The sequence below is a fragment of the Lactuca saligna genome, chromosome 9 (genome assembly GCF_052625555.1).
Source record: "Lactuca saligna cultivar CGN05327 chromosome 9, ASM5262555v1, whole genome shotgun sequence".
Classification (NCBI taxonomy): Eukaryota; Viridiplantae; Streptophyta; class Magnoliopsida; order Asterales; family Asteraceae; genus Lactuca; species Lactuca saligna.
In genome coordinates this window covers 10845832-10917920 of record NC_136425.1, presented here as the reverse complement: position 1 = coordinate 10917920, position 72089 = coordinate 10845832, and the positions used below count along the sequence as shown (strand labels likewise).

Sequence of the window (72089 nt, the reverse complement as noted above, 5' to 3'; positions counted from 1 at the left end):
ACACGCTATTTGTTTCGAGCGGTAAATTGAGGGTTAGCTTCTTGGAACTTATTCAGAGAGGGGGAAGGATTTTTAAAACATGGTAGGGCTAAGGGGTTGCATTGTTTAATATTGTTGTGATATTTGTTGGTAGTAAAATTGTTGGGGTCGGGGTGAAATGGTAGATGGATCAAGTAGTGGTTTGTAAATGGACAGATCCAACGGACGAACATTTGCATGCCATTTGTTTCGATTGTTAAGTTGAGGGTTTTTTTTGGATTCATTTTAAAATGCAAATTTTGAGGGTTTGTATAAATTGAAAGTTTTTGGTGTGTGAAATATATTATAGAAGATTATATATATATATATATATATATATATATATATATATATATAACGCCCGTAGATCCATGCCAGTAAATTTATAGGCAATAAGTATCGAAAACGAATTTTCGACAAAAGATTATTTATAATAAATAGTCTTAACCAATTTTTAGAATATGTCTCAAGGGTTCCGTACATATAAAGAACACCGAAATCCGAGTTATAACGAAGAAGTTATGGCCCGTCGAAGTTTTTCGGCAAAACCGGCACGACACCGGGAGACGTAAATAGTGAATTTAAGATAGAGGGATTTTTAGCCTTAGGGATCTAAATGAAAGTTTTAGAATACGTCTCCACCTATCCGTGGATATAAAGAACGTCAAAAACGGAGTTCGTATGCAAAAGTTATGGCATTCCGAAGATTTAGCTTTTAAAAACCCTAAACTAGCTAATTCACGACGTGAGAATTATGACGCTCAGGATATTCTGTCATAATTCTGAATCTAGATGCTGCGAGAGGATAAGGTCCAATTTACGACGTAAGAATTATGAAGATTACGAAATTCTGTCATCATTCCAATTCTAGAAGCTGCAAGAGGATAAGATCCAATTCACGACGTGAGCCTTATGTCACTCACGACGTGTGGTGTCATGGCCACCATACAAAGCTAGGGATGCAAATGGCAAGTATGTGGAGTGAATCATGAGATTCACGACATGAGTCTTATGACACTCACGACGTGAGTGTCATAAAAACATACTATAAATAGCATGCGAGCCATTCTGAAAATCTCACATCTTTCTTCATTTTTTCTCTCTAAATTTTCTCTCTCTAAGGGTTTTAACCGTCCCCTAAGACTAGGTGATCCCCTAGAACCCTAAGGAAGCCCCGAGGCTCCCGGAGTACTGAGAAAAAGAGTCTTTTGGTTTCGAAACGCTACTCCAGCAAAGCTCAGTTTTCTTTAAAATCCTCTGTAAGTGAGATACGCCTACGCTATTTTTAATATAACTTCTAATTAATTATAGTAACGTTATTAGGACCTTAAAATAATTATTTGGGCTATTATTATGAGTTATATAGTGTTGTTTAACGCTTGTATAATAATAATAATAATAATAATAATAATAATAATAATAATAATAATAATAATAATAATAGGTAGACTATTAATTAGTCGCGGTTAACGTTAGACTAAAACCTAGTGGTATTGATACAAGGTTTTATCGAGGAAAATTGTTTTAAGAGTTATGAAGTACTGTTCGAGAACCGAGTCACCACCTACTCACGTGAGTGCATAGTTACTTTCATCTTACACATAGATATGAAGTATTTTACATAAATTACGTTATATGTGTGCATATTATTTGAATACTTGTTGTCTATGCTGGATGAATGATTTTATACATGTTTTAAATGATTTAAACTATACATTTATTTTATATCTACAAATATGTTGGGATAAAACATGGGTAGATGAAATAGTTGGTGTGTGATGAAATAAAATAATGAGAGATAGGTGATGATAGGAAGGTGATGATAATTAGGTGAGGATAGATAGGTGATGATGAATCGGTAATGTAGGATACTACAACCTTGTCCGACAATTTGGAGATGTAGTCATCTACCAGAGTATAGATGGCGACCGTGGACTATTCTAGACAACTCCATGTAGACACTAGCAGGCTCATAACCTGTAGGTGATGAATTACGAGTTCAGGAGATGTTGTAACTACGTATTCATGCGATGATACTCTAAACCCTTACTATGAATTACCAGTTCAAGCGATGTTGTAACTACGTGTTCATGCGATGATACCCTAACCCTTGTTGGGCACGTATTGAGGGAGTAATCCCTGAATCAATAATGTCTATGTGATGTAGGTGATGATCCTTAGGGAGAGTCCTTAGGAACAAACATATAAGGAAATGCGATGTAAGGAGATGAGAGGAAAATATGATGTAGGAGACGACCCTTAGGATAAATCCTTAGGGAAGGTACTTAGGAATAAAGAAGATAATGGGGATGGGTAATTGGGTTAATTATTTGTTGATTAAACATAATAATTATATTATTGTGGGTTGAAAACCCTATGTACTCACCAGGTTTCCCAACCTAACCCACTCAGTTTACTTGTATCACAGGTGATGATGTGAAGTTACATTACACTGAGAGATTAATGAGATATAGATCACTAGTGTAAATGAATGTAAGTTCTCTTTATGCTTATGTTTCTGTATTGACGATGACATCCCAAATGTTTTGAAATGAATAAAAATACATTTCTTTGGAAATGCTTTGATAATGAAATTATCATGTTTTTCGGGGAACAAATTCCACAACATTTTTATTAAAAGAGACACTCTGATTTTTTTTATAAAGCATAAACAATAATCGGTCTTTTTTGGCCGTGAAAATGGGGATGTCACAATATATATATATATATATATATATATATATATATATATATATATATATATATATATATATATATATATATATATATTGTAACACCCATTCTGTAACCTATTCTAGAGTGACTTTGAAGCTTAATAAGTAGGACACAGTAAGAAGATCCAGCAAACCAAGAACCCATCCTTGAGCTTGATCATCTTATGGAATGTTGTAAGTCTTCAAGACTTGATTTTTATCATAGAATATGGCTAGATCTTGAGCTTACTCTTAATTTCCTACCCTTCTTGTTGATTGCATGCATGGGGTTCATAAAGTTTGCAACTTTATGAATCTCCAGGGCAAAATGGTCCCATTGTTGGCTAGATCTGGCCTTTGTTCGAGCAAGGACACCATGCAAGGGTTTTTAGGGCGTATTTCCTATTTTTGGCCATTTTGACCTAGGGACATGCATTGGAAATGCATGTCCATAAATCCTCCATCTTTGGAACGTTTGAGGGATAGAAACCTTTCTGGAAAGGAGAGATTTCAGATCCCTAGGGTTTTGGACCATATGGTAAAGCTTTGGAGCTTTCCAACCTTTGATAAGCGCCTTAGAGCATTTGGAATGGTTCTAGAGGGTAAAGTTGGAAACTTTATCCTTCTAGACACCTTAAGGCTTCAGATCTAAGCCCTGGAGTCCCTGGATTCAGTGTATCATCACAACAAGAAAACAAGAAAGGGGACTCGATGAGTCGGATCGGGTTTCCCCGCCTTTTGAATATCGAGTGAACTCGACGAGCTAATGAAACAACTCAACGAGTTGGCTAGGGTTTGATCCGGTTGTCTGGACTCGGTAGGAACTAGACGAGTCGCTAGATGCACTCAACGAATTGAGGTCAACGTAGACTGTTGACTTTGACTATTAATGTTGAATTTGACCAAGGTTGACCAGGGGTTGACCTTGAGGGTAATTATGGGATTTTAACAAGTCTATCTAATGATGCTTATAGGCAGTTGAGTGGGAGCAACACGTGGGATATATCTGGTTCTAGCTTATTAGTCAGCATTCGAGAGAGGTGAGTCTTCTCACCGTACCAATGGGTCTATGGCACCAAGGCCGACCCATTTTTTGTTATATGGTACACTAGCATTTGTAGAGATATGTGGGATGATAGTTATCTTTATGCTAAGTAATATGCTAGTGATTGTATGTTATTGTATGGAAGACCCCAGGGGAAGCCTGTAGCAGTTGGATATAAGACCATGTGGGGGTAGCCCACGACATTCCCAGGTAAAGATCATGTGGGCTAACCCATGACACGATGGTATAAGACCCTGAGGGGAGCCCACGACATCCTTATCGGCTTATGTATGTGTATGTAGTATGTTAGACACTTCTGTGATATGATATGCTAAGTTGATTATGTATGTTATTGCATGAAAGACCCCGGGGGGAGCCCGTGGCAGTTGGATGTAAGACCATATGGGATAGCCCATGGCATTCCCAGGTAAAGACCATGTAGGGTAGCTCATGACACGAAGGTGTAAGACCCTAAGGGAGCCCACGACATCCTTACATGTTTATGTATGCATGGCTTATGTGGTATATGTAGCTTTTATAGCTAATATGGTATGTGTTATGTGGATTGTGTGCAGGGTATGCTCTAGGGGACTCACTAAGCATTAGCTTACAAGTTGTGGATTTGTTTCAGGTACATCAGATCCCAAGGGCAAGGGCAAGGGCAAGGCTTGATGACACGACGTGCACTCTCACATTTGCGGTTTATGGGACACTCTGATATTTTAAATAAAAGATGTAATTGATATGGGTTTGAAAACAATTATATATGGGATTTTGTAATTTATGGAAATGTGTTTGGATAATAAAAAATGAAAATTTTCATTTGAAAAATCGGGTCGTTATACATTCCTTAGTTGCATTTCTTTATGGTTTTAATGTTATTTTATTTTTGGAAATTAAGGACTATGTAGGGCGTAGATCGTGGAGTGCACTAGACGTAATTCATTAAACCCTTGGGGGATTTTATGCCCTTCATGGGGCATAACGACACAGGGTGAAAACCATAATTTCTGGGGTTATGAGTGTTATTTAAGGAATCTAACCCCTTGAGGCTCTTCTTATCATCAAACTTCACTCTCTTGGACACCTAACTCATAACACTAATCCTCTTGAGCTAAATTTGGGTCTCTTGTGTGTTTTGTGGTCCATTTTGAAGAAGGAGAATCACATCTTTGAAGCTTGGTGAAGCTTAAGCTTGTAGATCCCAAGTTTTCATTTCATTTGCCAGCTCCAGAAGGTATAAAATCTTCAACTTGATGGTTTATTAAGTTACATGTTGGTAGCTTCTTAGTTTTCATGCTTATTTGTCCCATGATCTTGGTTCTTGGGGCTACTCCAGACCTTAGGGTTTCTATTTTCAGATGTTTTGAGGTTGTTATGATATACAAATGGGATCTTGGTTACTACCTTTCTTCCATGCAAACGGGTTTGGACATTAGAAGGTGTTAGGAAACTTGGGTTTGGTTTGAGCTCTATTTAGCCATGCAAAGGAACAAAGTTAGAAACTTTATCACTCTAGACGTTTATTGGGACTAGATTTGAGCATCTAATGACTTGTCTTTATGGATTAAGAGCTTGAAGTGAAAATGACTTAACAACCTTGTACGCAAGCCATAAAATAGACTACGCCCAACATAGTTGGGTGATTCCCCAATCGCTCTACGTTGAGGCTCTATGCAATGCGTAGAGCATAATGTACGCATGACGTAGCACCAAAAGGGTAAATGGTCAAATTTGGACTTTAGGTCAACATGAGTGGGGTTTACTCTTGAAGGGTAAAATTATCTTTACCCTAGGAGACAGAAATGTAATTAGGACCATTGATTATGGTTACCGCATTAATTGTTAATTATGGTTTGGGTTTGATTTTGTTTGGTGGGAAGGACTTAGCACCGACAGCTTGTGTATGTGAGATCTATTCGTTTACCGGTCGAGGTAAGTCTCTTTACTATACTCATGGGTCGAAGGCACCTATACTGACCTACTAGATTATATTTGTAGGATTATAGTTGTATTTATGACACTTGCTTGTGTTTGTATATTTTATATAGGCTGAGCCCAATTATGTTTCTTATGGGATGGACAGCCCGATTATATGGGCTTGTGTGAATTATGTATGTTATGGGTTGGGCTCGATTATATGGTATGAGCTTGATTATATATGTTATAGGTTGGGCTAAAATGATATGGGATAGGCCCAAAGAATCTATGTTAGGTCGGGCCCGTTCTTGTTTGATATATACTATTTTGGGGGAACTCACTAAACTTTGTGGTTATGGTTTCATGTTTATTGTTTCAGATACTTCCGATTCCAGTGGTAAGATATTGACATGATTGCATCGCATCCACACGTGTTCCGCATACTACGACTTGTTTTGTACTCTGATAACTAATTCTAGTATAAAAATTACAACAAGATTGTTAGAATATTCACATATTCTATTAGATTATTAAACTACAAATATTCAAACAATTCTAATAGCATATTAGAACATTCCATAAATTTTAGCAATTTTAGTAGAATATTAAAATATTTTAACATATCTAACAACTCTAGTAGAATACTAGAATATTCTAACAATCTACAAATTATATTTGAATATTTACAGTGTAATATTTTATTAAAGTATTTCACGTATATTTAAATAAAAAAAACGGTAATTTTTTTGGGGTAAACAAAATGATTAAAATAATAATTAAAAAAAGAATTTTCGGATTTTTCATTTTAGATTTATTTTATTTTTTTATTTTTTGATCTCCAAGATGAGTAACTAGGTATATATATATATATATATATATATATATATATATATATATATATATATATATATATATATATATATATATATATATATATATATAGAGGTAAAGTGAATATACCTAACAACCTTATATAAGCTTAGGTACCTAACCACATTATACTATGTAATTTTGTATCATATTTGCATTGTAATCACCCAAAGTTCTTAAAATTCAACCTCATAACTTGATTGCTTCCAAAATCTTTGGACTTTCACCATTATCTTCCTTCAAATGACGTCTTTCTATCGGAGACCCCCTGATGGGATTCGTATACTACTGTTACAAATCAAATGGTGTAGGAGGAATATAATGGTGAATGTCTAAAAATCTTGGAAGTAAATCAAGTTAAGCGTTGAAGTTTAAGAACCTTAGACGATTGTAATGGAAATATAATGCAAAACAATGTAGTATAATGTGGTTAGGTACCTAAGCTTATATAAGGTTGTTAGGTATATTCACTTTACCCTATATATATATATATATATATATATATATATATATATATATATATATATATATATATATATATATATATATATATATATATATATATATATATATATATATATATATTAAAAAAAATCGAATTATAATGGTTTGCCAACAGCTAAAAAGCAACAATCACAAATGAGTTGCGATTGCAACAAGGTTTTCTCGCGTGGTGGGCGTACCACACTTCGACCACCTGGTTGGTGTTGTGTTCACCGCACCAACTTCTTCCATCTAATAGCATCTTTTCTTTGAACGGCAGGAAACAAAAAAACTCTAGCAAGATTCTAGCGAGTTCCCAAGTACATGAGATATAAGGAGAATTACACCAATTAAACCAACATAAATTAGAAAATTTTGTACGATGTTTTATCTAATTAAATGCAGCTAGTTGTAATCCAACATCTTTAAATGAGGGCACCTCTACTTTTTGAAAATCAGCAAAATAGCAGCTTCTCGGCCACGCCTTGGCTGTTTGGACAAGATCCAATCCAATACAGCCCCCTTACTTCAGATACAGCCCCCCAAATGTCTCATAAAAAGATCATCAATCGAGATTCCCTACTTGTCAAGGTCCAAGTGAATTTGGCAGATAGAATGCCAAGTACCCGGAATGCCAAATTTTACGAATTGTTTCCCGTCAACTCTGGTGATATTGTGCAAGCTTTTAATGCATAGGGACCAAAATCTCTCTTTCTTAATTTTTAACCTCCACCATCATTTTAAAAGAAGTGACATATTAAGCGATTTAAGACAACTGAAACCCAGCCCACCTTTATTCTTAGGGCTTGTCACATTGTTCCATGCAACCCAATGGATGGTTCTATTGTCTACTACACCACACCAAATAAACTTTTCTTCTAATGTTTTCCATCAACTCAATTAGTTTTTTTGGGGCTTTGAAAAGCGCAAAGTTCTATTTCCCACTACACCACACCAAATAAACTCTCTTCTAATGCTTCCCACTCAATTAGTTTTTAGGGGCTTTGAAAAGCGCAAAGTAATCCCGGCTAAGTTCCAACGACTAATAGCATCTTCCCCTACAACCAACTGTTCTAGCATCAATAAATCTCTTAGCTAACATTACCATGAACTCGCCCATAAAAAAAATAAAAAAATAAAAAAAAATCTCGTGTCCATCAGTCCAGCTGACGCAATAAATTAAAACTGCAAATTTGTAGAATTACCATAAGTACTTCCCATTGAGGCCGTTCAACTTGCTCCTTGGGTATTGACACTAAGGTAGTGTTTGTTTTTTGTCTGCAGATCTGCGAGACCTCTTCTGTCTGTGCCGCGCAGACCACACGCAGACTGTATGTTTTTTTGAAGACTGCAGACCTAAAAATGTCTGTGCGCCCTCTTCTTGGCGCAGATGTGGACCAGAGTCTTCTAACATCTTCAGACATCTTCTAGCCTAAAAAAACATATATATCTTTATTTTTTTTAAGTTTTTTTTTAGTTTATATTTTTTCCAACTTTATTAATGATAAACAATTTGAAAAAAAAATTACAAAACTTAAAAAAAACATTTGACGATACAAACATGATATGTTTAAAAAATTTATAAATAAAAATTTATTATAATAATAGTCGTTGAAGTTGTTTATATAAATATGAAAAAAAAATCATAATATATTCTTATATTTTTTTGCCAAAGTTTTGTAAAACTTTATTTAATAGAGTATCATCAATTTCTCGAGAAAATATTTATCGTACATTTTTAATACATTTTAATTGAAAAAATCGAAATTTATTTCTATCCATTTATGTATCAAATTCTTTGATCACTAATTATAATGTTTAATTATAACTTTGAATCAAAGTTGTTGGTTTTTATCAAATATGTATGTGAATTAATACCATTTTTATTTTTATTTTTTATATAATAATACATAAAAGTTGATCTAGATTCGTTATATATTTATAATAAAGTCGTAAAAATATATAAAAAAAATTGCTTTGAAGTTTTAAAAAATCAGTTTATTTAGATTTCAGTTTATTTTAATAGCCTGCAGATGTTAAAAAAACAAACAGTCTTCTTTTTTCAGACTGCAGACATTTGGTCCATCTCTTCTACTGCAGAGGTCTACAGATATGGTCCGCAGACTGCAGATATTTTGCCTCAGAAAAAACAAACAGCACCTAACAGTCGCTCCATACACCATTCATAAATCGAATATGAAAAACATAGTTTTTATTAATTTTAATTTTTTTTTTTGGAAATCGTATTCAGAAAGTGGGCATCAATATTCACATTCTTCCCAAATTTAATCAAAGATCCATTAACCTCTTTCTTTTGAAAAGAACCCATATCAATTTCTTAAGCTCTAAGATGATTTAGATAAGCAATAGTATAATGCGCCATGAACTTTCACCAAATTTAAATTTAATTTAGTTATTGTGCTCCATGACTAGGTTTTTAACCACCGAAACATATTAATAGTTCAAATCAATTAATTTAGTTGTTGCAATAAGAAATCTCCCAAAAAAAGACTATTAAACACGGTCAAATGGACTTCCAATGCCTAAACTATCATATTCTTTCTCAACGTCCAAACCCTTATTCTATTAAGCCTAACTCAATTTCTTGTCATACAACTCCTCTTCCCAAAAAAATCGATTTCTCTAAGGAGATGTTTGATTCGCAGAATGTTTTTGGAAGAAATGCAAAATGTCAGAGTCATCTGGAAGAAATTGAGAGCTTGGACTGTAGTAGGTTTGAAGTGAAGACAATGATCAATGGTCCTTCTTAAGTATCGAAGTATGCGTTTTATCGCTTGCCAATGTCAAGTAGTTGGAGCATGCATAAAATGGCAAACTCTGTTTATAGAGTAAGTATTATCTGGGCGTATGATTGTTTCATACTGGAGTGTGTCAACTATCTGTCTTATTCAATTTTGGTTCTTCAAATGGGTCACCTTCTAATTGAAGACGATGATAAGGATCAGTTGGTGTCGACATTAGGGCTTCCATCGCCATATTACTTTTGTTTATGACATCTTGTATATAGGCCTGTTGAGAAATTTGAATACCGATGTATTTGAAGACCAAGAAAATAATGCAAGTCACCAAGATCTTTTAGTGAAAAGTGTTGGTTCAAGGCATTGATGAACGTCTGAAGGTGAGATACATTTGTTCCTATCACAATTAAGTCATCCACATACACAAGAACATGAACAGTGGAGGTGGATGAAATATGCACAAACAGAGATGTATCTGATTGACACGCATGAAAACAATTTGTAACCAAGTATTGCTTTAGTTTTGTCAACCAAGCTCTTAGGGCTTGTTTAAGTTCGTAAAGAGCTTTGTAATTGACATACATGTGTGGGCTTATGTGGATCTTCAAATCCTTTTGGTTGTTTCATGTATACCTCCTCCGTTAAGTTGCCAATAAGAACGACATTGTTGATGTCTAGTTAATGAATTTTCTATCCTTGGGAAACAACAATGGAGAGCACAAGGCGTATAGTTGTAAGCTTAATAATCGGACTAAATGTCTCAAAAAAAAAAAAATCAACTCTAGCTTCTTGACTAAAGCCTCAATGGTGCCATCCGATTTTCTTTTAATCCTGTAAATCCACTTACAACCAACAACAATAGCGTTAATGGGACATGAAACTAGAGACCATGCGTTAATTTTCAAGAGAGCATCATACTCTGCCTCAATTGCAGTTTTCTAACATGTGTGCTTTTTAGCTTGAGAGAAAGTTTGTGGTGCAAGATGAGAAGATGTAGAAAGATAGAAGAGTTTTTGGTTTTAGTGAATTGGTGTGAGCACAGGTGATCATAGACTGATGATTATTGTCAGCAGGACGATAATGAGATAGGAGGATTTTGTCGAGCTCTTGAGCTGGTTGTAGATTTTTGATGATGTGGTGTGGAATGATGAGACCTAGGCAAGAGGACCAGAGTATTTGTTGGATTTGTGTTTGGGGTTGAAGGTGGTGGCGAATGGGATGAGTTTGTTGGGGAGGATTGGTTTAAGGGTTGTGGTGGGGAAGGTGGGTTTGAGTTCGGTGACTCTATTTGAGCAAAAATAGTAGGGTTGTTGTCGATATTTGGAGTGGTCTGATGTGATGGAGTAGATTGAGGGATGTATGGAAAAACTTGCTCATTGAAAACAACATGTCGAGAGATGTATATGCGAGAGGTTGGTTGATGAAAAACAAACTTGCTCATTGAAAACAACATGTCGAGAGATGTATATGCAAGAGGTTGGTTGATGAAAAACATAGTGTTTTTTTGTGAGAAAAAAAATATAGTGTCAAAGTTGAAAGAAAAAATTAAACTTAGTGTCAAAATCGAAAAAAAAATGAAAATTTAGTGTTTTTTGTGAGAAAAAAATTCAATTTTGACACGTCAGCATATCATGTTAACATGCCACATCAGCATGTAATCTGGTTAACCGTTCAAGTGGTCAGAATTGTAACAAATTGGAAAACACAGTGTTAAAATTGACAAAAAAAAAACACGGTGTCAAAATCGAATTTTATGTAAAAAGAATATTTTTTGTGTCATTTACCCAAAAATCAGCATAGAAAACAATCTTAATGGGTCTTCTTTTCTGATTTTGAAGGGTGTTACCGTGTTCCACTTTTAACATGACAAATGCAATATAATTTTGCATTATAATTGATAATCATTCTATTATCTTCAATGATCACCAGCAACTATAACTTGAACAAAGTTACTTTTTAGATATATCTCCTAGAGATTCCAATGGAAAGTGAAAATCTAACCAATATAACTTTAATTATTCACCATAACATCTTTAACCAATCACTTTTAATCTGATCATCCTTCCTAATTATTCGACACCCACCCATCGACACGCTAATACGTATAAATATTGCTGTAAATAATGGCTGATATTGTACGATAAAAATTAATATTTATATATTGCAATTAGACTAATTAGACTAATTACTTTTTAACTTTAAAATTCAAAAAGAGAAATTAAATATTTTCATACCTTTTCTTTCTTTCTGTCAATCCTTCTATTTATTGAAATGATGAAATTTATTATATTAATATCCAAAAATATCATTAAATTTTCTTAAATAAACATTAAATGTTACAAATATCATCTTTTTTTTTTTTTTTAATTTTTTTTTAAATTTAAGTCTTTGGTAGAACGATATATATGAACAAAAAGTAAGATAATATTTAATTTCTCCATCATTTATTATAGAGCATCTTATCCTACTCAAAATTTAAATTGTTTTGAATTTTAATTTTAAAAGTTTCAAATTGAAAACAAAATATTTTTACATTTACTATCATAATTAATTTAAAAAAAAAAATGTTTTTCGTCTTTAACAACACATTTATTGAGCCTGTGTGACTGTCGAAGTTTGCAAATGGCTTTGTTCCACAGCCGTCGTCTTTTTTTTTTTTTTTTTTTTTTTTTTTTTTTTGCTGTTCAGAGAAGCACAATAAGTGTTCCACTAATGCCTGAAGAGATTGTGCCTCATCGACGCCTGAAAGGTGAGCTTATATATCCGAGATTGGGAATGTTTAGGAAGATGAAATTGCTTATCGATCATATCATAAATCATAAATATAATAATTAATATAATTAAAACCCTTTCTTAATCATAATGTTAACTGTTCTCTCTAATTTGTATCCGCTACCACATCCATCTGTCCCGTCTATCTGGCAGGTTTGCATTGATGATGGTTTTGACCAAATAAGGTGGCTTAAATGGTTTAGAAAAAAGAAACGCTGACCAGATATTTTTTCTGAATTCGGTAGTCAGTGTCAAAAATTTCTTGGCAGCCAGAACTGAAAATCAAATGTTAATCAATGAGCTCTTATGAGTTCATATACTATTAATCACTGTGTAAAATTATTAATACTGTGCAGTACCATGTTCCAAGAGCTGCAGGAAACTTAAATTTTGTGTTGCCAATGGCGGATTGCAGGTTCTTTCCATTTCTGATATTGATGTTGCTCATCTTTCAAACCCTTTTAACAGCACATGCGACTTCAACCTTTTTAAAAAGTTTGAAGCTAAAATCGAATGGCAAGAAGCTGAGAATTCTTGTTCCAGATTTCGGCACATTCCCCAATTTAGTACAACTCACTATCGATCCAAGAACAAATGAATCGGGTGTGAGTGGATTCTGTTGGGATGTTTTCAATGCTGCATTCAAGGCCTTAGATTATGGAGTAGGGGTTGAGATTATTCCATACCCTTATAAGGATGGGCGTAGTTACAATGATCTAATCGACAAAGTCTCTCTTAAGGAATATGATGCTGCTATTGGTGATATAACCATCACAGCAAATAGATCTCTTTATGTTGACTTCACGTTACCCTTCACTGATCTAGGAACTGGAACAATAGCGCGAGACGCCAAGAAAATCATCTGGATCTTTCTAGATCCTCTTAGTGCAAATCTGTGGATCACAAGTGCTTGTTTCTTTCTCTTTTTAGGGTTTGTCATTTGGTTTATTGAACATCCTACAAACAAAGAATTTCAAGGTTCTTCATGTCAACAAATCGGAACAACTCTCTCGTTTGCTTTTTCAACCATTGTTTATTCTCACCGTAAGCTCTCTAACTCTTAAAGATTTGATCTTTTGAACATTAATACTCCATCCGTCCCAAAATTATTGTTCACGTTTGACTTTTGAAGTCTTTCCATGTCAACTTTGACCATAAATAACTTTATTTATGTTATATAATTTTGATGAAACTTATAACAATGAAAATACATTTAAAAAACAATCTATTTATATATCTTGCATAAAAAACTATATAATAAAATGTAAATTATTTAAGATCAAAGTTGAACAAAACAGATTTAAAAAATCAAACGTGGACATTAATTTTGGGACGGAGGGAGTATCAATCTTCACCTTTCTAACAAACACCTTGGAAACTTCAGAGGAGAAGCTGCAAAGTAATCTATCAAGATTTGTGGTTACTGTTTGGGTTTTTGTAGTGCTTGTCCTCACGTCAAGTTACACAGCAACATTGAGTTCACTTTTAACAATACAACAGATTGGAATGAAGGAGATAGAGGTCGGACTCCAAGGTGCTTCACCATTAAGAGGAGCTGTCTTTAAAAACCTCAACTTCAAAATTGAGGAATTGCACACACATGAGGCCTACTCTAAATCATTAACAATTGGAAATGTTGATGCAATCATTGATGAGATTCTTTATGTCAAAACAATCCTTGCTATGTATCCGGGTTCTCACTCCTCTTTAATCGCAAAAGCATCCACCACTAACGGCTTTGGCTTTGTAAGTGTTGTATATATAATTCTATATGTCAATTATATGTCCATGTGTGTGATGTAGGTATTAGCTATGTTTTGCAGGTGTTCCAGAAAGGTTTACCCATGGTTGGAGAGATGTCAACTCAGATAGCAAAGATGCGAGAAGATGGGACATTGAAAGCATCAGAGGATAAATGGTTGAAACGTCAATCTGCAATGATGTCAAAGGATTTTTCTTCCCCTTCACCAAAAATCTTGAATCTTTATGGGTTTCGGGGTCTCTTTCTTATCAGTAGTGTGTCAATGGCATTATCCCTTTCTGTGTCCATGGTTTGTTGTATTGTTCGGGGAAATTTTCATGTGAAGGTTAAGATACAGTTATGGAGGTGCATCTTACAAAGAGATGTTGAAGTGCATCTACATGATCGTGAAATGGAATCAAGTGTTTGACAATTTTATATAGTCATAGACAAACTATTGTGCTTAACATTTTGTTTCGAAGTAAAAATGAAAATATGTATAGTTTTGATAAAAAAAAAATAATAATAAGAATAATAACTTGTGTTTGTATCTATTTGAGACTAAACCACTTTTTCTAGCCGGTAATGGATTTGGGAGTTTCATGGAAACTCAGTAACGAACTTTTACCTGAATGCAAGCTGTGATGTGAAATAGTAACAAGTTTCACATTTGTTCAATGCGGGCAACTCAAACTTTTTTTAAAGAAGTTTAACAACTAAAGCTTTGATGTACTTTGGAAAACGATGATGATGGAAAACAGAAGGGTGATGACCATAGCAACACGACTGGTTTTTGATGACAATGTTGACGATGAACTTGATGCTCTCATCTTCTTCAATGATTTTAAACATTCAACCCTTGCACACTTGTTAATAACTCTAAAATCTCCTTAACTAAACACAAATCACTTGTATTTGATTGCTTTCGTGTTTGTTTGTTTTTTATGTTAATCTAAAAGAGGCATATGCTCTCTTTTCTCATCTTCAAACCTAGAGTTAATCATTCTTTGTTGAGTTTGTCCATATGAAAGAAGGGTTCTCCATCTCGCATTCATATAAGGATGAAAGTTTGGTTGGATTCCGAGCTTATAAAAAGAGTCTAAAGCTTTTGGTCCAAAAAACTCCAATCAATTTACTTGAAGTGGTTGATTTTATCTTTTCTTTCTCATGTATTAGAGTGTAGAAAATTGTTAACCAAAACTTTAGAAAGTGGGGTAATTTGAGAGAGGCTCAAGAGATTAGTTTATATGATTGTAACAATTTATCATATATTAAATCTTTTTTTAAGACCTATGTTTATTCTTTGATTTAGGAGTATCCCACATATATTTTTGTGTTTAGTTATGTTCTCAATTATTGGCTTTGGGATGGTTGTTAGGGATCCTTGATGCCATTTTCCAAAGAAGTGGTTTTAGAGGTTTATAGTATGCTTTATGGTTATAGATTTTGTCGGATCTTCCACATCATAAAAGAATATTTTATTGGTCATATTGCAAGGTGTCTCAATACTTTGAAGGTTCGTAATATACCCTATGGTTATTACTAGATCTAGGCTTCCATATTAAAAATGAGGATTTATTTGACATTTTTTGTATTATAGAATTATATGTGAGCAACGAGTATATGCATGTCCAAAGAAGGTTGTGGCTATGAAAGATTTTGTATTTAAGTGTGTCCGTTGTGACCTACCTCTTTCTTTCTTAGGAATCCATTATTGGTGTATTGGTTTATAGGTTTGGTGTATATTTTTCTAGTATATAATATTGTTTTAAGATAATAGTATGATTTAAAATTCAATCTCATGAAGTTCTATGTAGAGAAATATGATTAAAGGATCAACTTTAGTTTGTAGCAAGTTCAAGTCAATGTTAAACAAAGGCATTAATGACTGGAAGGGGGGGGGGGGGGGGAGGGGTCCTTCATTTTAGCAAGGAGTCAAGCGTGACCAACATAGTAGATGATAAAGAATGGCATGATTTGGATTCTAGAACGACAAGTGAAATTCGTTTGTGTCTTGCAAAGATTACTCGTAAATGTGTACGTAATATAACCGGTTACGGAGCTTTGGAAAAAGATTAAGCATTTGTATCAATGCAAAAGCATCTCAATCAGTTGTATCTCAAGGAACAATTTCATAAGCTTTGCATGAACGGAGGTATAAACAATTTAGATCATCTAAGTATTCTTAATAATATCGGGTCAGAACTAAAGGTTATCGTTGTGAAGCTTGAAGATAATGATAAAGCATTGAGGTTATTTTTACCATCTTCCTATGAGCATATGAAGCCCAATATAATATACAGGAAAAAGACCTTGAAGTATGCAAATGTTACTAGCAAACTCTTGTTTGAAGAGAAAATACTAGAAAATAGCAATTATACTTCACCATTAGAAGGAAGAATTTTGATATGTAGGAATGGAAGAAGAAAAACTCATATCAGATTCAAATATGTTAGAAGCATGGAAAGACGGGGTATTCGAAGAGAAATTGATCATATAGAGAAAATTCTTCAAAAATCTTTGATACAACTAACAATGTCTTCTTTGATATTAATGATGATGACTTCCTTTGAGTTATTATATATACATGGTTACATGTGCTACCATGTAAAGGAATGTGTTTTGTTAAAAGGTTCATAGATTTACACATGAGCATGGATTCGCATAAATGCATGATGTGTAATGATAGATGGTTGATAAATTTTCGGATATGCTAAGTGGGGGTGTCGTACCATAATCAAGTCACTTGAAGTGTTTGATTCCTTCCTTACTTTCTCATGTTTTAGAGTGTGAATTTTGTTAGTCAAAACTTTGGAAACTATCGGTGTAATTTGGGCGAGGCTTGAGAGATTAGTATAATACGATTATAACAATTTATCATATAGTAGATCCTTTTGTCCCGATACTTGCGGTTTTTCTCCAGTTTTGGAGTTTTCCACGTATATTCTTGTGTTAAGTTATTTTCTATATTATTAGCATCGGAGGGTTTGAAAGGCATCCTTGACACTATATATATATATATATATATATATATATATATATATATATATATATATATATATATATATATATATATATAACTAAAATCATCTTTCTAGATCTCGTGAACTATCTCTCGCCATCATTGTTCTTTTTTCTTTTGTTTTTCTACATAAAATTCATCATGTCAGCTCTAGAACCGAGTCAAGATAAGACCAGTTGTAGATTTTTTTTTTCAAAACCAGCCTTAGCAGAGAATGATTATTTTCTTTCACCCCTTTAAGCCAACCAATCACCTTGTCTATAATATGAGCCCCATGCCATCAACTATTTGCCATTTTTTTCTTCATAAAAGTCATTTGAAGTTTTACTAAGAGCATCTCTAATCCAACTCCATATAATATACCATTTTCCATTCCATTTTTGTCTCCATTCCTTCCCAGCCCTATTTTATTTCTCATTCCGTTTTTGGGAAAATAAATAGTGCTACTCAATATTTGGAGTACACTTTTTATTTGCCCCAAAATGGAGTGGAAGTTTCTGTCTATATAGTCAATCGCAATATTATAATGGTACTATAGCAGCGCTATAGCAGTTAATGGAGGTAAAGAACCGTGATTTTCAAAATAGTGGTTTGGAATAACAGTGACGCTATTACTGTGGTTATGGTTTGGAATAACGTCACGATTTATTGTTATTTACTGTGTTTATGGTCACCGCTATAGCGACGCTAAAACTGCTAATTTGAATAAATTTTATTAGACTATTTTACATAAAAAAAAAAAACATTTTTTTTGTCATTCCATTGAATAAACTTGTTTTTTCTTAGCTCGAACAAAAACTTTTGTGTCATTCCATTGAATAAAATTGTGAGTTTGTGACAATGATGACTTCCATCAACACCTTGTATGTGTTTTATGATTAACTGTCAAATTTGTTTAATCATTTTATTTGCTAACTGTGATTGTTTTAAAATATGATAAAATATGAAGTATTGCTTATGTTTTCTTGTTGATTGTGTTAACTAATTAATTAGATTAGGTTGAACTTTAAAGTGTGATTAACTAATTAATAATCTAATATATATATATATATATATATATATATATATATATATATATATATATATATATATATATATATATATATATATATATATATATACACACTCTACATAATATAAGTAACTGTTATACTCAAATAGTGGCTGGTGACCGCTATTATATTTTTTACCGCGATAATTGCATATGTTTTGGTTGACAAATTTAGTCTCTCCTTTTTTATGTTTCGATATATATATATATATATATATATATATATATATATATATATATATATATATATATATATATATATATATATATATATATATATATATATATATATATATATATATATATATATATATATATACTAGTTATAATTTCAATGTAATAATTAATATTTGCAATATCCCATTATATATTTAATGATATTAATTAATCAAACAAAAGTAAAGTTTAATCCTTATATATCGATCGAGTTCTTATAAAATTTAAATACATATTAAAAATTTAAAATATAGTAAAATATTTTATAAAAATTTGTAATTGGGATATATCTCTCAAAGGTTTGGGTAATTTTTTTTTAAATGCATGTATAATATTAATTTAAAAGTGTTATAAATATAATCTTATTTTATAAATTTTGCTACAATAAATTCTTAATTAATTTAAATTACTTATATACCAACAATATATTTTGTTATAATTCAGGGATAACATACTTTATAATATTATTTTATTGAAAATATAGAATCTAGATTTGTCAAAAGTTAATTACTTGAAATGGTGTATTTGACGATCTATGTAAATTACAAAAATAGTATTATATATATATATATATATATATATATATATATATATATATATATATATATATAAATATATATATATATATATATATATATATATATATATATATATATATATATATATATATAAAGGTACAAAAATGAAGTAGGTTTGAGGATTAAACACTATTATCTTATTTTTTTACTCCGTTTTGATGTTAAAAAATAGATATAGGAGTTAATAGAGAGATATTTAGCTTAAAATCTCCAGAAGGAACTATATATATATATATATATATATATATATATATATATATATATATATATATATATATATATATATATATATATATATAGGATCTCAACACAACAGATAATGAGATAATTACAAATCAATGTTATCTATTTTATATTTGAATCTATAGGATAACTCTCCTGTTTACATTCCCCCTCAATCTTGACCGATATGAGGTTGATATTGTACTTCATTCATTCCAGCATAACTCGAGTAACTGGCTTGGTAGACCCATCAGCTATCTGATCATTAGAATATATAAAGCTTACATCCAATGCTCCTCCAACTACCTTTCTCTAACAAAATGAAAATCCACCTAAATTGTCACACCACAACACTGGTGGTCTTAGTTGACACACTCCAAGTTCTTTAATTATTGACTGCACCCATAATACCTTAACTGTGCCATTTGCCAAGGCTTTATACTCTGCTTCTGTGCTTGAACAAGACACCATAGGTTGCTTGTGAGAGTTCCATAAAATCAGATTTGGACCCAAGAATACTGCAAATCCCCCAGTAGACCTTCAATAGTCTAAGCAGCTTACCCAATCTGCATCAGTAAATACACTTAGTAATGTTGAGTTGGACTTCTTGTTACATAGCCCACTGAGCCTTTAATATATCTGACTATATGTTTAACCGCCTCCCAATGCATGTCGTTTGGTTTCGAAAGATATTGACAGACCTTATTTACTACAAACGAAATATCAGGTCTTGTTAAAGTGAGGTATTGCAGTCCACCAACCATGCTACGATATTTAGACGCATCATCTTCGTTTAGTAACTTTCCTAATCCTTTGCAAGTTTATGAGTGACATACATACGGGTTGAAACACTCTTACTATTCTCCATGTGAGCTATATGAAGGAGATTTGTAACATTCCAAGTCAGAATCAAGAGTTAAGGGGGGGGGGGGGGGGTAAAGTGTAAGTTTGGAAAAGAGGAACTCGTCGAGTAGGAGCTTCAACTCATCGAGTCTAAGCGTGTGCCGGACACATGTTAAGTGACCGGACTCGCCGAGTCGGAGGCTGGACTCGATGAGTCCGTGCTGGAATGAGAAACTGTAACAACCCAGAATTTCCAGGTATTTATTATTGGTGTATTTTTTTTGGAAAATTGTGAGTGGACTCGGCGAGTTGGAGCTCAAACTCGCCGAGTAGGATCGCGATTCTTGATGCGGGTTCGCGTCTGGACTCGGCGAGTCCACGTTGTGTAATGAAACCCTAATTCCCAGGGTTTGAGACCTATTTAAAGGAGCTTATGGCCATCATTTGCGGCCACCAACCCCTAGAGAGAAACCCTAAAGAGATTTGAGCGTTTTGGGAGAGAAAAGAGGCCATTATTGACCTTTGGAGCTTGGTTTGGCAAGGCAAAGGAGATTCTAGCTAAGAAGAGGCAAGGAAAGTGGACATTCTGCGATTTTGGAGCTCAGAGCATCATCTTGGAGGTATATCTTGGCTTCCTTTTTCGTTTTTATGATGAACATGGGGGTTTAGGGTTTCTTGACCCCTTTGTTGGCTAGATTTGATGTCTATTTCGTCCCTAATCATGATAAGGCTTGAGATGAGATCCATAGAGGTCAAGAAGAGTTGTATTCCTTAAGCTTCATGATTGTTCATGAGAGATTGGCCTAGAGTTATGAGATATGGGGCTAAAACATCATTTATGAGCAAATAGTTGTTGTTTGAGCCCCAAGGTTTGGACTTTACGTGATTATCATGCTTGGGGAGGCCAAATCTATGAATGTATGGAACAGATCTGACCTCAGGAGTGAGTTTGAGTCGTTGCATGGCATGGACTCGCCGAGTCCGAAGAACAGACTCGGCGAGTAGCATGAAGATTACCCAGCACCACTCAGCGAGTGGTCTTGCCGAGTTGAGGGATTGACTCAGTGAGTCAGGGAGAGTTAGAGTGGGTTGACAGGTGGACTGAGTCAAGCTGGGACTCGCCGAGTTGTTCTTGACACTTAGCGAGTTGAGTCATGGAGGCCCTACAACTCATGCCAGGTGGAACTCGTCGAGCTAGGAGAATACTCGTCGTGTCAAGAGAGGATCCCAGGGAAATCAGTGTATGCGCATAGACTCGCCGAGTGGCTATAGTGCACTCGCCGAGTCCGGTCAAAGTTGACCGTTGACCATTGACCAGTGTTGACCTATGTTGACTTGTTAAGGGATAGTCAACCTTAGTTGTGAAGTGTTATTTAGAGATGTATTGTATTATAGGAGGACTATAGATCGGGAGATCGAGCACGAGTGATTTCAGGGACTTTCGAGTTACCGAGATACGCGAGGTGAGTCTTCTCACTATACTTTACCTTGAGTAGGTAACTAGAGTTATGTGATACAGTGCTTGTATGCTATATATATGTTATGTGTTGCGCTACATTATTCTTTGTGATTTATGCTGTGCATGTTTACAGAGTTAGAACCTGAGGGTTCACAGAGTTTGGGTGCACAAACCCACAGAGTTATAGCCTCGAGTGGCTAATATGTATTATATGTGGTATTTTGGGGAACTCACTAAGCTTTGTGCTTATAGTGTTTGGTGTTATTTGTTTCAGGTACTAGTGACGACCGTGGGAAGGCGCCGGCTTGATCAGTACACACGCATGGGATTTATGATTTTGAGATCTTGGGATTTTTGTATTATTTGATTGAATTCCAAAAATGGTTGTTTTATGAACATTAAGTGAACTATGGTTTATAAAATTTGAAAATTTTGTTTTGAAATTTACAGTGTTACAGAAACCCTAATTCCCAGGGCTTGCACCCTATTTAAAGAACAGTGTGCCTTCATTTCAGCCTATATCTTCCCTGAGTGTTCCAAAGAAACCCTAAATCGTGAGAGACTCCATTGTTGAGAAGATTGAAGCTTGGAAGAAGAAATTGGTGAAGAGAAGTTAGAGGAATTTGAGGATAGCATCAAGAGAGCTTGTGGATCTGAAGTCTACATCAGTTTAGACTCATCTCTAAGGTAAGAGGACCTTACCTTAAGTTATTTCCTTATTATTTCATCCATGTTGTGTGATTTGGGGTTCTTTAGCATGGTTGGGATCTATTTCGGGTATAGAGACTAGATCTGAGGTTGCAACTTCAGATCTAGGTTGGTTTGGAGCCATGAGATCAGAAAGTGATAGCTTTGGGGTGTGATTGAGAGTGTCCTTGCCTTAAACCTTCATTTTTAGCTTGTTGGAGCTTGTTGAGCCTTGCGTGCACGTAAAGTTGGAAACTTTATGTGTGAATCTGGCCCTAGGAGTCCAGTCATACTGTGGACTCAGAGAGTGGACCAGGTAGACTAAAGGCTCGGTGCGGGCGGACCAATCATACTGTAGACGCGGAGAGAGAGTGGACCGGGTGGACTAAAGGCCTAGTGTAGGCGGACCAGTCACACTGTAGACTCGATTCGCATGGCTGTTCTGTTTATGATATGATATGATATGTGTATGGTATTGTGGTTGGTATTTTGGCGGTAACTCACTAAGCTTTCGGGCTTACAGTTTCAGTGTATTGTTTCAGGTACTTTAGGAGACCGTAGCAAGGCAAAGGCATGATCTTACCTCTCCTCTGTTTTATGTTGATGTTCTGGGATACTCTGATAATAAAAGAATTGAAAACCTTTTTGTAATAACTTAATGAATATGGGTTATTTTTGAAAAGTTTAAATTGGTTGTAAATTTTCACGGTCTTACAAGATCATACTCATAATTTTGTTGCAATAGTGTTATCACCCATGAATTGTGAGTGACTTCAATCCCTAGAAAATAGTTGAGGCGGCCAAGGTCCTTAATAAGGAAAGAGGATGACAGGTTGTGGATACGACGATCAATAATTGTTGGAGAAGAACCGGCTATAACAATGTCATTTACATAAACTAACATGTCGATATTGTGACCACCATGGTGAAAAACAAAAAGTGAACTATCAGCCTTAGAAGAGTGGAAGCTAAGGTGGTGTAATTTATCACTAAGTCTAGAGAACCACACACGGGGATATTGTTTTAAACCATAAATTGCTTTTCGGAACTTGCAAACATGATGTGGATGATGATTGTCTTCAAAGCCAGGAGGTTGCTTCAAATACATATCTTCGTTTAAGAGACCATGGAGAAACTCATTATTAACATTAATTTTGCGAAGGTGCCAACCTTTGGAAATAACAAGAGATAGAACCAACCGAACAGTGGCCGGTTTCACAACCGGACTGAAAGTGTCGTGATAGTCAATACCGTACTGTTGAGTGAACCCCCGAACAACCAAGTGTCCCTTATGTTTATCAATAGAGCGTTCGAGATTCTGTTTAGTTTTGAAGATCCATTTACATCCAATTATGTTGACACCAGAAGGTCTAGGAACCAAGTCCTATGTGTGACTTTGTTAAAGCACCTCAAATTCTGCCTCCATGGTATGTCACCACTTAGGTTCCGACAGAGCTGTTTTATGAGAAGTTGGTGCAGCAAGAAAGACTCGCCAAATTGGATCATAAAGGATAGTACCATCTATATAACGTTTAGGACAAACCTTTCCTATTTTTGCTCTAGTTACAACCCCTGGTAGTGGCAAGGACCGATCGAAAAGGGCTAGAGACGAAGAGGGAGACGTCGAAATATCGAGGGGATCATTGATAGTGGTTAGACCAGAGCTACTAGATGGAGCAGCGGTAGTTGTTGAGGGTGGAGAGCAGCTCGACGCTGGTGAAAGTGATGGGGGAGAGATCCTCAAAATGGGAATGGCATTGGTGGTGCACGTGGAAGAGATGGAAGTATGTCCTACTGGAGTTGTAGCTACATGAGAAGATTTAGCAAGTAATAAAGACAAGTCATATCTGTTCATGTGGTCATTCACAATACTAGGTTCACATTGAGGGTAGGAGACACCATGAGCTATAGATGGAGGTGTAGATGAGATGGCCACTGTGGCAAATGGAAAGTGAGACTCATCAAAGACGATATCCCTGAAAATATAAATATGACTAGTTTGTTTGTCTAGACACTTGTACCCTTTGTGCATTGAGCTGTACCCTAAGAAAACACATAGAGTGGATCGAAAAGCAAGTTTATGAACAATATATTTTCTGAGACTTGGCCAAGATACACATTCAAAAAGTACGTAAGAAGGAAGAATCAAGAATAATATTGAGGAGGAGTGTAATAGGTATGGAATTTTTAATGGTTCGGCTTGGCATGTAATTTATTAAATAACATGTTGTCAAGAAGGCTTCATCCCAATATTGAAGTGGGAGTGACTAGTGGGCTAAAAGAGCCAAACCAGTTTTAATGATATGACGATATTTGCGTTCTACCATGAGATTTTACTGTGATGTATGTGGGCATGACACGTGATGAGTGATACCACACTTTTGGAAATACTGATGAAGTTTGTGATACTCACCTCCCCAATCTGACCGGATAATGCGAATTTAGGCATTAAGGAGACGCTCAACATGATTTTGAAAGTTATAAAAGACTTGTTTAACATCTGATTTACGTTTAATGAGGTAAATCCAAGTGTAACGACTATAATAATCCAAGAAACTAACATAATATTTAAAACCACCACTAGACACTTGAGCTGGTCCCCAAACATCGGTGTGAATAAGCTCAAGTGGTGAAGAAGTGACATGAACAGACTTATTATATGACAACTGATGACTCTTTGCACGTTGACATGCATCACAGACCAAAGAATCACTAAAAGAAAAATCTAATTTATTGGACTTCAAAATAGACTTGACGACTTCTGATTGGGGATAACCAAGACGTTGATGCTACTGTGAAGATGATAATGATACTCTAGTGTTGGACCCAACATAACGAGGAGTGTGATGGATTGGCACTGGGAAGAGACCTCTTTTGCTTTTTACTGATTAGAAGGGTTTTCTTCGTGATTATGTCCTTAAAAAAGAAAACATTAGCAAATAGTTCAATAAACACGAGATTATCATTAAGAAGTTTATTAGAAGAAAGGAGATTTTTGGTAATATGTGGGACGTGTAAGACATTTTTAAGAACAAGAGGTTGTCCTAGACTGTAAATTTTTGATTGACCAACATGAGAGATATGCAAACCTGTACCATTAGCTATTCGAACTTTATCTTTGCCATGATTTTTTTCGGGTATGGACAACCGATCTAGGTCACTTGTGAGATGCTCAGTAGCACCGGTGTCAAGGTACCAATTCGGGTCATTAGTGTAGCTACCATTGTAATTGTCATACGTGGAACTATTCCCACTCTGATACTCTTCGTTTTTGGATGCATGGTTGAACTGATTTCTACAGATCAAGGCAATGTGACCCGGGATGCCATAGGCTTGACATCGTGGGACCCCGCCGTACCTGCCTCTGCCACGCCCCTACCCCGATTTCCATTGTTTCGGAAGTTTGTTCGAGAATTGTTGCTGTGTGAGCCATTGTAGCCATTGTTGTTTTGGTTCTTACGGGGGTTGGGATTTTCCTGTTTTGTAACAGTGTTGGTAGATGATGAAAAATCGTTGGGGCCATTCATTGGTTGTGTCTGAGCTTCATGTGCAATAAGGTATGAGTAAAATTCAGATAACTTAACCTCTTGTTGATTGCTTAGGACTGTGATGGTTGTGAAAAGGTGTCCATGACCTGGTCCGAAGCTGGCTAAGATATAGCCAATAACTTCTTCATCCTTCATGGGGTGACCGATATTAGCCATAGTGTCAGCCAATCCGGTCATTTTTTGATAATAATCGGAAGCACTTAAATCACCTTTTTTTGTATTTGAAAGTTGAGTCCGGATCAGAATAGAGTTACCTCTGTGTTGGGCAGAAAACATGGTCTGAAGTGAGATCCATAATTGTTTTGAGGTGTGTGTGCAACGAGTGAGTTTAGATAAAACATCTTTGGTCATGGAGGACAGCAAACCTCCCAAGATAGCTTGATCTTGCGTGATCCATGCATCATATTCCAGATTATCTTCTTGTTTGGCAGCTTCTCCTGTTCCAACGGTAATTTTGGCTGCTGGGCAGATTTTGGTTCCATCTAGGTAACCAAATAATTTGACTCCTCACAAGATTGAAACAACCTGTGCTTTCCATAGTAGATAATTCGTGCGGGTGAGTTTGCACTTGACAATAGTAGCATTTTTTGATGAACTAATGAATGTGGTTTCAGAAGCCATAATACAGCTGGACCTGAGGAAGCGATCAGAGGAGGATTGAATAAAAATAGGAAATTCGGGACCCTAGGAGTCTTAGCTCTGATACCAAGTTAACATAGGGATATTTGGCTTAAAATCTCCCGTTGGAACTATATATATATATATATATATATATATATATATATATATATATATATATATATATATATATATATATATATTCATTATAATATTGTTAAACTTCAATCCTTAACTTGATTTATATTCAATATTTTAAATTTTCACTATTATCTTTTTCTTACATCACATCTTTTTGGTAAACACTTACTAGGCTATATATATTATTGTTGAAAATGACAATTATGTAAGAGTAAGATAAATATAAAATTTATAAAAATCTTTGAAGTAATTCAATTTAGAAGTTGAATTATAAGAACATTGAATAATTACAATGTCTATATATGATACAAAACGATGTAGTATAGTGAGTTTGGGTACCTAAGCTTATATACCCTCAAGGGTATATTCACTTTTCCCATATATATATATATATATATATATATATATATATATATATATATATATATATATATATATATATATATATATATATATATATATAATAGTTACAACTTATAGATCCCTAATTAAACATAGGATCTCAATACAACAGATAATGAGATAATTACAAATCAATATTATCTATTTTATATTTGAATCTATAGGATAACTCTTCTGTTTACAATGGGTTGAAGATGTATTTGTGTATTTTTTTTCTATTAGTTTTCCCGAAAAGTTAGTTTCTTAATCCATGAACTTATATAGCAGCCTGAAAATTGAAACTAGATTTAGCCACACACAAGTTTTTCATTACTAAAATGTTGCTCGGAATCTTGCCATGTGAATTTAATCGCGTCCTTTGAACTTTCGAATTATGAAACTATGATTATTAATGAAAATAGGTCACAACCCAGATCCAAAAAAGAAATAAAAAGTATATATATATATATATATATATATATATATATATATATATATATATATATATATATATATATATATATATATATATATATATATATTTGATACCAAAAAAAAAAAATCAAACTGTTGATTCCACATCACTGTCTGCATGTATTTCGGGAGATCTTCTTAAGATACACCTTAGTATCTTCATCTTGTTTTTGATACTCCATTTTTTACTAACAAGACCAACCGTCGACACCAAAAGCGCAAGCGCCATTGATACACCGCTTATAAGAAAGAGGCCCCGAAGCCCGTAAAGATTCAAGATTTTTGGTGAAGGGGAAGAAAAATCCTTTGACGTCACTGCAGATTCACGATTTAACCATTTATCCTCTAATGCTTTCAATGTCCCCTCTTCTCGCATCTTTGTTATCTCAATCGACATCTCTCCAGCCATGGGTGAACCTTTCTGGAACACCTGCAAAAGTAACTATATTAGACATGGAAATGAGATCATCGGTGTGGAGTTATGGAACTGGAAGAAGCCAAAAGGATTAGCTAGAGAACACTGACAAAGCCAAAACCGTTAGTGGTGGATGCTGTAGCGATCAAGGAGAAGTCAGCAGCCGGATAAATTGCAAGGACTGATTTGAGATAAAGGATCTCGTCAACGATTGCATCAACGCTTCCACTTGTTAATGCATCGACGTAGGCCTCGGGTGTATATAGCGTCTCAAATTTGGTGTCTGCTAAGTTCAACTTGTTGTAGACAGCTCCTCCTATGTTCGAAAGACCCTGGAATCCGATAGACCTCTCATTCAGTTTAATCTGTTGTACTGTTAAAAGTGAACTCAATGTTGCAGTGTAACTTGACGTGAGCACAAGCACTACAATAACCCAAACAGTAACCACGAATCTTGATAGATTGCTTTGCAGCTTCTCCCCTGCAGTTTCCAATCACCAACTCAATTTCCAACAGATCTAAGGTACATGCTTTGTGAGTATTTGTTAATTACAAAGGTGAAGATTGATACTAATGGTAAAAAATATCAAATCTTGAAGTAAAATGAGTTAGAGAGCTTACTGTGAGCATAAACAAGGGTCGAAAAGGCAAACCAGAGAGTTGTTCCGATTTGCTGTGTTGGTGAACCTTGAAATTCTTCGTTGGTACGATGTTCGATAAACCAAATAACAAATCCCAAAAAGAGAAAGAAACAAGCACTTATGGTCCAAAGATCTGCACTAAGAGGATCTAAGAAGATCCAGATGTTTTTCTTGGAGTTTTGGGCTAGTGTGCCTATTCCTAGATCAGTAAATGGCAATGTGAAGTCGACATAAAGAGATCTATTTGCTGTGATGGTTATATCCCCAATAGCAGCATCATATTCCTTAAGAGAGACTTTGTCGATTAGATCATTGTAACTTCGCCCATCCTTATAAGGGTATGGAATAATCTCAATCCCTACTCCATAATCTAAGGCCTTGAATGCAGCATTGAAAACATCCCAACAGAATCCACTCATACCCGATTCATTTGTTCTTGGATCGATAGTGAGTTGTACTAAATTCGGGAAGGTGCCAAAATCTGGAACGAGAATTCTCAGCTTCTTGCCATTCGATTGTAAGTTAGAACTTTTTAAAAAGGTTGAAGTCGCATGTGCTGTTAAAAGGCTTTGAAAGCTAAGCAACATCAATACTAGAATTGCACATAACCTGCAATAATTCGACATTGGCAACACAGAGCTTAAGTTTCGTGCAGCTCTGGGTTCATCAGGAAGACACCGTAAAACTTTTACAAGAGTGCATATAGAAATGGAGTCCTGTCGAAACATGTACATAATTAAACAAATAGGAATAGCATATAACTCATGAAAGCTCAGTTGTTGACATTTGATTTTGATCGTGTTATGCCGCCATGCATGACAATATTGGCATTGACTAAAGAGATAAATCCTCGTCCTTTAAATTGGGAACCCAAGTCTATTAATTTTGTCATAGCTATCAGCATCAATGCGAACCCTTAGAAAAAGGATGGATTGGCTAACGGGTCAAATAAAGGCTAATTCTAAGCATGGATCACAATCAATGGTGGAGCCAGGTCAAAGTAAAAGGGTATCCCAAATTTTTGTCATGTGGCCTAATTTTTTTTTTCCGGGGTACTTGGGTTTCCCAGTTCGGTTTCGGTTTTAAACCCAAATCATAATTGAATCCTTAGCTAACCTCAAGTCTTGTTATATAAACATGAATTTGAAGTATCTTTTGATACTTGAATAGATGTGGGAATCAAAGTAGATATCAAATGAAGTATAAGGATATCACGTTAATATAATAGACGAAAATGTTTGAAATTACATGTGTTTGGCGATGTAAGATAGAATAGTTGGGAAAATAAAAACAAAAGGTAAACAAAGAACAAGTAAGAAGGGAGATTTGATTCTAAGACCTCTACTTAAATATGTTAGCACCTTATCCAACAAACCACATGTTTGTTTGTATTTATAGGTGAAGGAAAATGTATATATACAATATATAAAACGAAATTTTCCTAGAAAAATTACACTACCGAAAAAATTTGCGGGGTATCCCGAGCTACCCCAGGCACTACATTGGATCCGCCCATGATCAAAATGGATTTGGATCTTTCTAGCATATTTATAATTTTACAGAATAATATATATATATATATATATATATATATATATATATATATATATATATATATATATATATATATATATATATATATATAATGAAATTACAAACTTTATTATCAAATATGCCAATCAATTTCATTAAGAAAAAAAATTTCTTGATACACTTTGGCAACATGCTCTAAATCTTAACTTTATGATTTATTTATATTTTTTTAGTGTTTTTCCAAAAGGGTGTTTAACTATTCATCTAAAAATGACTTATTTTAATTTACTGACTTCTTGAAAAGTCAATACGTTAAAAAAATGTGTGAACATAGGAAAAAACTTTTCAAAACATCTTTTGTTTAGTCTTTGAAAATGCGATTTCAAGAAGTCACAATTTCTAACATCTTGAAACAATTTATGACTTATTAGTCGCTCAACATATTTTATCCAAGTTTAAGTAATGAGTTTTTCAAAATCATCTAGTTTTAACCACAACTTATTTTTTTGTACGCTTTTAGGAATGAACTTTCCAAAACCGTCTTATTTTAAGTTATGTAAGTACATTAAGGGCTATATTTGGTAAAAGGAATCTAAAATGAGACGGTTTTTGAAAATTCATTACCATAAAATGGATAAAAGTAAGTTGAGCTACTAAATATAGACGGGTTTAAAAAGTTCATTACCTAAAAGTGGAGAAAAATAAGTTAGCGACAAAATGGACAAATGAAATATATAGCTTGTTAGTCATTTGTAATGTTTTCCATTTTCTAAATATGGACATGTCTATTTTCATTTCAATAAAATTTTAGTTATGTGTAACATCTCAAAAATCAGAGTAAAATTTTCATTTTTCAAAACAATCCCAAGACCATAATTGTTTACAAAACCATTGTTACAAAAGTATAAATCATAATCAGAGTATCCCCAAAATCCAAATAACATAAATCTGAAGGATGTATACGATCACACATTCTCCTTGCTTCATTCATCTGAAGAACCTCAAACCATAACAAACAATTGTAACCACGAAGCTTAGTGAGTTTCCCCTAAAATACCACCATACAACATATAACATATACAATCATACTTGATGGATCCAATCAATCATCAGATTGGAATACCCACGGGTCCACAACCATTGAGTTGGATTACCCTCGGCCGAATCAGTCCATTAGACTGGAATGTCAATATACAACGAGTCCACTCAGTCACCGGACTAGAATACCCCTAACCCAATCAATCATCGTAACGAAATGCCAATATACAACGGGTTCACTCAGTCATCGGACCGGAATACCTACGGGTCCATTCAGCCATCAGACTGGAATACCCCCAGTTTGTTGGCTCACGTACATAGCAGAAAAGCCTCAACCCAAAACCATAACATATCGACATATACATAAAAGATAAACATATAACTAGTCAACAGACAAACAGGCATATCTATAGATCACTACCACATATCAACATCCTATATACCAAGACATAGATATAACATATCACTACAGCATAGCAATATCATCTTAACCAGGATACATAAACTAATTGGCTGTTATTGGTGCCTTTGACACACAAGAACAGTGAGGAAAACTTACCTAAATCAAAGAACTCTGAAACACCGCGATACGATCCTTTTTTTGCACTACTTGCATTTGAGAATACACTAACACTAGAACAAGATAAAATCTTAATCACTAGTCCAATATCCTAAAGTTTGACCCAAATTCAAACATGGTCAAAAAGTCGAAGGTCAATAGAAGTCAAAGTCCAAGATTGGCTTCGTACGCCGAGCATACGCTACGTATGCCTATCGTTTGCGATTCAAGTCCTGGACACCAAGCGTACTCCCATGTACTCCCAACGTATGCTGGCTGATCCCAACATTCCATTAAGCACTTTATCCCTTAAAACCTTTTGTCCAGAGCTCAGATCTAGACTCAAAACATCAACTTAAGTCATAAAGTTTCCACATTTATGACTTTCCATGGCTATAAAAGGTCTAAAAGCTAAAACCTAACTTATTAATCCATTAAGACATCATAGTTCTTGCATGGAAGGGATGGAAGGACCAAGATCACATTTTTATGGTTCCTAATAACTCCATAATGGATAAGGTTTCCAACTTTATCCATTAAAATGGTCCAAACAACCAAGATCTAGTCTTTTAAGTTGCAAAGGGATTAAAAGTGCATTCTTCTTACTTAATCCATTATGTCAAAGTTTCCAAACTTTAGATCTGAATCAAAATGATGTTTAGAAGGATAAAGTTTTCAACTTTATCCATAAGAAGGTCACAAACTTTCAAGATCTAAACTTTATGCACTAAAGTGACCAAAAGCACAAAACATCCAAAACTAGCTCGATCTAACAAATGCATCATCAATATTTAAGCTTTATAACTCTAGAAGAAATATCAAGGTGAACAAAGTTTGAATCTACAAGCTTCAATGCAACCAACACTTTTCCAATGAGCTCATTCTCCAAGATGCACCAAGAACACCTTCTTTTGGTCATAAGGCTCAAACCAAGGTTAGGTTTTCAAGGGAGGAAGAGGTGGAGGCTAAGAATGGAATGGGTTTGGGGAAGTTAAGGGGCTTAAATAGGGCTCAAACCACAAAAATAGGGTTTGGGTGCTAGTGAACTATCTCATGGCTCTATTTTTGGACCTTCAAATGATATCTACAATGAGTTAGTATCACCATAACACTCTATTTCACTTTTATAATAGAGAGTTAGGTATTATATTATTTTTATGTTTCGTTATCTTGGTATTATATGCCTACAGAATGGTTTCATTTGGAATAGAGGATTGTGCTAAAGAAATATGGAGTAATGGAACCTTCTCAGTTTGTTGATGTAATGTCAGTTGTTGGTGATAGATATGATGATAACATACCATGTATGTTTTGGTTCTTATTTTGGGAATAATTATTATTTGTTGATGTAATGTCATTTTAGGATTTAGAGAATGTATAGAAACAACTTTTGTTTAGGATTTAAAAGTTATTAAGAGGATATAAACAACATTTGGTCACTTTGTTTAGGAGATATAAACAACATTAGGTAATTTCCAAAGGCTTAAGAGTTTTAAAACATTATTCATGATGGCTTTCACCATTTGCAAGCTATTTAATGCAATAAAATGTAAATGTTTGCTTCAAAGAATTTTTTGTCTATATCTTTAGGATTTAAAAGTGCTTGGAAAAAAACTAAAAACTTAAGAGTTTTTTTCTTGTGTGCAGGGGCATAATATGGCTCGAAATTCCTCTTTACAAGTGCTTTTGATTTTCAAGAAAATACCAGTTCAAAAGGCATCAGGTATGTTTGGTAGTCTTAGAAGGAAATGTGTTTTTTTATTTTTGAGCTACTTAAATGAAAGATATACTGGCTTATTATAATATCCTATTTTTGTCTTATTTATTGTGTTGTACTATAAAAAATGTTCCCAATTATTGCAATAATAAATAAATAGATGAAAGTACATTGCTATATTTGTATTTTTTTGTGATAATTGATTATGGTGTATTGAAACAGGAACAATTGTGGGTCTTTGATTCAAAACTCAAATCGAAGAACATTTGTGAGCCTTTATCAATTCAACTTACCCGGTAATTTGCCAAGTAATCCACTAAATAATTCTCAATTTTATGTTTGTAAACACTTAGTTAAGCTTTTGTAGTTGACACTTTTAATGTGTATTATTAGACACATTTAATGTATTATTAGACAATGTTCGTTAGTAACATGTATTTGTATTTGATATTTTTTTTAGGTTTATTTGTTTTATTATAATGTTATTTGTTTTGTGGTTGTTATAAGTTTAATGTAATGGGGTTTTTCCAATAATTTTGACATAAAAAAACTAGATTTTTTTAATAATTTTTGCTGTTTTTTTTTAAATAAAATAAAAGTAATTACTTACGGATTACCTATGAAAAATTCGTAGGTAATGTGAGTCGTAGGAAATCTGTAGGTACTAAAGTCAATCGTAATCAAAGTGGGCTCCATCGGTAATCTATAGCTATGTATTTCCGTAGCTATTCCATAGGAAAATAGCAAACATGACTCTCATGAGTAATCCATAGGTATTTCGTAGCTATTTTTTTCCGTAGGTATTATACCAACGGAAAAAGGCGTAGTTATTTTCCCACGGTATAAATTTCGTAGCTAATCCATAGCAATTCTGTAGGTATAAATTTCCCACGGGCATTTATGCTACAGGGTATTTTCCGTAGCCAATCCGTAGGTATCATCTTATAGCTACAGAATAGCTATGGATTGTGTCGTAGTTGTTGTCCTAGTTTTCTTGTAGTGTTTATATGGTATCAACACTTGGATCTGCACACACAACCTGTCCCCCAGATTCTCCAAAACAAATAGGAACAAATGACAGTTCATCCTCCTCCTTATTTACCGCCAACACAATTCTGAAAGATATTACCAGTTTCAATTTCCCACCAACCCTAAAATTAACATCCATAAACTATCTCGGGTGGAAAACACAGATCGAAGCATCGCTACATGGGCTAGATGCCTAGATCTATAGCGATTCATTGAAGCCTTACATCTAGCACTAGATCCAACCATCGTCGTCGATGGCACAACCACTCATCACGTCAACTATCAAAAATATTTCAGGCAAGACCATCTTATGTTTGGAGCCTTAGTTGGAATCTTATCACCACAGATTGTTCCACTAGTGAAAATGCTTAATCTTATCGAGAAACATGGAAAATCCTAGTCAGTACATATGCTTCTCCATCACAAGGGCATATCAAATAGTTACAATATCGTCTGAAGCAGCTTACAAAACCGCCAATCAAACGATCACCAATTACAAGCAACATTTCAAACCCGTAGTTGATGAACTTGCATTTCTTGGAAAGAAACTTGACTAGAAAGACATTAGTGATGCTTTTGTCAATGGGTTAGACCAATCCACTTACAAAACCGTTTTTGATGCCATCCATGCAAGAGATTCTCCCATATCATTCAGCAAACTACATGAAAAACTAATAAATCATGAGTTACCCCTTGCTTACCAGGTACCGCCAATACTAGAATTTATCAACCAGCCACGGTCTTCTACACCAATAAACAAGTGAATAAAAATTTATGGCCTCCTCAACAACAAAACACTACTCCAAGATTTCTCCCTACAACCTCAAGTAAGTTTCTCAAGTTCCTCAAGTTATCGGTCAACACCCATTCTTGGGAAAGTGTCTACGGTGCCACCAGAAAGGACATGCCTTAAACAATTGCTTAACATTAAAAAAGTCCTTTCCATATGCTTTTGTGCCTCCTTATCATAATATACAGGTCCAAAATTCTCAAACTCATGTCATGAGTCCTACACTAACCACAACAAATTATATGTTCGATAGTGGATCAAGTTTAAATCTAACAAATGAATTAAATAACCTCTCATTAATCCATGAACCATATGATGGAACTGAAGAATTGGTCATTGGTGATGGTTCATGTTTAAAAATCTCTCACATGGGTTTTGTAATCATTCAAACACCCAACACACCACTAATTCTCAAAAACGTTCTTTATGCTCCAACTCTCTCTCTCTCTCTCTCTCCCCTCTCTCTCTCTCTCTCTCTCTCTCTCTCTCTATATATATATATATATATATATATATATATATATATATATATATATATATATATATATATATATATATATATATATATCGTATGCATTGACAGTCAATATCTAATAGAATGATATTCTTTTGTTTTTGACATTAAGGACTTGGCATCCAAAACTCCACTCTTCCAAGGCACAACAACTAAAGGGAGGTATGAAATGCGCTCCTTCCCAACACCCACCATTCTCACCATGCATCATACTAGTTCTTCTTTATGGCACCATTGTTTAGGCCACCCACAAAATTAAGTTTTCAAGAAATTTTCTTCATCTGTTTCATTTATTTCTGGTTCTAATGACAATTATAACTCATGCCAAATTATTAAAAGTCATTGTTTACCTTTCAATAATTCATCTCTAACATCTACTTCACCATTATAACTCTTATTTTCTGATGTATGGTGTTCTCCAGTTGAATCGTTTGATCATTAGAAATACTACATACTATTGTTTGACCATGTCACCGAATACACATGGCTCTACCCTATGAAAAAGAAATCTGACTCATTACATATCTTCATTCATTTTAAATAACTTGTTGAAAAATACTTCAACACCAAAATGAAGCAATTGTTATCCGAAAATGGTGGTGAATATCTAAAACTTGCCACTCATCTCACATCCTATTATATTTCTCACCTCACACCCCTGAACACAACATGTTCAACATATATGTTGAAGGATGACAACTACGCATCGTCGAAACAAGTCTTGCACTGCTCTCTCACTCTCAAATTCTAATTACCTTTTGGCTTTTTCTTTCACCACTGTTGCCTACCTCATAAACAGATTACCTACCTCTACTCTTCACAACCTATCACCTTTCTAATGCCTTTTACAAAAATAAGCAAATTAATTCAAACTAAGAAGTTTTGGATGTTTATGTTATCCTTGGCTAAGTCATATTCTCCCCCAGAAATTACACCCCAGATGAACTCCTTGTGTCTTCGTTGTCTATTCCCCCACTCAAAGTGCTTACTATGCTTATGATCCTACATCCTCCAAAATCTATTCCTCTCATCATGTTTTTTCATTGAAAACGAATTTGCTTCAATAAACTCAACGACTTACCTACCTCTACAACTCTAGTTAACTCTAATTACTGGATCCTTATTTCCCTCCCAGTCAATAACTTAGCCAATCCTATAAAAAACACAACATCATCATCTCTCACTTCTTCTACCAACAATACCATTTCACACCCTCTGTTACTCTCACTACAAACATAATTAATTAGCCTCCTAACTTCAATAATCCTCCCCTCCGCCCTCCCCTCATCCTCAAGAATGATCACACATCCTCAACCTAAACGAAATACTTGGTATTTCAATTCTGATATATATATATATATATATATATATATATATATATATATATATATATATATATATATATATATATATATATATATATATATATATATATATATATATATATATATATATATGGTTAAGTTCAAATGAGAACACTACTTTATGTTACTATTCTACTATAAATTTAATATGTATAGTATTGTAGTAATTATAATATGAATATATTCAATTTATATATTGCTATTCTACTATAAAATTTATATATATATATATATATATATACACACACACACACACACTAGGTATGATACTCATGTATTACATGAGTTTATTTTAATATATATATATATATATATATATATATATATATATATATATATATATATATATATATATCAAATTTTAACAATTTGAGAAGTTTAACTTTATAAGAAAAATGAGAAAAATTTTAAATTATTAAAATTAATAAGGCTTTAATACATTAAATACATTACATATGTAAGCATTTTCTAATAAATACCTTACATATATATTACCTTACATATTAAATGTGGAATTTTAATTTAATAAGATGCAAAAAATACAAGAAAAAGACAAGTGGAAAAATAGAAAATTCAAAAATTCTAGAAAATGCCATGTGTCCAAATGAAGGAGAAGATGAAATGTGGCAAAAAGCTTTTGATTTATTATGGAGGATATATATATATATATATATATATATATATATATATATATATATATATATATATATACACACACACACACACACACATAGCCTCTCCCTCCTATCCATCAGAAATATCCATAATATCTTAAGCTCTCAAACGTCCCTCCTACTGTAATGCCATACAAGAGGAATTGAATACCCTCCAATGCAACCATACATGGTCTATCGTGCCATCCTCCTAAGCTAAAAATCTAGTTGGATGCAAGTGGTTCTATAGAACCAAATATAAACCTGACGGGTCAATTAAACGCCTCAAGGCATGAATTGTCGCCAAAGGCTTCCACCAACAACCTAACATTGATTATAGAGAAACATTCAGCCCTATCCCTAAACCAGCAACTGTATGTCTCATTCTTTCCATTGTTATCTCACGCAGTTGGTCTCTAATGCAATTAGACATAAACAATGCCTTTTTACAAGGCACACTTCTTGAAGAAGTTTATATGTCTCAACCCCCAGGTTTTGTTGACGTATCCTATCCCAACCATGTTTGCAAATTAAAGAAAGCACTCTATGGGCTTCGACGAGCATCTCGTGTCAGGTATGATGAACTCAAAACTTATCTCATCACCATTGGATTCAGAGCCATGATTTTATATCCATATCTTTTTATTCTAAAAAATAACTTTCTTTTCATTCTAATCCTTGTCTATGTTGATGATATCATTGTCACGGGTCCATCCCCCATCCACTTATCAAAACTTATAACTCACCTCACAACCAAATTGTAACATCCCAAAAATAATACCCAAAAATTTCCCTTTTAAATTAATAAAACCAGTATCCCAAAAAATCATCATACGAATTCAGATAAGCAAATGTATCAATCATCATAACACAGCAGAGTAAATCAGGAAAATGCGGTATGAGGTGGTGTGTGCTCTGCAATCATCTCGAGCTCTTCCCTTTAGAACTGGAAGCACCTGAAACGTAAACCGAAAACCGTAAGCACAAAGCTTAGTGAGTTCCCCAAAATACCACATACCATACATAATAAACAAATAATGGACCCCGCCTGAAGAGTGTAATGGCCCTGCCCACGCTCGTATATTGGGCCCCACCCAAAGTCGCATAATATGCCCCACCTAAAGGAATATAACTGGCCCCACCCACATACAAGTCATATAAGCATAACTGATCGTAGCATACATAATAACTATCGGGCCCTACCCCGTAACCATACAAACACATACACATACAAGAGTCACATATACATCTAGTATCCTATCATAAGAGATCATGGGCCAACATTGGTGCCTTCAACTTGCTAAACACAAATAGGAAACTCACCTCGAACTACTGAATCACATGAATAAATTTTTGGTTGTTGGTTCGACAAATCCCCAAGCTATTAATACAAAATAACATCTAATTAATAGTTTTATTCCAATCCAAAATTATCGTAAAAATACCATTTTACCCCTTACCTAGTTTGTCCAAGACTAAGGCCCAACATATAATCCAAAAGGCCTAATTACCAAAATAATCATCCATGGCCCCAATATGGCCCAATTTTCAAAATTGGGCCCAAATCCCTTTCATGGGCCTTAATCTAACGTCGAACATTATTCCTAGCCCAAAACACGTGAGTTCTGATGGCACAACAAGGCCCTAATCATCTAAGCCTAAAATATGGCCCAAACCGAAGACCCAAAATTTCGACGCCCAACCTGCTGAGTACACGGGACGTACTCAGCTTGTACGTGCAACGTAATTGCCTTAGGGCTTGTACGCTAAGTGTACTTACTTGTACGCCCAACATACTTCCTCATTCAGCCAACTTTCATTTCCAACTCTTAATCCATTAAGACTTTACTCCATAACTTTGATCTAACTTCCTTAAGATGGTTTATCACTTAAACTTGCTAACTTTACGTGCATGCATGGCTTAATGAAGCTCTTAAAGCTCAAAAGGAATTAATAGATGACTTAATTCATACATGAGACCATAAACCACATATAGTTTACACCTTTAAGCATAATGAACCCTCTAAACATCCAATTCTATAAGATTTAGCTTCTAGAACGGCCTTAGCCATCAAGACCAACCAAAAGGGGACAAAGAAGCATAAAACCAAAAGGGGACAAAGAAGCATAAAACCATAACATGAAGAGATATAAACAAAGGGGGACAAAAGACTTGCAAAATGAGTGATGATTCTGGATCTCTAAGCTTTGCACGAAGAAATGCACCTTCAATCTTCTTTAATCCCTACAAAATGAGCAAAATAAGCACCAACTTCTTCTCAGGACCTCAAAGACATAATACTGGAGGCTAAGAGTCGAAATTTAAGAATTTAAGAGGTATGAAGGCTGGTAAAGAGGACAGCCCTAAGGACTTAAGGAGTTTATCTAGGGTGCAACACCCTAATATTAGGTTTTCATTAACCCCTCGTATGCCCAGCATACGAGACCTCGGTCCCACAATCAATCCCACCTAGTACGCTAAGAGTACCATGTGGTACGCCCCGTGTACTAGCTTCTTAGCTAGTACGCTATGCGTACCCAATGGTATGCCCCGCGTACTAACTCCAAGGACCAAAATGCAATAATTATATACAAAGGGGCTAAAAAGGAACTTACTTAAATTCAAGTGTTACACAAATTCTCTCTGAAAGACCTTGTTTCCCTATCATATTTCCTAGGTGTCGAGGTCCTTCCCCACTCCATTTTCATTCTACTCTCCCAATGAAATAGTTGATATCCTCACTAGAGCCAAAATCACCGATTGCAAACCCATCTCAACACCAATGATCTGTTCAGAAACCCCTACATTGATAAGTGGCACAACATATGCATCCCCAACCGAATATTGCACCTTAGTTGGTGCCTTACAATATATTTCCTTGACAAGACCGGATATATCTTTTACAGTAAATCGCATGTCCCAATTTACGCATGCTCCCACTTCTCTACACTGGAAAACTTTGAAACAATTACTAAGATATTTGCATGGAAGGCTTCATCATGACATAGTTCTACATTGCAAATCTCCTCTTACACTTCATGCCTTCAATGATGTTGAATGGGCAGGAGACAAAGATAACTACAGAAGCACTACTAGATACATTGTTTACCTTGGCTCAAACACTATTTGATGGAGCTCAAAAAGTGAAAACACCATTGCAAGAAGTTCTATCGAAGCTGAATTTTGAGCTGTTGCATCCACAACGGCTAAAGTTCAATGGCTCATCTCATTCCTAAGTGAACTGGGTATTTCATTCACCATAATACCTGCCATATAATGTGATAACGTGAGTGCCACTTCATATTTAGCAAATCCAGTTTTCCACTCAAGAATGAAGCACCTTGCCTTAGACTTCCATTTTATAAGAGAAAAGGTACAACATGGTTCTCTATGGGTTTAACACATAGTGGATGATGACCAACTAGTTGATGCTCTCACCAAAACTCTTCCAAAACTGCATTTTCATTATCTCATATCCAAGATTGGTCTTCTCCTTGGATCGTCCATCTTGCGGGGGAGTATTAAGATATAACTATGTTATATCTATTTTCCATTTATCCCACACGTATTTACTTTGTCAAATATTGTTATCGTATATATCTCAATCCATGTATATCTCTATTAGTTAGTTGTAACACTTTCTTATAAATATCCCTCAGTAATCAATCTTGAGTAATATACACAATACAGTTCACGTATTTTCTCTTCTTATCGTAATCTTTATAAAATTTCTCCCTTCGATCTCACTGCAAGGGGGGGGGGGGTGTTAGTGTATACAGCTTTGTATAATTCATGTATATTGTTTAGCCCATCTACTATTGCCTATAATCTTTAAGCTCAAGTGGCCCATGTATCTTCTATATGTATCATTTGAGCTGAATGAGAATCTTACTATTCAACAATAAGATATGCAAACAACAATAAAATGATAGACATTAAATTGGTGGTTCACATGATTAAATTTATGCAAAAAACTCTCCTTTTGTAAAAAAGTTATGGGCATATTGAACTGATGAGTTATTCTTATGTGCCATTAACAAGCTCAACAAATAAGTCCTGCTATTTTGGATCTTAAGATGTACCTCAATATATGCATCTTAATTTTGACATGTAACTTTTCACAAAAAAGATGAACAATGGACACCAAAAGGGAACATGCCATCGTCCCACCACTTATAAGAAAGAGACCCCGAAACCCATAAAGATTTAGGATTTTTGGTGAAGGGGAAGAAAAATCCTTTGGGATCACCACATGTGCAGATTCATGTTTTAACCATTTATCCTCTAAAGTTTTCAATGTCCCGTCTTGACGCATCTTTGCTATCTCAGTCGACATCTCTCCGGCCAATGGTGAACCTTTTTGGAACACCTGAAAACAGAGCAAGCTACATAAGAAATACAAAAGTAATGGAAGTAGACTTAATAGAAGATGCCAAAAGGATTGGAGAACACTAACAAAGCCAAAACCATTAGTTGTTGATGCTGTTGCGATCAAGGAGAGATCAGAAGAAGGATACATTGCAATAACTGTTTTGAGGTAAAGGATCTCATTGATGATTGCATCAACACTTCCACTTGTTAATGCTTTAGCATAGCCATCAGGTGAATATAGTTTCTCAATTTTTGGGCCGCCAAAGTTCAATCTGTTAAAGACAAGTCCCCCTAAAGGGGAAACATCCAGGAATCCAATAGATATCTGATTCATTCCAATCTGTTGTACAGTTAAAAGTGAACTCAAAGTTGCAGTGTAACTTGATGTCAGCACAAGCACTACGAAAACCCAAACCGTGACCACAAATCTTGATAGATTACTCTGCAGTTTCTCCCCTGAAGTTTTAGATATTAATGCCCATAAGTATCAAATCTTTAAGTAAAATGAGACAAATGAAAAGATTAAGAGAGCTTACTGTGAGCATAAACAAGGGTTGAAAAGGAAAACCAAAGGGTTGTTCCAAATTGCTGTCTTGCTGAACCTTGAAATTCTTCATTTGTAGGATGTTCGATAAACCAAACGACAAACCCCAAAAATAGAAAGAAACAAGCACTTGTGATCCAAAGATCTGCACTAAGAGGATCCAAGAAGATCCACGTGCTTTTCTTGGAATTGTGGACTAGTGTCCCGATTCCAAGATCAGTGAAGGGTAATGTGAAGTCGACATAGAGAGATCTATTTGCTGTGATTGTTATATCCCCAACAGCAACATCATATTCTTTAAGAGAGATTTTTTCGATTACGTCATCATAACTCATTCCATCCTTATAAGGGAGCTGAATAATCTCAACGCCTACTCCATAATCCAATGCATTAAATGCGGCACTGAAAACATCCCCACAAAAGCCACTGACACCCGATAGATTTGTTATGGGATCAACAGTCAGCTGTAACAAATTCGGGAATGTGGCAAAATCTGGAACCAGAATCCTCAGCTTCTTGCCATTGGCTTGTAACATCCTACACTTTGGTGAAGTTTCAGACCCACCCGGCAATATGATACTTTCCAGGCCATGATTGGAAGAAGAATTTGATTTTCCAATTTCTTTCACAAACTCACCATTCGTAGACATCATCATCCAGAACCCTACCCTCCTACCACCCTTACCAATCACATTTACAACTTCCATGGCTTTTGAGATGCTTCTCGCATTCATAAGCTTGAATTCACCACCTAAACCTTGGAAGTTGACTCTTAACATCTCATCTAAAAGTGATGTGCCAACTATATCCAACTCTTTTGAAACAAATTCTTTAGTTTTTACCGACTCGATAGCAGTGGCTAGCGCGTGAACTGCATCATATGCCCATATCCCATTAGAATCTACCTCCTTAAACTCCTTAAAAGGGTTTAAAGCATAATGTTCCTTCCTCCATTTTGATGAAAAGTTGTGAAGCTTTCTTGATGCTGGTAAATATGATCTGAAACCCACAGCCCCCTGCATCGATTTGATTGCTTCAGCATCCATGGAATCCAACAAGTTGGTAGTCTTACTTGTTATGATCCACATGTATCCTTCATCCATCATGCCCAACTCTTTTGCCATGGAAAAAAGATGGGCTGCTAGAGAAGGTGGTGTGTGGACAACAAACACCATGGCTGGAATGGTTTGAAGCTTGTGAAGCTCTTCCCCGACTTGTTCTTTGCTGGCATAGGTCGAAATTAGGCTTGTATGCTTAACTTGTATGCCTTTCTCTTGAAATGCACTAAACATATAAGCAACCATTTCTCTTCCATCTGTAGTGTCCTCACAGAGAACAATCACGTTCTTGGTCTCAAACGATTCAACCATAGCAGCAATGCCTTTGAACTGAGTGGTTTCATCTTCTGCAATTCGAAGAAAGTAAGGATTCTGATTCAAAAAGGGAGTTGTTGAAAACGAAAGAATGGGCACATTGGCTTTGTCACCCAAAACCTCCAAGAATCTTGCTTGGGATGTTGATTCTGGACCTATTATCGCTTGCATTTTACTATTCTCCAAAAGATCCAGAGCTGAATGTCCATGATCAATATATTAATTAGTATTCAAAACTAAAGTTTACTAAAAACTAAAAACAAAGAATCAAATATACCAGCAGATAACGCACGCAGTGTTTCTCCTTGAGTATCCCTCTTCGTAAAAACTATCCTTGTTCTATAGTGAGGATTTTCAGTGTAAAAGTCAGAGATAGCCTGAGTAATGCAACCATAAACGATCTTCCCTACCCATGATTCCATGTCAAGAATCACTCCCACCTGTATGTCCTTGTAAGATGGATCTTCATTTGCTGTTAAAAGGGTTTGAAAGCTAAGCAACATCAATATCAGGAATGAAAATAACCTGCTATTCGCCATTGGCAATCGAAAGTTTAAGTTTCCTGCAGCTCTTGGAGCATCAAGTTGACACAGGTACCGTTTTACAAGTGAAGAAAGAAAATGGAGTCCTGTCGGACAAAAGAACATAAACAAATATATAGGAGTTTAGTATATGGTCTCATGATAGCTCGTTGTTGACATTTGATTATTTTAATTATGCCGCCATGGAAGACCAACATTGACCAGAGAAATAAATCCTGGTCAGAGCTCTTGCGAGCTATCAGCATGTATGCCAAGCCCTAATGATTGGCTAATTGTAAGCATGGATCAAAAAATGGGTTAGGTCTCATTACGCTCTGGTTACATGGTCGTGATTCCTCAACCTTGTACCTAACGATCGGCTAATTGTAAGCTAGCATCATCATTTGACCAAACCTCGGAAGTTTTGACTAAAGTGATTAAAGACGTTTTTTTGGGGTTAGTTTGAAAAAGATAATCGAGCTTTTTTCGTGAATCTTCTAGATTAAGTGATTGAAAGACGACATAAATAATGGGTTGGATAAGAAATTGGAGATATAATCAACTCCATGACGATTCTTCACAACTACATATAAATCAAATCTAACTTTTGGTCCATATAGCTTGTTCCAATCTACATTTTTAGTTTATATTTTGATTTTTAACATGGCTAGTCCCTATAGTTCCAAAAACTTGCACTGGTTGGTACTAACTCCCTCAATTTTGTTGGTACTAACTCCCTCAATTTTCATTTGTTCACTACATAAGAGATTATGAAAATGCACTTACTTTTGTCCTTTTTCTGATTTCGTCCATTTTTCTTATTATTGTCATTTCTAAAAGGGAAAATGACTTAAAAGTCCAACGAAGTTTCCAAACCGTTTAAAAAACTCGAATCATGTTTTGTCTGTTCAAAAAAACCCAACAAACTTAACATTTTATCTAAAAAATCCAACTAAGTTACACTTTTTCGAAAGTCAAATAAAGAAAACAGATGACGTGGCTTATTACCGTATCGGAAAAATGATTTGTTAGACCAACGAAGTTTCCAAAACGTTTAAAAAACTTCAATCATATTTTGATTGTTCAAAAAAAAACCCAACAAACTTAAACAAAACAAAATTGGAATTTTCTGAACGGTTTGAAATTTTGTTGGACTTTTTAGACAAAAGGTTAGGTTCGTTGGATTTTTTTGAACAGACAAAACATGATTGGAGTTTTTTGAATGGTTTGAAAACTTTTTTGGGCTTTTAAGTCATTTTCCCTTTTTTCCCTTTCTAAAACTTGAGTTTTGTCTAATTTCATAACAATGTAATAAGAACCGCTCTATTCCACTAGGCCGTTATATGTATCAAACCAATTTGGGACAATACTAGGTACTTTAAAATCATGAAATTAAGGATTCGGTACAATCAATACCGTAAATGCAAGTTATACCGTTAATGCAAAAATTCTCGGTTCAGCACCATGCTCATTCCTATATTCCACCACTATCACGACAATCAGAGCGGTTCCAAACATATTTGGGCTTGGGGCGAGAGAAATAAAAACCGTTAAAATGCACAAAAATTTCATCAACTTTTTTATATTAATTCGATAATTGAATGAAAATTACTTGTACTACCATATATATATATATATATATATATATATATATATATATATATATATATATATATATATATTAACAGTAACCATTCTTGCAATCTTGGCAGAGACCCAGGAGTGCTCCTCTAGCATTTGTGTTCTCAGATACACGCTGCTAAGCTTAAGCCAGCATCAACTTTTCTCAATTAGTTGAATTCCCACACACTCGATTGAAACATCCACATTAGTAGAATTCACAATTGCGGCCTTTGCTGCCGTATTTTCCCACAAGTAAACAAATGTACAGGAGGCTACAATAAACTAGTGTAACGCTTGACATTTGCCTTCCACCGTCGAACGATTACCGGCCAATTCGATTTGGCTGTAACGTAGAGAGGAAACGGGAATAAGGCAGGGTAAAGAGGTCAATGGTGTTCAACCAAGAAGGGGTAAAGGAGAGGGGCGATGGAGTTACTGGAGGTGGTTGGAACTGGAAAATGAGAGGTGGGGGAGGAGGTGGGAGGCGGCGATGACCATTAGTGCAATTTTTTGATCATGTAAAGGGTAATTATTTTAGGGCTAGATATTTTAAGCCATAAGTGTGAGAATTAGAGATGAGTATTGGAACCGACCCGAACTGGAACCGGCCTAGAACCGAACTTGGTGGAAAATAGAAACCGAACAGGTCCGTCGGTTGATCCTCGAGAAATAGCAACATACGGTTCCGGTTCCCACCGGTTCCCGGTTCAAAAAATTCACAATAATATCGTCCCAGTCGAGAAATAGCAACATACGGTTACGGTTCCCGGTTCTAAAAATCCACAAGATTATTGTCCCGGTCCTGGCCCGATCGGTTCTATATGGTACCGGTAGGGTTTCGGCCGGTTCCCCAATCCTAATGCTCATCCCTAGTGAGGATGAAATATAAATGACGCTCTTTGCAACTTTAAATTGCGTAATCGGGTGTTATTAATTGAAAGATGATGAGAAATTGTTGACTATAAGGAAAAATTGAAGTATAGTGGAAATTCATGAATATTGTTTTTTTTAAACGGAAACCAATTTAGAGGAAGCCTCACCATAATATTTCATTGGTGATTTGAGTTCGAGATCTTTTACAGTGCAAACTCAACCTCCAAGGGGATTTCCAGGGAAACTTCCCACACATGGGGTAGAAGGAGATTTGTTAAGGGAAGGAGACACGGCCTACCCTGATATTTTGGTTAGAAGTAATCTTTATATTTTAATTTTATATATATTAGGTCTAAAAATATAAAATTTTGGTTGTGGCTCTTGTTCACCAATATTTCGTTCATAACAAGAATAAGCAATCCAAATAACAATTAAACCAAAAGTCAGATTAATTCAGTCATAAACACAAAGTAAATGGGTTTAACACCTAAATCAGAAAGTAGCACATAATGGAATCATAGTGGAATGCTAATCCTGGTCCTGACAACAAACCACATGATTTCCGACATGAATCCGCTCTCTAATCCCTCGTATCTTTTCTCTAGTTAGCTTAACGGCATTCCGAACGCCTTCTAGAGCCTCAAAACGACAGAACAAAAGTTACTTGTCAACTAAAGATTAATCGAAATCAAGTTCTTCCCTTAAGTTGGCCGAAAGTGGCAATTTATAGGATTTGGAACCGATCTACGTACGATGGGCATACTTAAATTACACAGGACGTACAGAGAAGATGATCATGATCTGGATCCGAAAACCTATCCCAGTACGTTGGGCGTACCACTAACTACGCTTAGAGTACGTAGGGCGTATACCCATTACATGGGGCGTAATGGGCCTCCATATAAAAATGGGTTAAACTCTTTGGCCAACTAAATCAAATGGTATTCATAAAAAGAATGGAATTTGTAAGATGATGTGAAGAGGAGTCGAGCTCTACACCTAATATTTAAGACAGGATGTTGAAGTAGGTTAACTAAAAACAATTATTTAAAAAAAGGAGTAGTTTTATAAATTTTGAAGTGTTAATTTTGCTTCTGTTGTGTTGTGCATGATTAAAATATTGTTATGGAATCATCAATCCCCAAAGAGTTAAACCACTACCAGATTCTCCAATTCATAACTCGTCAACTATGAAGCTGCCACAAAGGCTAGATAGGAGACAATTCAAATGATGACGGCAACAACAACAAATCTGCTCACCCATAATTAATGAGAACAAAAGTACAAAACAGTGTTCTCTTTTTCCCACTTGTTCAAAAGAAGGTCCTAAGGTCCTTCTGCTCATGTGGCCGGAGGAAAATAAGAAGAAAGCTAACCCATAGTTTTGGTCGAGCGAAGCACAACCATGTCATAAAAAGACTTTAATTAGGAAGGATTCATAAACAAATGATTCTGAAATTGTATGATGATTGCATTATAATACACATACACAAGAACGACATATATAACCAATGTATGCTAACAAAAAGGAGACCGAATAGGAAAATGTACAGAAATATACAGCTATGATTGACTAATTAATAAGAAAAATCTATACTAATAAATAAAACTCATTTTCTGCCACATGTCATGTCCTCACTAATTTGGACACATGGCATTTTAATAGATTTTTAGAATTTATTTATTTCCACATGGAATTTTCTGATTTGTTCACATATCATAACTTATTTCGGTTACAATTGAGAGAAATAAATGCTTTATTGAAAAAGAAATGATATATTTATAATGTAATAAATGACATAATTAATGAGAGCTCTAAAATTGATATTGATATTAAATTTAATGTTTAAATATTGATATTAAATTTTTATTTTTAATAAACCCGTGTAGTACACGGGTCTTACACCTAGTATATAACATATATGAAGTATATCTTATCTTTTGATATGCCCCCACAAGATGGAGGATCCATCGAAGACTCCAATATTGGAACGAAGTTTCTCAAAAGGACCACATGTGCGAGGTTCTGTTAACGCATCATCGAATTGATAAAAAGTGTTGATATGAAAAAATCGCAACGAACCATTGGTAACCTTTCCCGAACAAAATGATGATCTAGAATAATATGTTTCATGCGAGAGTGATACACTGGATTGGTACAGGAGTAAGTGGCTCCGATATTGTCACAATATAAGGTGTGCGGTTGAGTGGTAGGAATGCCCAAGTCAGTCAGGAGGTTCTGAACCCATACAATCTCTGATGTTGCATTAGCTAGGGTCTTGTATTCGGCTTCAATGGATGATGATCTTGAAACAGATTTTTGTCGAGTTGAGTGACATGATATGATTTTGGAGCTAAGATATAACAGATATACAATAGTAGAGGGACCACCACATTTAATTCCTCCCAATTAGAATAAAAAAAAAACCCTTGAAATCCATGGAGGATCCACGATTGAGAAATAAACCATGACGAATTGTGCCTTTTAAGTATCTGAGAACCCATTTTAATGATTAGCAATGATTTTTTTGAGGGAGAGTGCATAAACTGAGACAGGTTATTGATCTCAAAGAAGATATTTGGTCGTGTGAAATCCAAGTATTGAAGAGAGCCCACTAACCTCCAATACAGTGTTGGATCAATGCTTGCAAACCCATCTTGCGATTTGAGAAGAACTGAAGAGTCCAGCGAGGTAGCTACCTCATTTGGTCCATCCATGTGAAAAAGTTTCAAGAGATTTGTGGATATGACAATGTTGAGAGAGGAAGAGGCCATTCGTTGTTCATATAACTTCAACGCCTAGGAAGTAGTGAAGAGGTTGTAACGCCCCGATTCTCAGGTATTTATTTTATGGTTTAAATTTTCATAATTTCAAGGTCTACTCGACGAGTTGGATGCCCCGACTCATCGAGTAACAGCGGGTTGGGCCACGTGTTTAAGTTACCTACTCATCGAGTCCAAGATAGGACTCGACGAGTAAGAGTTGGAGGATGAAACCCTAATCTCTAGGGTTTTGCACCCTATTTAAAGGATCATTAGCCTCCTTTAGCCCCCTTACAGTCTCTTGAGAGTCCAGCAAACCCTAATTCGTGTGTGTGCTCCATTTGTGTGTGTGTTTTAAGCTTTAGAAGGTGAATCTTAGTGAGAGGAGCTTGAAGATCAAGGACCTAGCAGCAAGGAACTTGTGTGGATCTGAAGTCTACCTCAGTTAGCATCATTTGAAGGTATCAAGTCGTTACCTTGACCTCATTTCCTTCTAGATCCCATTTGGTTAAAGATTGGGACTTTTCTAGCATATTAGGAAGCTATTCTTGGGTATGAACTAAGAACTGAAGTTGCAACTTCATATTTGAACTCTCTTTGGTCTCTACGTCCATAAAGCTTCCAACTTTAGCAAGTACGAACCTCTCATTAGGTGTAAAACTCCATTTCAAGCTTGGATTTGACATTATGGGTCTTTAGAGCCTTGCATGCACGTAAAGTTTGCAACTTTACGTGATAAACATGCCTTGGGAAACTGGATCTGCAATATGGAACCTTAAAATGTCTTAAAAAGCATCTGTATGGATAAAGGTCCTGAAAGGACACGGCGAGTTGCATGGTCAACGCGACAAGTCCAATGAAGATTGTCGTGCAAGGACTTTTGCATGGACTCAACAAGTCAGTGGGGTGACTCGGCGAGTCAACTAGGGTTTTCCCGACATTGGACACATATTAACTCGACGAGTTGCAGGGTTAGTGGGGCAATTTCATGACTACTTGAGTTCTGGAAGGACTCGACTAGTCGTTGACTGCACTCGATGAGTCGAGTCAACATAGACTGTTAACTTTGACCAAAGGGTTGACTAATTGACTTCTGGGGACATTTTGGGAATTTATGAACATGGTTCTATGGTGAATATAGGTGGTGGATTTTATGGCAGTGATCCGAGAGTTTGAGCTTATCTTTCGAGTCGACAGTTAAGAGGTGAGTTATCCTCACTATACTCAAGGGTTAAAGGCACCAAGGCTGACCCTTTAGATTGTTATCTTGATATGTTACGCTAGTATGATCTGTTAGATTAGTATCCTAGTAGGTAGGATGATATTATGTGGTATGTGGTATGATTTGTTAGATCGCTATCCTGGTAAATAGGATGGTATTATGTGCTATGTGGTATGATCTGTTAGATTAGTTTGCTGTCTATAGACTGTTATGTGATTATCTGTTATATGTGCACATGTTTGTTTGGCGGTTGAGGCTTATCTGCTTTGTGCGAAAGCCAATAGACCTGGGAATTCCAACCTATTGGTTGTGGACTGTAAGTATTCCATTCCGAGGATGATTGGACTCATAATATGTGGGCATTCCAACCTATTGGTTGTGGGCCTAGGGTATTCAATCCCGAGGATGATTGGACCATATCATGTTGGCATTCCAACCGGATGGTTGAAGGCTTGGGGTATTCCAACCCGATGGTTGACTAGACCCATAGTAAGTTGTTTATGATTATATGTGTATTGTTGTGGATATGGGTATTTTGGGGGAACTCACTAAGCTTTCAGGCTTACAGTTTTAGTTTATTGTTTCAGGTACATCAACGGATCGGGGCAAGGCGAAGGCGTGATCGTACAGCTCCTCATGTTTTGCTTATATTTCTAGGAAAACTCTGATAATATATATTTTGAAAACAAGTTTTGTAATGGTTAATGGTTTTGAAATGTTTTTAAAAGTTTAAATTGGGCATGATTTTTTTATGGGTGTTATAGAGGTCCAAGATCTTTGATTGAGAAATGATTGGGTAGGGCAGTGGTGGAGCTAGATGGAGCGTTAGAGGTACTACAATACCCCCAAAAAAAAAAAAAAAAAATATATATATATATATATATATATATATATATATATATATATATATATATATATAAGATATTATTTGTAAACATGTTTCATGTTATTGTACCCCCAACTAAAGTGATTATAACATTTTTTTAACGTCCGATATTGGATAACTACATATAATATATATTTACAATGTTTGTACACCCTATATTAAAATTCATGGTTTCGCCACTAGGCTATGGTGAAAACAAAAGCATCTAGGAACGAGGGGTTGTTTCCTGTAAGGACAAAGTCATTAACATAGACTAGGAGATAGCTATAGATGCCATTTTTCTTGTAAATAAAGAGAGAAGCGTTGGCTTAGGACTTGTGAAAACCAATTGAGAGAAGGAATATGATGAGCTCTATGTATGAAGTTCGAGGCGCTTGTTTTAGGCCATATAGAGATTTTTTTGATTTGTAAATATGGGAGGGAAATTAGGGATGAGTAAAGCCTCGTGGTTGAGTCATAAATACTTCGTCATAAAGGGTACCACGGAGAAAGGCATTGTTCACGTCAAGTTGACGGAGTGGCCACTTCTGAGAGAGTTATGGAAAGAACTGTGTGTATGGTGACTGGTTTGGTAACATGGTTAAAGTTGTTAAAATAGTCTTTGTCATATTGTTGGAGGAAACCTTTAGCAAGTAAGCGGGCTTTGTCTTTGGCGATTGAGCCATCTAGATTGCGTTTGATTCTAAAAATCCATTTGCAACCAATTGGTGAGTGAGATGATTTAGGAACAAGTTCCCATGTACTATTTTGGATCAAGGCATGAAATTCTTGATCCTTGTCTTCACGCCACTTGGGGTCTTTGATGGGTTGAGTTTGGGTAGTGGGTTCAATAGTGGTGGGAATGGGTTGGAGGGTGGAAGAGTTGACAAAGGGTAAATTAAAGTAATTAGAGTTTGGTTTGCGGATACGAGTTTGAGGAGGTTGTTCAGGAGAGGGAATGGGGCATATGTGAGGTGGGTAATGTAGGAGCTATCTGAAGTTTGTGAGGAGGGAGTAGGAGATGAGGGCTGGACATATTGTGTTGGTTGTTGAATGATGGTGGTGGGTGGTACCACCGTGATGGGTGTAGTTGTAGTTGGTGAATTTATGCCAAGTTAAGAAGTGACAGGTTGAGAGGTGGCAGGTGGTGAGGGTGGCATAGGTGTTGAATTTGTATCAGATTGAGAGGTAATCAGAGAGGTAAGAAATATATTGGGTGTGGGAAGGATTTCATTATGAGGTGATTTATTTGAAGGAAATTGATCGTTCATGAATTCAACATGGTGGGAATGGTGTAACCGTTTCATGGTGAGGTCATAACATTTGAATGCAGATTTGGAAGAAGAGTAGCCAAGAAATAAGCATGGAGTGGATTTGCATTGAATTTTGGATGTTGTGTACAGACGTAACCGGGATAGCACAAGCATCCAAACGGTTGTTTAGAGTACTTTTGAGTTTGAATGAAGAGACATTAATATGGGGAATTGTTGTTTAGGATATGAGTGGGAAGATGGTTTATGAGGTATACTACTGTTTGAAAAGCATGTGACCAAAATAATAAGGGAAGTTTAGCGTAGTGGAGTAGGGATAATCCTGTTTCAACAATATATCTACGACGGCGTTCTGCTATGCCGTTTTGTTCAGCGGTATGAGGTGAGTTGGTATAATGTGAAATGCCATGGAGAAATGGTAGAAGCCCTAGGTGCTCACCACCATTGTCACTAAATAACCAGATAATGGAGTGTTGGAAGTATTTCTCAACAAGTAGCTTGAATTGGGGAAATATTTTGGCAACATCACTTTTATGTTGTATGGGATACAACCGGCTGTACTTGGTAAAATAATTGACATAGTAAGTGAATTTGTATATAGATTGATGAACAGGACCCAGAACATCTAAATAAATAAGTTGAAGTGGTTTGTTTGCAACAAAAGAATGTGGACCAAAGGGGAATTTATGACTTTTATTTATTGAACATGAAGGACAATGAACATTGGAAGCAAAGTTTGAGCTAAGACCTAACTTAGAAGTGATGGATTTGAAAACTTGAAGAGATGGATGACCGAGTTGGTGATGAAGGTTGAGAGCTGATTTCTTGCCAAAAAATTGGTGATTTCTTGACAGTAGACCCCTTCGTTTTTCTCTCCTTTCTCTCCTCGCATTAGACGACTCCCCAGTACACAGATCCTTCACAAAGATTTTTATGTAAGACATTGGGCAGTAACAATTTTTTGTGAGGTGTATTTATGTGTGTGTTACCAATATGTGAAATAGATGATAAACCTGTACCATCACCAAGGACTATTTTATCTGGACCACCATTCTCTGATACACTCTGAAGGTTGTTCCGGTCAGAAGTTACATGATTGGAAGCACCGGTGTCAAAAAGCCATGAGGGAGATGGAGGAGCTCATGTCTTGACATTGGCAATAGGTGGGGTGGATTTAGTAGAGTCAGTGGACATATTATTCTCTCAAAAAACGAGCTATCTTGCGACAAACCTTGTGAGGTGTCCTGGGAGGTTGCAAAATTGACAGAAGTTTTTGCATCTGTTAGAATGATTACCACTAGAGCGAGTAACAGACCATTGGGACTAACAACCCCCTTTGATTTGCCAGACGAGTGAGACCGATTTCCCCTGGAGGAATAGTTGTTGGTGCGAGAGTTGGACCCTTGGTGACGAGAGGTGTAATTGACTGAGTCGGAATGGATTCAAGAGTGGAGAATGGGGGCGTCTCTTACTTTAATTGCAACAGCAATGGTGATGTAATCGTCACCAAGTTGAGAGAGGATATGCACCATGAGGTCTTCTTCAGATACATGACTTTGGCAAGAGCTAAATCATCCACTATTGCTCGCATCTCCTGAAGAAACTCTTTAATGGAGCGAGTTCCTTTTAGGGTTTTTAGCAAGTTAGGATTTTAAAGAAATGATATTGCTAGACCTTGAGGATGAGGCAAAGCTCGAGTTCAATCGATCGCATGCCTCTCGAGCAGTAGAGGCTGAGGAGATGAATGGTTGAATAGAGTCGGAACAACTCCCTAGAATTGCACTAAAGATCATCTGGTCTTTGCGATACCATGGAAGGTCCGATGATGAAATCTTCAAGTGCGAGGCTGATAAGAGTAGATTCCACTTGTTTTCTCCACACTGGATAGTTGTGGGTTGTGAATTTGGTGTTAAGATGAATGGCAGCAGTGATTTGTTTGGTAGCCATCGATGAACCCTAATAGAGAAAGAGGGAAATTAGGGCTAATCGTGAAGAGGATCGGAAGATACTCGTTATAGCAATATGCTGTGATACCATCCATATAAACAAATGATTCTAAAGTTATGTTGATTGCATTATAATACACGTACACAAAAATGTCATATATAGCCAATGTATGCTAACAAACAGGAGACAGAACAAGAAAACGTATAGAAATATATAGTTGTGATTGACTAATTAATAAGCAAAAATATATAACATATATGAAGTATATCTTATCTCTTGATAGGATTCTTATGATTACTCCTATAGTCCTATGATTGATTTTCTATAACTCGACTAATTAAATTATGACAACATGTATAAAGGAAGGATTCTTATGATCAATCTCCTATAATTTGGCTAATTAAGACAACATCTACAGTTGTAATTACTATGTCGACAGCTCTGATTTACAATCAATAGTCTGATACATGTCTAACAAGTTGAACTAAATCTAGCCATACACTAACCATGTCATTTTAAACTTTGGAATTATGGAACTATAAGATCTGTTTTTCAGTAAAAATAGCTAACAAGCTAAGCTCAGAACCTGTACATATACTAGATACAAATACTGATCTATACAAGATGTCAAGTAGAGTGACTCCTATTTAACTTTATAAGAATAAGTCAAACTGTTGATTCTGCATCACTATCTTGTGCATGTATATCAGAAGATCTTCTTAAGAGGCGACTCCATATCTGCATTTGAACTTTGACATGAAACTTTTCACGAACAACACGAACCATGGACACCAAAAGGGCAAATGCCATTGTCACACCACTGATAAGAAAGAGACCACGAAACCCATAAAGATTCAAGATTTGGGGTGAAGGAGAAGAAAAATCCTTTGACATCATTGCAGATTCACGTTTTAACCATTTATCCTCTAATGCTTTCAATGTCCCGTCTTCCCGCATTTTTGCTATCTCAGTCGACATCTCTCCTGCCAAGGGTGAACCTTTCTGGAATGCCTACAAACTTAGCTACATCAGACATGTAAAAGAGGATCCAAGTAGAGTTATGGAAGAAGCCAAAAGGATTAAGACTCTTATATATAGAGAGAACACTTACAAAGCCAAAACCATTGGTGGTGGATGCTGTTGAGATCAAGGAGAAGTCAGAAGTTGGATACATCGCAAGGACTGATTTGATGTAAAGGATCTCATCGATGATTGCATCAACACCTCCACTTGTTAATGCTTTCACATAGGCCTCAGGTGTATATAGGTTTTCAATTTTGGCACCCCCAAAGTTCAAGTTGTTAAAGGCAGCTCCTCCAAATGAAACACCCAAGAATCCGGTAGATGTCTCCTTCATTCCAATCTGTTGAACAGTTAAAACCGAACTCAAAGTTGCAGTGTAACTTGACGTGAGAACAAGCACCACGAAAACCCAGACAGTAACCACGAATCTTGATAGATTACTTTGCAAATTCTCCCCTGAATCATATGGTTTTGTGGGTGTTTGTTAGAAAGGTGATGATTGATATCATTGTTCAACAGATCAAAAGTTTAAGTAAAATGAGATTGGAGTAAAGAGTTGGAGAGCTTACTGTGAGCATAAACAAGGGTCGAAAAGGCAAACCAGAGAGTTGTTCCGATTTGCTGACATGTAGAACCTTGAAATTCTTCGTTTATACGATGTTCGATAAACCAAATGACAAACCCTAAAAAAAGAAAGAAACAACCACTTGTGATCCAAAGATCTGCACTAAGAGGATCTAGAAAAATCCACATGTTTTTCTTGGCGTTTCGGGCTATTGTGCCAGTTCCCAGATCAGTGAAGGGCAATGTGAAGTCCACATAGACAGATCTATTTGCTGTGATTGTTATATCCCCAATAACAGCATCATACTCCTTACGATAGACTTTGTCGATTAGATCGTTGTAATTCATTCCATCCTTATAAGGGTATGGAATAATCTCAACCCCTACTCCATAATCCAAGGCACTGAACGCAGCATTGAAAACATCCCCACAAAACCCACTCACACCCGATATATTTGTTTTCGGATCAACAATAAGTTGTAGTAAATTAGGGAATGTGCCGAAATCTGGAACCAGAATTCTGAGCTTCTTATTGCCATTTGTTTGTAGAATCCTACGCTTTGGAATTGTTTCACTACTCCCTCCTGGCCAAATCATACTTTCCAGGCCGTGATTGGAAGACGAATTTGATTTTCCAATTTCTTTCACAAACTCACCATTCGTAGACATCATCATCCAGAACCCTACCCTCCTACCACCTTTACCAATCACATTTACAACTTCCATGGCTTTGGAGGTGCTCCTCCCATTCATAAGACTGAATTCACCACCTAAACCATGGAACTTGACTCTTAACATCTCATCCAAAAGTGATGCATGGATTGATGAAGACATGCCAATTAGGGTTGTATGTACCTTCTCAATAGCCATGGCGAGTGCATAAACTGCATCATATGCCCATATACCATTAGAATCTACCTCCTTGTACTCCATAAACGGGTCCAAAGCATAATGTTGCTTTCTCCATTTCGAAACAAAGTTATGAAGCTTCCTTGATGCTGGAAAATACGATCTGAAACCCACAGCCCCCTGCATGGATTTGATTGCTTCAGTATCCATGGAATCCAACAAGTTGGTAGTCTTACTTGTTATGATCCACATGTATCCTTCATCCATCATGCCCAACTCTTTTGCTTTGGAGAAAATACCAGTTGCTAGAGAAGGCGATGTATGCATGACAAAAACCGTGGCTTGAATAGTTTGAAGTTTTTGAAGCTCTTCTCTTACTTGTTCTTTGCTAGCAGAGGTTGAGATTAGGCTAGTATATGTAATGTACATGTTTTTCTCTTGAAACGCACTAGCCATATAAGTAGCCATTTCTCTCCCGTTTTCAGTGTCCTCGCAGATAACAATCACATTCTTTGCTTTAAACGATTCAACCATGGCAGCAATGCCTTTGAACTGAGTGGTTTCATCATCTGCGATTCGAAGAAGATTATGATTCTGATTCGAAAATGGAGTTGTTGAAAACGAAAGAATCGGTATGTTAGCTTTGTCTCCCAAAACCTCCAAGAATCTTGCTTCGGCTGTTGATTCTGGACCTATTATCGCTTGCACTTCAGTGTTCTCCAAAAGATCAAGAGCTGAAAGTCGATGAACAGTATATTAATTTAAAAATAAAGGTTACAAAAATTAAACAAAGAACTAAAAAAAAGAAAAAAGACTGCACCAGTGGACAACACAAGCAGGGGTTCTCCTTTGGTATCCCTGGTTGTAAAAGTTATCCTTGTAGTGTAGTGAGGATTGGCTCTGTAAAAGTCGGAAATAGCCATGGCGATGCAACTATAAACGACCTTCCCAACCCATGAATCCATGTCGAGAATCACTCCCACCTGTATGTCCTTGTAAGATGAATCTTCATGTGCTGTTAAAAGGCTTTGAAAGCTAAGCAACATCAATATCAGAAATGGTAATGACCTGCAATACGCCATTGGCAACACAAAGTTTAAGTTTCCTGCAGGTCTTGGTACATCAGGATGACTAACAGTATTGCAAGTGAAAGAAAGATAATGGAGTAGGTCCTGTCAAAATACGAACATAAACAAATAGGAGAAATATCTGATATCATATGACAGCTCGTTAGCTGACATTTGATTCTGAGCCTAGCCGCCAGGAAGTATTGACATTGACTAAAGAAATAAATTCCTGGTCAGAGCTCTTTAATTTAGTTTAAACTCTAAACCCGTTGACTGGTCAGAGCTATGAGCATTGATTTTTATTCAAACATTTCGTCCAAACACTTCTTGTGCATCTATAGTACAAAAAGGATGGATCGGATAGATTGGGTAACCGATTGATGGGCTGGCAACGATCCAGACATGAAAAGAGGCCTGAGAAGTCCACTAGCTAACCAGGCCTTCAAAAAATTGGGACTGAGTTTTGAGTTTTGAGTTTTGAGTTTTAAGTTTTAAGTTTTATGATCTATCCCACCTCCCAATTTTTTTTTATCCATAAGTTACATACCACCTCCCAATTTTTTTTATCCATAAGTTACATACTTAGGCCTTGACTTTTATAAATTTGCATTTGTATCTTTTATTAATTTAATTTAGTTTTTAGTTTTCCCTCTTGACAATTCATCTCTTAACTTTTTTTTATATATAAAAGGTCAATTTAAGGTCTCAACATTTATCAAGTTCTCAAAACTATGAAAACTCTCAGGTTTTTTTTTTTTCAAATCCAAATCAAGTTCATGTCTCATAAAACCACTGGTAGCGGAGTGTTGCTGGTGATGGAGACCGAAGGTAGCAACCGAGGGCTACTGAAAACCGCTAGTAGCAGAAGAAGGCCCCAGATAGGCGTGGTTGGCCGTTGACACTGGCGGAGGTCTAAGAAAGCTCGGTTGTTGAGCCAAAGTTGGATCGAGGGTAGAAACACCACCACAAAATGTTTAATTTTTCCCTTGAGCAAGTTTAGAACATGCAAAAGAATTAGAGCTAGCATAAACATTAGAATTACTCCTTGGAAGCAAATCGCCCATTATTTTTTACTCTATTAAATGTATTTCCAATTTTCCAATGGTGGATGCGGATCAGTACAGTGTAGCGGAGGACATGGGGAGGCATCACTAGTGGGATTAATTGATTATTCATGAGACTCATGAATGAGGAGCATGTTCTTTGTTTCAAGGAAAGATGGTAATGGATTTGTATTTGTGATCACATCTACAATATTATGTTAGGAGGGAGATAATTGTTTGAGAATTTGCATGTCAGGTTCAATTTCATCAACTTTGGAATCACATTCCGTAAGAGCCTCGGTCCTTAAGAGCCTCAGATAGGTTCTTCAAGGCATGATAAAACTCATTAATAGAAGATGGTCCTTTTTTGTATTGCAAAATTGATCCTAAAGATGAAGCATACGTGACATTTTGTTGTTGAGAAAAAAATCCTCCACTTTGTCCGATAAGACTTAGGCTTTACAATCGTCACTGCAAATGATCTTCAGTAGTTAGCACCACATGTAGAATAAAACCAAGACTTGATTCGGGAATAAATAGCTTCCCATTCCTCATCATCATCACCTAAAGGTTTGAATTTTCCTGTAATATGACAATGAACTTTAGCACCCTTGCACATGTTTTGAAAGATTCGTTTCCATAGTTTATATTTGGACCCATCATCATAGATTTTAAAACTAAATTGTGAATAGACATTTGTAAGTGCAAATATGAGTTGGCTAGCTATAGGAGTCATGAGGGTGCTTGAGGAAGCCGATGTGGACATCGAATCCGGAAAAATTAACCAAATAAATAAAATAAATGGCATAAAATAACAAGTACAAAGCTTAACTGCAGGAAGAAGGATTGTAATGTACCGTAACCTAATTAAAGGCAGGAGGCACGAGAACAAGTAGAGGAAGTAGCACAACAAGTGTAACACCGAAAATTTTCAAAACTAAAATTTCATTTAAATTCGCTTTGATCTTAAAACACTTTTTGTAAAAATCTCATTTTTGTTTAAATTACAAAAAAAAAAAAACATAACTCCATAATCAAATAAATAGTAATCCAGGATCCTCTAAAACATAACTCTTTCTCTGGTGTGTACAATCGAGCCGGTGTCGTCCCGTGATCCTGAGAAAGCCTGAAACACAAAGCACAAAACACTGTAAGCACGAAGCTTAGTGAGTTCCCCAAAATACCACACATAACACATACTAGCAACTCGAGGCTATAACTCTGTGGGCCCTTGGGCCCTAGCTCTGTGAACCTTCTGGTTCTAACTCCAATATACTCTAATATACACACGGCATAAATCACATAGAAATAATGCAGTGCAACACAACACATAAATAGCATACAATAACTTTGTCACATAATTCTAATTACCACTCAAGGTAAAGTATAGTGAGAAGACTCACCTCAGATGTCTTGGTAAATCTCTAACTCGGTAGCAGTATAGTCTAGCCTCCGCCTAATCACATAAAGTAAAATACGCTCATAAATATAACTCTCGAGACTAGACCCAACCCTCTCTTAGTACCCTCAGATGGGTAAAAGACCATTTTACCCCTCTCTTGACTCAAAGACCCCATTGTTGACCAATCCCTAAAAGTCAACAAAGTCAACTGTCAAACTTTGACATGACTCGTCGAGTGCACTTGGGCGACTCGGCGAGTCTACACGTGTCCACTATCTCTCTAGCCTCTCATGACACGTTGAGCCTTCCCCCTGCTCGACGAGTTACACCTGGCATGAATCACGGGGCCACCCCGACTCAACTCGTCGAGTTTAATGATGGACTCGGCGAGTTCCACCTGTAATCCTCTACCCCTTCTGACTTACTGAGTCATTCCCCCAACTCGACAATTTACTCGCTGAGTGACTTACGAGAAACCCTAGCTCTACTCGCCGAGTTTGTTCTTGGGACTCGGCGAGTTCATGCCATGCTCGAGCTCAAATGAGCTCCTGAGGTCAAATCCATTCCTCTAACTCATAGATCTGGCCTCCTAAAGCAATAAAAACATGTAAAGTTTGGATCTTGATGCCCATGCAGGGACCCCATGGCTCTATTTGAAGAAATGGCCTCAATATGCCATCCAAAACTCATATCTCTCCAAGACACTCAATAAAGATCAAGGATTTAAGGTCTCTGGACCTCTTTGGATCCATTTTCGAAGCCTCAACACAAGAAGGGACCAAATGCACTAACAATAATACTCTAAATGGGCTAGAAACCCTAACTCTCAAGGATTAACACCCCAAACTAAAGAAGGATCGAATATGTACCTCAAGATGAAGTCCTTAAGCTCTGAAATCCACAGATTAGCTCCCTCTCTAGCTTCCTCTTGCCTTGGTCACCTTCTTCTTACAAAATCACCCACACAAGGATCAAAAATGGCTTCCTTTCTCTCTCAAAACACTCACACACTCTAGGGTCTCTCTCTATCAACTGGTAGCCGTGAATGAAGGCCATAAGGGCCTTTAAATAGGTCTCAAACCCCGGAAATTAAGGTTTCATTAAACAGCACGGACTCGCCAAGTCCGGTCATTAATCCGGATGAAAATTCATGACTCTACTCGGCGAGTCTAAGAATCAACTCGTCGAGTCTCTCTCAAAATCTCCAAAAATAATAATTAAATAATGTACCTGAAAATTCGGATGTTACAACAAGTTGAAGACCGGGTAAGGCAGAATCAAAGACGTGGCAACAACAAGCTAAAGGAGGAGAACAACGTTGGCGCAAAACTTGATCGACGAACTGTTGTGATCGGCAACATGTAGCAACGGTGGGTGTAACGTCCAGAAAATATCGAGTAAAATTTTCATTTTTAAATAAGTCAAAACCATTCATTCATTATCTCAAATACGATCAAAATAAAAGTATTTAAAACATCAAAGTAATTCGTAAACATTCAGTGCAGAATAAATCTTTAAGGGATGCAGTGCGATCAAGTCGGACCATTTCTTTTTATACCAGAGGTACCGAAAGCATTTTAAACATAAACCGTAAGCACAAAGCTTAGTGAGTTCCCCAAAATAGCACATACCATACATACATCAGGCCTCGCTCGGCATTCATCGGGTCCCGCTCGTTACAGATCTGTTAATAACATGTGGTGGGCCCCGCTTGGCGTCGGGTCCCGCCTGGTATACATACAAACACATACAGTACATGCAAGAGTCATACAGATAGCTAACATTCTATAAACATAAATCAATGGACCAACATTGGTGCCTTTGACCCACACATACTGTAAGGAGACTCACCTCATTCGTTAGCCGCATAATACTCACACTCGAGTTGCTGCTACCAAAAGCTTCTCACATTAAACATATCCACAACAACCCCAATTAACAATTAAGTTAATTTTTCCAACTTAGCAAGTCAAAATAATCAAGGCTAACCCTTATTTGGGCAAAAACAACATTTTGCTCTTCCAAGTCTTAAACCCCTCACAGTTGACCAAAAGTCAAATTGGTCAAAAAGTCAACATCTAACATTTTGTTGACTTACGCGTTGCATACTCTACGTTGGGTGTTGAGCCTTAATTCTGGAAAATGAGCCTCCCACAGGCTACGCGGGGCATGCGTACTACCTCAGGCTCTAATACTCACATTAAGCACTTATTTCATTAAGACCTTTCACACAAAGCTTAGATCTGGTTCCTAATAGCTCCATAATGGATAAAGTTTCCAACTTTATCGATTAGGGTGGTCCAAACAACCAAGATCTAATCTTTAATTCTCGAAAGGACGAAAAATGTTTTTTTCTCATCTTAATCCATTAAGTCCATGTCTCTAACCTTCAGATCTGAATTATTATGATGTGTAGATGGATAAAGTTTACAACTTTATCCATAACAAGGTTACAAACTTTCAAGACCCAAACTTTATGCACTAAAATGAAGAAAAACTAGCAAATATGACAAATAGCTAGATCTATGAAACCAATGAGCTAGTTAGAAGCTCTTTACTCACAATGGCCCATGAAGGATGTCATCTTGATGGATCTATACTTGAACTTCTCTTCTATACACTTTGCCACCACCTTTCTCTTCAATAATCAACCTTATTATGGACAAATAAGCTCATAAATTATGCCAAGGCTCAAAAACAAGAGAGAGAATGCTAAGGTTTCTCAAGGAATGATCTTAGGTGATGGAGGCTGGTAATGAGAGGGTTTCCTATAAGTTAGAACCCTTAAACAAGGCTCAAAACCATAGATTTAGGATTTTGATATGCCCAGATTACACTACATAATTGTTAATTATTCCATGTGTAAATTCATTAAACCCCGTTACGCCCTGTGTAACTATTAGTTATGCCCTATGTAATCCAAAAATCCCTAATTTCCACTTCAACTTAAAACATCCATAACTTCTTCATTTCAACTCCGTTTTCAGCGTTCTTTATATACACGAAAAAGTATTGAAGAGCCCCACAATCCTATCTAATTACTTTGAATTAAAACATACCGAACTAAAATCCTTAATTCATGAAAGAAGTCTGAAACATCGTTTTTCCCATTTTACCCTTTAACTCCAAAACAGAAACCAAGAGCTTGGATTATATAATCAGTATTATCTACATCCAACACGGTATAAAACATATTCCCTTGAATCCCAAGGCCTTTACTTGATCAATTTATTGTCAATAATCCTAAAATAAGAAACTTCTTGAAACATAATGTTTTAGTGGGCGGCGAGAGGATGAACAACATGAAAAACGCCGAAAAAAAAAGATGAATTCTAGTGAAGTTTGTCTAGATCTGGTAGGATGCTTGGGGAGTGTCATATGTGTGGTTTGATACCATGTGGAAACTCATTAATCAGGGTTGTGTATATATATATATATATATATATATATATATATATATATATATATATATATATATAATTATAGACACACACACACACACAAGTACTACCCATCTATACACAAATGTTATGCAACGGAAGCATTCATAACAAACCCTAAGTGTACATGCACCATAAGATCCAGGTTTTACTATTATGACAAAATACTTTCAAAACTAGCATTATAAACTAAAGAAGAGAGTGGTTTACTAAGCTTTTGAGAAACTCGAATTAATCACTTGTTTCCTTGATGAATTTGATCTCCTTGTTGCTCTTGGAAATTCTAACACCCAAAGTAGAATGTCTCTAATGGATCACACCCAAAAGACTAAAAACCTTGGAACTTTAAGAGAGAGAAAGAGAGAGGTGAGAGGTTAGAAAATCGGTTTTCTCAACCTTATGGAGAGTATGGACAGTTTCTATAAGGCTTAGAGGGATCTTTATATAACTTTGGTATTTATCAGATAACCATTATTTGCATTAATTAAATAATCTGATTTAATCCTTATTCGAATCTTTCCCTTATCTATTACATGGATAACTTTTGGAAGGTTTCTGGAACCTCCATAAAATTGTCCACTCTATGGACCATCAAGAATACTCAGGTTTCTTAAGTATTGAACAATTACCATTTAGTCCCTTTACCTTTAGATTAAATATAATTAATTCCAAATTAATTCTAATTAATTTTAACTAGTTTTTAATTACTCTATTAATATGTAATGAATTAATAAACTATTAATCTTAATCTCTCTAACTAAGTCTAGCTATTTTAGATCTTGAGGGCAACCCAAAAGAGATTTTGTTATTATTCCGAAACTTATACTAATTAGTTATGTCATTAGACACCCATTTCCAACAAAATCGATATAAGTTATGTTCTTCTATTTCATGATCCTAGTGTTTGCAACTTGAGAGCACATATTTGGATATTTGCAGTTCATAACGAAAATGTTTTAGTTGAATATTCAAACTGAATTTTCTCCTATTTCATAAATTCAGCTGGTGGATGTTAATTGAACCATGTAATTAGTTGTCATAAATTCAAATCAAAGTTCAAATTTTAACCAAATGTTCTCCCATTGTTTTATTTTGACGATGTCTTTTCTTGATATATTATGTTTTTCATTTTGCAATTATGGTTGTGTGTGATTATTAGGATGGAAATCAACAAAATTATCAGTGAAATGGGTGGTAATTTTAATGGTTTACACATACACAAAAACAGAGGAATGAATAAAACAAGCAGCAAAGAGGGTTAGGAATATCGCCGGCGTAATAGTTGGGATGGGGAAGAAGACAATGAGGATGTAGGGTAAAGAAAGAGAAACATCATAATTTTAAACATGTTTAATACTTTTATTTTGATGATGTTAGTGAGAAGGACTTGATTCTAAACAAGTTGAAACCATAGGGATAAAAAATGCAAAAAAAAAAGTATCTTTCAGGGCATGATCCATATATTTCATATAACCATAATGATCATTTTTTGTATTTTACTTTACATTTTATCATATTTAACCTTTTCATTAATTACTATGACAATGAATTTTAGACGTTGTAAAAGATGTGTTACCCTAGGTTGAGCATAGACAATATGCAAGACACATTGTTGCAGCCTTTAAAAAAAGGTTTAGAGGGCACATTTTGAAAAATGTTTCTGGAAGGCATGCAATGCTACAACTGAACAAGCCTTCATAGTTTTTATGAAAGATATAGAAACACTAAGTCTAAAGGCTCATAAATACTTGATGGACAAGGATCCAAAGACATGGTCAAGAACATATAATGAGACTAGCAGGTGTTTTGAAGTAGTGGAGAATGGGACTTCGGAGAGTTTCAATGTTATCATAGTGGATGCCAGAAAGAAACCTATAATCCCCATGCTATCATAGTGGATGCTAGAAAGAAACCTATAATCCCCATGCCAGAGGAGCTTAGGTTATATATCATGGAGAGGATGTATAACATGAAACACAAATGTAGTACTCATTCTTCATAGCATGTATAGTTTGAAGAGATATAACTTGTTTACAAAACAAGAAGAAGAAATAGAAGCATTATTCTTGCTTGAAGATGTGAATTAAAGGTGTCACGGCATATCATTGTGACATGTAAGGAGTATATGATAAATTTTAAAGTAGATTGCCATCTCAGGAAAGGCATCGTGCGTCCTTATATATGCACGATGCATGGGGTCAAGTCGAGGTCGACGGAAGCCAATGGGCAGGTCGTGATGCGTGTATCGAGTACGACGACACGTCAAGGTGTCCGGGTGGTAGACACGTGTGGAGACATCGAGACACATGGCAAAAGGAGTCAAAACATGGCAAGTTTTGGTCGATACACGCATAGACACGACGCGTCTTTTGAAATGGTGCGGTACGCTCCTTCAGCAGACCTTGTGTATATATAGTTTGTGTGTGTGTTGTTTAAAGGGCTTTTCACACACTTCATCGGAAGAGCCTAAAGAGACGAATTCTTGTCATATCTTAGTGCTCTAATATTTTCATTGAATAAATAAATCTTGTTAAATGTGACTTGAGAATTAAAGACTTGAAATGAGAGTCGGAGCATTTGACAATACTATGGAGCATCTAGAAATTGATGGAGCATCATGACTCATGATGCTCCATCAAATTCTATATGCTCCATAGTATTGGTAAATGCTTTGACTCTCATTTCATGTCTTCAATTCTCAAGTCACATTTAACAAGATCTATTTTCCAATGAAAATAGCTATCAAGCTAAGTTTAGATAAGATGTCAATATTATATATATATATACATATATATATATAGATGTGTATATATATATATATATATAGATGTATAGATGTTAGGTATAGTGAATCCTATTTAACTTTATAAACATAAGTTAGACCAAGGTTCTAAATAACGTAAGGCATGACTTGGCGGCAATGTCAAGCCTCAAGTTTTTTCGAGCTATGGCGAGTCACGTCGTTTGTAAGGCATGCCATAAGGCAGCAAGTTTGTATATAATTAATAATTTTATTTATTTTTTCTACTATCATTCATTTTTATATACATATATGACTTAAGGTGGCAATTTGTCAAATATTGGCGGCAACTACAAACCTTGGAGTCGTGGCGAGCCATGGGTGAGCCATGGCGAGCTTTTTAGAACCTTGAGTTAGACTGATGATTCTGCATCACTATCTTGTGCATGTATTTCGGAAGATCTTCTTAAGATGTACCTCCATATCTGAATCTTAATCTTGACATGTAATTTTTCACGAATAATACGAACCATGGACAACAAAAGGGCAAATGCCATTGTCACACCACTGATAAGAAAAAGACCTTGAAACCCATAAAGACTCAAAAATTTTGGTGAAGGAGAAGAAAAATCCTTTGACATCAATGCAGATTGACGTTTTAACCATTTATCCTCTAATGCTTTCAATGTCCCGTCTTCCCGCATCTTTGCTATCTGAGTCGACATCTCTCCGGCCAACGGTGAGCCTTTTTGAAATGCCTGCAAATATAGCTACATTAGAGTTATGAAAGAAGCCAAAAGGATTAAGAGTCTTATATATAGAGAACACTTACAAAGCCGAAACCATTGGTGGTTGATGCTGTTGAGATCAAGGAGAAGCCAGAAGCAGGATACATTGCAAGGACTGCCTTGATGTAAAGGATATCATCAATGATTGCATTAACACCTCCACTTGTTAATGCTTTGACGTAGGCCTCAGGTGTGTATAGGTTTTCAATTTTGGCACCCCCTAAGTTCACATTGTTAAAGACAACTCCTACTGAGGGAGAAACACCCAGGAATCCGATAGACATCTCCTTCATTCCAATTTGTTGTACAGTTAAAAGTGAACTCAAAGTTGCAGTGTAACTTGACGTGAGAACAAGCACCACGAAAACCCAGACAGTAACCACGAATCTTGATAGATTACTTTGGAGCTTCTCTCCTGAATTACCAAGTTTTTGTGGGTGTTTGTTAGAAAGTTGAAGATTAAAAGTAATGGTCAAAAGATCAAATCTTTAAGTAAATTGAGATTATAGTAAAGACTTAGAGAGCTTACTGTGAGCATAAACAAGGGTCGAAAAGGCAAACCAGATGGTTGTTTCAACTTGCTGTTTTGCTGAACCTTGAAATTCTTCATTTGTACGATGTTCAATAAACCAAATGACAAACCCCAAAAAGAGAAAGAAACAACCGCTTGTGATCCAAAGATCTGTACTAAGAGGATCTAAAAAGATCCAGATGCTTTTCTTGGCGTTTCGGGCTATTGTCCCAGTTCCAAGATCAGTGAAGGGCAATGTGAAGTCGACATAGAGAGATCTATTTGTTGTGATAGATATATCTCCAACAGCAGCATCATATTCCTGATACAATCTGATACCTTGTGATTAAAAAACAATCTAACTGCTCTACAAATAGTGTGACAAAGTATCTTTGATGATACCGTGTTGCTAAAAAGAGGCACATACCTTTAGAGCGATTTTGTCGATTAGATCATTATAAGTCATTCCATCCTTATAAGGGAGAGGAATAATCTCAACGCCTACTTCATAGTCTAAGGCATTAAAAGCAGCATTGAAAACATCCCCACAGTAGCCGCTGACATATGATAGATTTGTTTTGGGATCAACAGTCAGTTGTAACAAATTTGGGAATATTGTGCCAAAATCTGGAACCAGAATTTTCAGCTTTTTCCCATTCATTTGCAGCATCCTGAGCTTTTGATTAACACTTGTAGCTCCACCTGGCCAGATGATAGTTTCCAGACCATGATTGGAAGAAGAAGAAGAAGAATTTGTTTTTCCAATTTCCTTAACAAACTCACCACCAGTAACCATCATCCAGAACCCAACCCTCCTATCACCCTTACCTATCACATTAACAACTTCCATGACTTTGGAAATGGTTCTCCTATTCATAAGCTTGAATTCACCACCTAAACCATGGAAGTTGACTCTTAACATCTCATCCAAAAGTGATGCACGGATTGAGGATGTTTGTACCTTCTCAACAGCCATGGCGAGTGGATAAACTGCATCATATGCCCATATGCCATTATAATCTACTTCCTTAACCTCCATAAAAGGGATCAAATAATAGTGTTCCTTTCTCCATTTGGCAACAAAGTTATTAAGCTTCCTTGATGCTGGAAAATAAGATCTGAAACCCACTGCTCCCTGCATTGATTTGATTGCTTCAGCATCCACGGAATCCAAGAAATTGGCAATCTTAATTGTTATAATCCACATGTATCCTTCTCCCATCATGCCCAGTTCTTTTGCCCTCGAGAAAATATCAGATGCTAGAGAAGGAGGTGTATGCATGACAAAAACCTTGCCTTGCATAGTTTGAAGCTTAAGAATCTCTTCCTTGATTTCATGGTTGGCAGAGGTTGAGACTAGGCTTGTATATGTGACGTGTATGTTTTTCTCTTGGAATGCACTAACCATATAAGTAGCCATTTCTCTCCCATTTGCTGTGTTCTCACATATAAGGATCACATTCTTGGCTTTAAAAGATTCTACCATGGCTGCAATGCCTTTAAACTGAGTGGTTTCGTCTTGTGAGATTCCAAGAAGATAAGGATTCTGATTTAAGAAGGGACTTGTTGAAAAGGAAAGAATCGGTATGTTAGCTTTATCTCCCAAAACCTCCAAGAATCTTGCTTCAGCTGTTGATTCTGGACCTATTATCGCTTGCACTTCTATGTTCTCTAAAAGATCCAGAGCTGAATGAATGTCCATGAATTTTAATATTAATGTTCAATATTAATGTTTACCAAAAAAATAAAAATAAATAGACATTAGCAGCAGACAAGGCACGCAGTGGTTCTCCATTGGTATCCCTGGTCTTAAAAACTATCCTTGTTCTATAGTGAGGATTGGCTGTATAAAAGTCAGAAATAGCCATGGTGATGCAAGTATAAAAAACCTTCCCTACCCATGAATCCATGTCGAGAATCACTCCCACCTGTATGTCCTTGTAAGATGGATCTTCATGTGCTGTTAAAAGGCTTTGAAAGGTAAGCAACAGCAATATCAGAAATGGAAATGACTTGCAATTCGTCATTGGCAACACAAAGTTCAAGTTCTCTGCAGCTTTTGGTTCATCAGGAACACTATATATTACAAGTGAAGAAAGATAATGGAGTCCTGTAAAACAAGAACATAAACAAATTTAAGCAATATATAATCATGACAGATCTTCAACTAGTTTCCATTTTAGGCCGCCTTGAAAATACTGACGTTGCCTATAGTAGTAAATTCCTGGTCGGGGTTCTTTGGTCAAAACTATTGACTGGTTAGAGCTATCTTTAAATATACATGAAAAACTAAACGTGAAGAAAAGAGATATATAACATAAAGCCCATCAGATGAGACTGACAATGATCCTCTATTGAGCCATGTATGGCCTAAACCGTGAAAGCTCTGACATAGGTTTCTGTCTTCTTAGGAATCAAGAATATAGAGGTAGGAGGCGATAGAACACATCATGTTCAAGTAAGGTCGTGGTTGTTAATCTCTCGCATCTGGTTATAATTGTTCCTTAATTAGATAGTAGATACGCGAGCCGATTGTGAGAACTGGGACGAAAAGACCTTGGGAAATTGGACATGAACCGGACCTTTTAGGCCTGTTTCCACGCCCAGTTTTAGTTTTATCTGTTTTATATTGTTGTGAATTGAATTTAAATTCAATTTTTATCTATTAAATATAAAAAAGACCTTGGGAAATTGGGTTTGAGATTAGATATTAATAATCTTTTAACAATATTAAAATAACTCGGAACAATTTACAAAAGATTATGAGAACTTTTTGATCCGGCTACCAATATCCTCATTACTCATTAATATCTTGCACACTGTACATATTTTCCTGATTGTTGAATTTTCATATTTGTTTACATAATGAAGATGTGTAACACAAGTTTTGGGTATGTTCCTTTTAAGCAATTTGAATATTTTGGATGTTGGATCTCTGGTGGCCACGGCAGGGTGATGGAGTCCCATGGCATGACCATGGCCAGAGTTTTTGTGGACTTTAAGTTAGCATAACGGTGTGACTGTTGTTTAATGACAACCCCTAATCCGACGGTTGAGCCCCTATTTAAGGGAATGTGATGGCTAGGGTTGCCCTTCCTCAGCCTCATTCACTCTCCCTTAGCCTCCAAGAGTAAAATGCTAGCCTCAATTGCTAATCTTTGAGTTTTTATGTGTTTTGTTGGTATTTTAAAGAAGAAGAATGCATCTTTGAGCTTGGTTTCAACAAGTAAATCTTCCCATCTACCTTAAGCACATTTCTGGACTCTTGTAAGTCCCCAAGATCTAATCTTATGCTATTTATCTCTAGATCTAACTCTTTGGTCCCTAAGTCTTCATGACGTGAGAAATTGGAAGGTTGAATCTCATAAAGTTGGCAACTTTATGCATCCATGTGATCATTCTAGTGTTATATGTTCCAGAGAGGATCTATGTAGTTTTTGGTTCCATGCTCAAGTGTAAGTCCTAATTGCCAT

The 72089-nt window shown here is 35.9% G+C and overlaps 5 protein-coding genes and 1 long non-coding RNA gene across 9 annotated transcripts; 1 reads left to right on the top strand and 5 right to left on the bottom strand.

The window, feature by feature from the left end:
- Window positions 1–12833: 12833 nt before the first annotated feature.
- On the top strand, window positions 12834–14814 carry LOC145017338 (glutamate receptor 1.3-like). 2 transcript variants are annotated; one of them, XM_078975385.1, is made up of 3 exons: window positions 12834–13625; window positions 14023–14327; window positions 14405–14814. In XM_078975385.1, the coding sequence occupies exons 1-3, from the start codon at window positions 12983–12985 to the stop codon at window positions 14750–14752; spliced, it is 1296 nt and encodes a 431-aa protein (XP_078831511.1). In that variant the 5' UTR covers window positions 12834–12982; the 3' UTR covers window positions 14753–14814. The 2 variants fall into 2 exon arrangements, with proteins under 2 accessions (XP_078831511.1, XP_078831510.1); XM_078975384.1 differs by having other exon boundaries at window positions 13966–14327.
- Window positions 14815–27639: 12825 nt separating this feature from the next.
- On the bottom strand, window positions 27640–29341 carry LOC145017657 (glutamate receptor 1.3-like). Its single transcript, XM_078975650.1, has 3 exons — window positions 28599–29341; window positions 28088–28458; window positions 27640–27992 (listed from the first exon to the last, which is right to left on the bottom strand). Exons 1-3 carry the CDS (start codon window positions 29242–29244, stop codon window positions 27651–27653), a joined length of 1359 nt encoding a protein of 452 aa, XP_078831776.1. The 5' UTR covers window positions 29245–29341; the 3' UTR covers window positions 27640–27650.
- A 12460-nt stretch (window positions 29342–41801) lies between these two features.
- LOC145017593 (glutamate receptor 1.2-like) lies at window positions 41802–44711 on the bottom strand. The gene is made up of 4 exons (XM_078975590.1): window positions 44382–44711; window positions 42724–44301; window positions 42273–42643; window positions 41802–42185 (listed from the first exon to the last, which is right to left on the bottom strand). The coding sequence occupies exons 1-4, from the start codon at window positions 44641–44643 to the stop codon at window positions 41859–41861; spliced, it is 2538 nt and encodes an 845-aa protein (XP_078831716.1). The 5' UTR covers window positions 44644–44711; the 3' UTR covers window positions 41802–41858.
- Window positions 44712–53910: 9199 nt separating this feature from the next.
- Window positions 53911–55367, bottom strand: LOC145013866 (uncharacterized). 3 transcript variants are annotated; one of them, XR_013665294.1, is made up of 2 exons: window positions 54232–55367; window positions 53911–54159 (listed from the first exon to the last, which is right to left on the bottom strand). It is a non-coding gene; the product is annotated as an uncharacterized LOC145013866 (long non-coding RNA). The 3 variants fall into 3 exon arrangements; XR_013665292.1 differs by having other exon boundaries at window positions 54256–55367; XR_013665293.1 differs by having other exon boundaries at window positions 54262–55367.
- Window positions 55368–55628: 261 nt separating this feature from the next.
- On the bottom strand, window positions 55629–58776 carry LOC145014382 (glutamate receptor 1.2-like). Its single transcript, XM_078972757.1, has 4 exons — window positions 58446–58776; window positions 56782–58359; window positions 56301–56668; window positions 55629–56200 (listed from the first exon to the last, which is right to left on the bottom strand). Exons 1-4 carry the CDS (start codon window positions 58705–58707, stop codon window positions 55856–55858), a joined length of 2553 nt encoding a protein of 850 aa, XP_078828883.1. The 5' UTR covers window positions 58708–58776; the 3' UTR covers window positions 55629–55855.
- Window positions 58777–67730: 8954 nt separating this feature from the next.
- On the bottom strand, window positions 67731–71414 carry LOC145015984 (glutamate receptor 1.4-like). The gene is made up of 6 exons (XM_078974437.1): window positions 71387–71414; window positions 70385–70726; window positions 69044–70305; window positions 68635–68938; window positions 68150–68520; window positions 67731–68075 (listed from the first exon to the last, which is right to left on the bottom strand). Exons 1-6 carry the CDS (start codon window positions 71412–71414, stop codon window positions 67731–67733), a joined length of 2652 nt encoding a protein of 883 aa, XP_078830563.1.
- Between the last annotated feature and the right edge of the window lie 675 nt (window positions 71415–72089).

Excerpts from the sequence above, each read along its gene's own strand:
- LOC145017338 (XM_078975384.1), top strand. The coding sequence starts at position 12,983 with ATGGCGGATTGCAGGTTCTTTCCATTTCTGATATTGATGTTGCTCATC. Across the intron at positions 13,626-13,965 it reads AACCATTGTTTATTCTCACC|AGGAGAAGCTGCAAAGTAAT; the intron begins GTAAGCTCTCTA and ends TGGAAACTTCAG. Across the intron at positions 14,328-14,404 it reads CCACTAACGGCTTTGGCTTT|GTGTTCCAGAAAGGTTTACC; the intron begins GTAAGTGTTGTA and ends TATGTTTTGCAG.
- LOC145017657 (XM_078975650.1), bottom strand. The coding sequence starts at position 29,244 with ATGTCGAATTATTGCAGGTTATGTGCAATTCTAGTATTGATGTTGCTT. Across the intron at positions 28,459-28,598 it reads GACCCTTGTTTATGCTCACA|GGGAGAAGCTGCAAAGCAAT; the intron begins GTAAGCTCTCTA and ends TGGAAACTGCAG. Across the intron at positions 27,993-28,087 it reads CCACTAACGGTTTTGGCTTT|GTGTTCCAGAAAGGTTCACC; the intron begins GTCAGTGTTCTC and ends TTACTTTTGCAG.
- LOC145017593 (XM_078975590.1), bottom strand. The coding sequence starts at position 44,643 with ATGGCGAATAGCAGGTTATTTTCATTCCTGATATTGATGTTGCTTAGC. Across the intron at positions 44,302-44,381 it reads ACTGCGTGCGTTATCTGCTG|CTCTGGATCTTTTGGAGAAT; the intron begins GTATATTTGATT and ends ATGGACATTCAG. Across the intron at positions 42,644-42,723 it reads AACCCTTGTTTATGCTCACA|GGGAGAAACTGCAGAGTAAT; the intron begins GTAAGCTCTCTT and ends CTAAAACTTCAG.
- LOC145014382 (XM_078972757.1), bottom strand. The coding sequence starts at position 58,707 with ATGGCGTATTGCAGGTCATTACCATTTCTGATATTGATGTTGCTTAGC. Across the intron at positions 58,360-58,445 it reads CCTGCTTGTGTTGTCCACTG|CTCTTGATCTTTTGGAGAAC; the intron begins GTGCAGTCTTTT and ends ATCGACTTTCAG. Across the intron at positions 56,669-56,781 it reads GACCCTTGTTTATGCTCACA|GGGAGAATTTGCAAAGTAAT; the intron begins GTAAGCTCTCCA and ends CATATGATTCAG.
- LOC145015984 (XM_078974437.1), bottom strand. The coding sequence starts at position 71,414 with ATGAGGATATTGGTAGCCGGATCAAAAA. Across the intron at positions 70,306-70,384 it reads ACCACTGCGTGCCTTGTCTG|CAGCTCTGGATCTTTTAGAG; the intron begins CTGCTAATGTCT and ends TGGACATTCATT. Across the intron at positions 68,521-68,634 it reads GACCCTTGTTTATGCTCACA|GAGAGAAGCTCCAAAGTAAT; the intron begins GTAAGCTCTCTA and ends TTGGTAATTCAG.